The sequence below is a fragment of the Xiphias gladius genome, chromosome 3, assembly GCF_016859285.1.
Source record: "Xiphias gladius isolate SHS-SW01 ecotype Sanya breed wild chromosome 3, ASM1685928v1, whole genome shotgun sequence".
NCBI lineage: Eukaryota > Metazoa > Chordata > Actinopteri > Istiophoriformes > Xiphiidae > Xiphias > Xiphias gladius.
The window spans coordinates 26,070,681-26,132,359 of NC_053402.1; the positions used below are offsets into that span (position 1 = coordinate 26,070,681).

A 61,679-nucleotide genomic window follows, 5' to 3' on the forward strand; every position below is an offset into this window, starting at 1 on the left:
AGTCCTCCACTGTGGATCCAGAACAGAAAAGAGTCTGACCCAGATCAGAGACAACAGGATAATCTGAGTGATGGGATGGCTAAACATGCAGATGCAGGGGAGGCAGGGGTCAGGTCAGGGTGTACGGTTTGACCCAGGACTGGAGGTGGGAAGGATCAGTTCCCTTCACTGCCCTGTAGACCAGCGGCAGAGTCTGAACTGTATGAAGCATCTGGAGCCACTGTAGTGAACAGAGGAGAGGAGGGGCGTGGAGTGGGAAAAACAGGTGGGTGTTCTGGGGTGAACATTCAGAACAGCTGGAAACAGTTTGACTGAAGACGAGGGAGGAACCAGTTTGTTTGAAGCAGACTAAAGACTACTTTAAAGTGTACAGGTATAAAAATGTACAGGTGACAGGTGTAAACAAACATGTACAGGTGTAAACATGTACAGGTGTAGACATATACAAGTCTTCAGGTGTAAACATCAGGTAAGTCTGAAGAGCAACAGAAACATTTTCAGATGAAGACAAAAGAACGAAAGAAAATGGAGGATCTGATCTGTGAAAGAGAGAGCTGCACATAAAATCAGCCATGTTGGATCAGTTTCCAATAATTTAACACTTTTCTTTAAGTACACTTGTCACCCAGAGAGATGTTCTTTATTTTCATTTTGTTGAAAGTTGAGTTTTGTATGACTCAGTGCAAGACAGACTAAAAAGTATAAATCTATTTCATGTTTACAACTGTGCTTACATCACAGTCTGAATGTGTTCTTATTGGACAACTTGACTGTTAGTCACCTGTTGTACCTGTGATCAGAGATTGTAACTAAGCCTGCGATGGATCCATCTATTTAAAGAAATCACAGACTCGAATGCCTAAAAACTGTTCCTCAGTCAATTGGTTGTTGTTTTACCTTCAGTTAATCTTAACCAACACTGATTGGCTGTTATCTTGTCCTTTCTAAGCTCCCACTAGCCAGATCACGTAATTATCCCAGTAATGTAATGTCTGAATCATGTTTACCTGTATCAGCTTCACATAAAGAGCTCAGTCGTCTGTAAATAAAAACACCTCCAGCTGACTCAACCAATCAGAGTGAACGTAAGGAAAGAGGAGTATCATAAATGGAGGCAGGTTATTAACTGTGCCAGATTTTTTTGGAGTTTATTATAATGTTATGGATATACAGGATAATATTAGCAAATTAAATCAAATTGTAGACAACTGATGAAATGTAAAATAACATCAGGAGCAGGATAATTACAAAATTTCTAATTATAAAAACCGGAATACTGTTTTTTTCCCCCAAGTCAAACATTTGCTTTAACCAGGTTTCATTTAGTCTTATTATCTGCTCAGATGCTTGCCTGTCATTGGCTTTCTGCAGTGCCAGAGGGAATACTCAGATCCTCTACTTAAGTAAAAATAGAAATACAGCAAAGTAAAAACACTCCATTACAAGTATAAGTTATGCATTAAGTAAAAGCATTTTGCATCAGCAAAATGTATTTAAAGAATCAAAGTAAGACTACTCATGCAGCAAATTTACATGCACACTAATTTTACACTTTAATATTTGGAATATATATTTAAAACATAATATTTGTATTTTGATCTGGATCATATAAACGGCATATTCTGTTTGAATATTCCGAATTTAGCCTCATTCTGAATTTAGCATTCTCATTAATACGTGGGATATGCCAATATTATTTGGGTTATTTTGAACACGCGCATATCCTGAATGCGTGCATGCAGCGCATTCAGAATATGTATCTCATTGGAGTTTTTGCGGCAGTTTGCGACACACAGCCTCTTGCTTGTCTATGGTCTGTGCGTTGTATACAAACCAACAAGACAACAGTTTGCAAGTTTGGGATAGACTGCATGCCCACAAGAAAAGCCAACATTTCTGGAGAAACACACCTATTTTTAAACATTATGGAAAACTTGGATATCAACAGGACCTATGTCATGGGGGCGTTTTACGTTAATCGGAGTTTGCACGGCTGCATGTAAATGGTAATAATTGTGTAACATTAATTTTCATTAACCATGTAAAGCTTTTAATAATGGTAAAAACCAGAATACTTTGTGCATGTTAAGATAATGATTTTTACCTCTGCTTGGGAGGTTATGTATTCAACCATGTCTGTTGGTTTGTTTGTTGGTTTGTTTCTTTTTTTATACATAAGCAGGATTGCACTAAAAGTCCTGAGCCAATTTGAACCGAAGTTCGTGGAGGGATGGGGCATTGGCAAAAGTAAAACTCATTAAATTTTGGAGTAGATCCAGATAATTTACTATGAATTTGATTTATTTTCTCTGATTTCTGGTGTATGTTGTTTGACACTTGCCTTGGCGGAGGTCTACTGAGTGTATTTTCTAGTGACCTCTGTGACTGGTATCTGATTCTATCTGACATTATCAGATCCTTAATCCTGAGTCATTAATGCTTCTGGAGCATTTCACTGTTGGCATTGCTCCAGGTGGAGCTGCTTTTAACTACTTTATATACAGTTAGACAGTTTAGTACAGTGGTTCCTTTGGAGTGGTCAAGCCCCTCCAAAGGGATAAATCTGAGGGGTCGTCAGATGATTATTGGGAGAGGAAAGAAGAAAATGAAGGAAATGAAACCCTTTGAGAATTTTAGAGGTAAAATGTCTGTTTGCTGGAAATGATTACAACTCAGAGACTAAAAATAATGACAAGAGACACAACTACACACTGATTTATTGTAAGAGGTCACAAGCCAAAAAGGTTGGAAACTCTGGTATAATCTGTCTATAAATGTTCTGTAAGCTTATAATATATTTTTAACTAGTAACTAGAGCCGTCAGATAAATGTACTGCAGTAAAAAGTACAGTATTTTCCTCTGAAATGTACAGGAGTAGAAGTATAAAGTTGCATATAATGGAAATACTTAAATAAAATACAAGTACCTAAAAATTGTACTAAAATACAGTACTTCAGTAAATGTACTTAGTTACTTTCCACCACTGGTTGCCTGCTCTGTCAATCACTTCTGAAGCTGTAATAAATGACATGTATTTTCTTGTTAGCTGGTTTCATCAGTTTGCTGGAAAACAAACTTTGTCGCAAACAAAAACTCTGGTTTGTTTAATGATCGATGACACACAAACACATTTCTCTCCAACTGTTTGAATAAAGAATCAAATTAGTTATTGTTTGAGCAGTAGCATTAGTTTCTCTTGAACCGTTTTACGACTGAATACCATCATGTGATTGGTCATCTCAAATGTCCATAAAAAGACTTTCCTGGTCAAAGCAGGCAGCTCCTGAACATGTTAAAAACACTGTGGACCAGTCAGAGCTATGAGGTGATCAATCCGACTGATCAACACCTGGGAACAGGTAACAATAACCTGGTCTGGGACTAATAGTCAACAATCACCGATTACTGATAAAATAATAATAATAAGTGTTACATTAGTATTTCTAATAACCTGGATAAGTAGTTAGATTGAGTTTATTTTTAAAGTTTAAGTGTCCCAGTGAGCCTCGACAGACTGAAATTTGTTAGGAAACTAAGGAGCCCCTGAACTCCTTCAGCACAGATGAAAATGAAGATGCAGTGATAAAACATTTCATGTGCAATGCCAGAACAGGAGCACAGAATCAACTTGCAGCAGCTTTTTAGTCATCAATGGTTGTTCGCTTATCAGCCTGATGAACTTTAACTTGAGTTATCTCTGCTGTGATCTGTTGCTTTGCTGAGTCTTTACAGAGGCTTGAGTTTACAGATTAGTCAGGTTAGTCTGATGCTCCTCCAACAGGTAACACTCCACAGGTGAGTTCACGCGGTGCAGAGGAAAAGGAAGAAACAGGAGAAACATTAAACATAAGCTGTAATCACACGATAGACTCCCTCAGGTTCTCATGTCGCAGGAAGTAAGGGGTGTTGAGGGGAGGAGCAGTATGTAGGAGAAACTCACTCTGAAGCTCCACCCGGGCGGGAGGAGGTGGGTCCTCACCTGAAACACCAGAACCAGGCTCCTGTCTGTCCTGGCCATCTCCATAAAGCTGACTGATCCTATTAAAGAGAAGTCCTTCTGTCTCTGGCGGTGAATCCTTGTCTCGTTGTCCCTCTGTCTTCTCGCGGTATTTGTAGGACGCAAGTTTGAGCGTCCGCCGCAGGAGGTGTTTCCTGTACACTCGCTGGATCACTGTCGCCGCCACCTCCTCCTGTTTCCTCCGCAGAGTGCTGCTGATCGGTTCATACGACACCTGCAGGTAAGAATAATTATCTGTCACTTCAGTACAGTTTGTTAAACATAGTCTCTTCTAGAATTAGCAGTCTTGAATGAACCAATGACTGAAGTCTTCCTTATCTGTGGGAGACAAATCAATTAAAACGTATTTCAACAGAAAAGTAAAATAGAAAAATGTTTGCAAATTTTGATTCATCACTTTTGAACCAATCCATCATCACTGAAGGCAAAAAAAAGTCAAAAAAATCTTTCTTCCAGATGCAGTCATGCCTGAAGAAATGCCCCCCCCCCCAATTTTCCTCCTGATTCTTCAAACGGAACATTTGATTTTCGAAGTTTGTTGGGAAGAAGTACAGCCTGATAGACTTCTGCTTTAATTTGGACTGCTAAACAAATAAAGTCCCGTTCTGAATATAGTGAGATACTGATTCATGTTGAGAAGAAGGTCAAAACATGGAATGCAGCAGAGAAGAAACAGAGATTCCCACTATATACTACATAATATACACAATATACAGATGATACACCATTAACCATCTGTTCGCAGTGTTTGCTGTTGTAGTATTTTTACTGGGTTTGCTATTTTGTTTTGATGAGAAGCTCGAGACTTTGATGTTTTAATGTACTTCAACACAAATATCTCATAAATGTGGAACAGTACGGATATTAAACAGTTAAATGTATAGAAAAAATACAACAATCTGGACGTTTGTTGGTCTATCATTCATGTCAACAGTTCTACTATGCAAATATAAAAAAGTTTGTACAAAACAATATCCTATTGCAAAATTTCGCAAGAACAATAACAACAAGTTAAATAGTAAAATAAAAAAGCAAAACTTAATTTACTTGATCATGCAAAAGAATGGTGTGAAATTTAATATGGATGGAGTTAAATTTAAGATTAAGATAACAGGTTAACATTTTACATTAGAGAAGAATAGAATGGGGGGAAAAACCTTTGAGGGGTTGTTGGCCATGAATTTCTCCTCCATGCTGGCTTTGAGAGTGTCCATTGCTCCTGAATCACCCAACACCTGCATACATAATATATAACACAAAAACCCATGACATAAAATAACACAACATAAAATTACATGAAATATCTTCACTTGAAATAATATGCAATCAGGTGATGTTACCTGTGCAGTGAGTGCAAGAAGGATGTCCAAACAGTGGATCTTGTCTCCAGGAACCAGAGGCAGATCCATGTGGATCAGTTTGATGGTATTGGGTTTGGGAATCCTCAGAGGATCCTGTAGAGTGTCGCAGAAATCTGACAGCTTACTGTGGCAAACAGGAGACACCATTAAAGTTCATTAGAGTTCATAAGAGTCCATTAGAGTTCTTTAGAGTTTTTTTTTAGCAACACATCAGACTCAGATTAAGAACCAGACTGTAAAAAGTAATAAAATTCTTCTTCTAATGCAAGTGTGATTCACCTATACTGTATAAACTGCGAGGCATCAGGGTCAAACTTCTCCCAGGTTTCATAAAACATCTCAAAGTCGTCCTCACACAGTGGGTCGGTGCTCTCCTCTGTTGCCACGTTGAAGTTCTCCAGGATGATGGCAATATACATGTTGACCACCACTAGGAAGGACATGATGATGTAGGTGGTGAAAAAGACTATTCCTACCGCTGGGCTGCCACAGTTCCCTCTGACCATTGACCCCGGGTTCTCAAAGTCTGGGTCGCAGTCTGGCATGGTGTTCATGATGGGACTCAGCAGACCATCCCATCCAGCTGACGTGGTGATCATAAACAAACAGATCATGCTGTTCCCAAAGTTCTCAAAGTTAAAAATGTCGTCCATTATGGCCTCCTTCTTCACATAAGCAAAGTTTGACATCCCGAAGATGGAGAAGATGAACATGATGAGGAAGAGGAGGAGGCCTATATTGAAGAGGGCAGGAAGTGACATCATCAGGGCGAACAGCAGTGTCCGGATCCCCTTAGCTCCCCGGATGAGACGAAGGATTCGACCGATTCGAGCCAATCGGATCACACGAAAGAGCGTGGGCGAGACAAAATACTTCTCTATGATGTCAGCAAGGAGAAGGCCTGATGAGAGGAAGGGAGGGAGGGGGGAAGGGAGGAAGGAGAGAGAGAAAAAAACAAATTTTCTTCTTCTGAATTGAAGGGAAAATGTGAAGACCAAATAAAAAATGGACCCATAAACTCTCAGTCCATCTCTGATCTAATTAAATAGACATGTAAAGAGATTTCTGGTCCTTAAATTAAAAAAAAAGGATATTTTGGGATGTTAATAGATGACGAGATGATGACATCACCAGACACTGATTGGTTGACTCACCTACAATGGACAGGATGACGACCACAAAGTCAAAAATGTTCCAGCCGACAGCAAAGTAGTGCTGCCTGAGCGCAATGATCTTTAGAGAGCACTCTGTGGTGAAGATGATGATGAAGGTGAGATTGACCCAGTACAGGATGATTTCTTTCTCATGGCTCTGCTCGTCTGTCTCCACCATCATGGTCACCATGTTGAGGCAGATCAACACCATGATGAAGATGTCGAAAAACTGTTTTGTCACCAGGTCAAAGACCAGACCCTGGAACTTGTTCTGCGGAGACATAGAGAGAAGAAACAGATGACTGAAAACCCTATCCAATGGAAATTTGAATCCTGCTCTAACCTGAACCTTTCACACCTGTGTTTATTGTCTGGGTTTGATCTAACCTGAACAATTTACACCTGTACTTATGGTCTGGATTTAATAAAGTCAGACAGGATGTAACTGAATTTACCTCAGGTCGTGGAACAGGTTTCTGAGGCTTCTTAGAGCCCAGTTTCTTCATGGCATTGTAATATTTCTTCTGCTCCTCCGTCATGAAAATATCTGTTCCTCCCAAGTAAAGATCAAAGAAAAAAAGCAGTTAACTGACAGAGAGAGAGAATGATATTTATCTTCATAAATTAACAAGGGCAAAGTTGCAGTTTATTTTAAAAAACTGAACAGAGGTGAATCCAATGTCAGTCTATCAGTGAATAGAAACATATCTTGGCTTTCTGCTGGTTGAAGTTGTCGATGATGACTCCTATGAAGAGGTTGAGGGTGAAGAAGGAGCCAAAGATGATGAAACAGACGAAGTATAGGTACATGTACAAGTTATCCTCGTACATTGGCTGGGACTCCACCTACACAGTGCGTAACCATGGTAAGCAGAGACAAGTCAGTTTCAAGTTGTAGGTCTGATCTTTGACCGTCGTGTTGGTAACAATGATAACTTTGTACCAGTATCAGTATCATTACAACTGCCAGTTCCAGCATTAGCTCCACTATTGGTACACATATCTGAAACAGTACTAGTTTCAGTAACACTTTCAGTATTAGTACCAGCATTAGTTGCAGTATCAGTACATTGGCATTACTGGTATCAGTACCAGTAATACTGACCTCTCTGGAGTCAACTGCAGCATACATGATTTCCATCCAGCCTTTAAATGTTGCCTGAAAGAGACAAAACTTCTTAACGTCAGTTTTAACTTAGACAGCTGAATATAAAGAGTCCAGTTGTCTGCTATTTGGGTTATTAATACTCCGGTGAAAATGAAGTGTTGAAATTATTATTTTGGTGCTATAAACGGTCATGTCTGATGGTTTTACTATTTTATACATCAGTCTGAGTATCTCACTGTATCTCAGTGAAGTCACTGTGTCATGTTGACTGACCACTTGCAGCAGTGAGAGGTAGCCCATTCCCACACTGTCAAAGTTGACCTTCAGGTTCTTCCAGCGGACCTCAGTGAAGTTTTCACTGATCAGAGCTAAACACTCAGTCTCGTTGTTGATCTGGTCAGGATGAAACATCTCCTGTGATGTCTCATTGAAACAGTAATAAAACTTTCCTGCAAACAGATTGACTCCCATGATGCTGAAGATCAGCCAGAAGATCAGACAGACCAGCAGAACGTTAAAGATGGAAGGGATCGCTCCAATCAGAGCATTCACCACCACCTGCAGACAGGGAGGTACAAAGAGACAGACAGGTATACAGGTAAATACACTAAAACTAGCACCTGGACACATAACTATATTTATATCACATTTCTCAAAAGCCAGTTCCAAAGTGCTTTACAAAGACATAAAATCAAGAAATACCAGATAAAAGTGGGATAAAATAATAAATAAAAAATGAGGTTAAAACATAACGGCACTAAAAAAACACAGAGTAAAAACATAAAAAAACATTAAAAAAAACTCTAAAATAATGTGTTTTTAGGATTGGTTTAAAGGGAAAAACAAAGCTGATTTGCCTGATCTCCTCAAACAGGTCATTCCAGTTTTGAGAGACATACTGTCCCTTCTGGTTTTTAACCTCAACCCAGAACCAATAACATACCCCCACCAGAGGAACTCAGGCTTATTCAGGCAAACAGGTCAGAGATATAGACAGAGGCCAACCCCAATACAGTCCTGGCTGAAATTATTGGCACCCCTGAATTTTAAGTACAGTATTTAGAATATCTTCAGAAATAAATGTAAATGAACCAGTTTTATATTCAAAATATTTTAATAAAATGTAGAAGGTTACTGAACAAAAAAAAAAAATAAAAAAACAAAACTTGCATAGTAGTGAAAAAATACAAACACAAGTTTGCAGGAGTCCTTTTGCAATGGCAGATTTCATCTCTTTCCAAAGGTTTAAATGGGATTTAGGTCAAGACGCAGTCCATCTATTCCTTTTCAACTATTCTTCTGTGCTGCTGGATGTGTGTTTTGGGTCATTGTCCTGCTGAAAGACCCAAGACCTTCGCCTCAATCCTAGTTTTCTGACAATGGGTAACACAGTTTGCTCTAAAATGCCTCAGTAATCTTTTGATTTCATTATTTCTCTGATAGTTTCAATGCCTCCTGTCCCAGAAGCAGCAAAACCCTACAGCATGATAGAACATCCACCATGTTTTACTGTAGGTAGGGTTTTCCTTTCCTTATGGGCTTAATTTCGTTGCCTATAAGCAAAGTGATACACTCCAATCCCAAAGACCTCTACTTTGTTTTGATCTGTCCATCGAACATTATCCCAGAAACACTCTGGCTAATCTATGAAAGTTTTTGCAAACATTAGTCTTGCCTGTTTGTGTGTTTCTTTCAATAGTGGTGTCCTCCTTGGCCTTTGCCCAGGGAGCCCTACTTGGTTTAGTGTGCAGCGTATTTTATGGGCCGAAACTACCACTCCAGATTGCTCCAGGTCACTCTGAAGCTCTTTAGATGTCATGTGTGGTGTTTTTATCACAATCTGCATCAACCTACACAGACCTCTCTCATTGACTTCCTATGTAGCACCACATCCTGGAAGCATCTTAACAGTTTTATTACTGTGAAACTTCTTGATAACATTACAAACTGTTAAAACAGGGATTTCAGGATCTTTGGTGATTGCCTCGTAGCCTTTAGAATTGTTACGTTTTGTGATAATAGCATTTCTGATGCTCTCAGAAAGCTCTCTTGTCTTAGCCATTGTGAAAAAGTGACTGGAAACAATTAGCTCCTTTTTACGCAGTAAAACCATCATTCATTGGTTAATTGAGGTCATGCGAACACTGAAAATTAAGCACAGGTGAGACTTATTTGTTTTTTCATTTTGTTTGACAAACTAATTTAAAAGATCATGATTAAGATTTTATGTCTGTATTTTTTATTTATTTTTTAAATTTTTTTAATTTAAAATTTGTTGTTCAGTAACTGGACATTTTATTAAATATTCTGATTACCCAAATTTGGTTAATTTGCATTTTTTTCTAAAGATATTCTAAATTCTACATAAAATTCAGGGGTGCCAATAATTTCAATCAGGAATGTAGATGTCTTAAAAGTGATGATTAAAATCTTTATACAGGTTACCACTGTAAAGATGATTGAGGTTATGTGAATCCTTCGGTTGGATCTTGTGAGAAATCTGGACCAGATACATTTTGGACAGGTTGTATTGACTCTGACAGGAATATAGAGAGTTAGAGTATTCCTTGTTTTTTGCAGACAAAAAGGTGACCTTCTGATGCACCTGTCTGTTTTGTATGTCAGTCTTTAAATTGCCTGTCTCACCCTCATGCCCTCGAAGCGGGACAGGGCCCTCAGGGGTCTAAGAGCCCTTAGAGTTCTTAGAGACTTAATGGCTCCCAGCTCAGAGTATCCTAGGATGTTTGCTGTCAGAGACACCAGAGACACCTGCAAGACAGAACACACCTCGTGACATCATACCATAAGTGACCACCTAAAGATTGAGCGTCAAACACTGAAGGAACATCAAGTATCAGTATATTACCAATAATCAGTGTTATTGATTGTGTTCTTACATCTACAATGAGGAAGTCCAGCCAGCACCAGGCATTGGTGAAGTAGGTCTTGAATCCATAGGCGAGCCATTTGAGAATCATCTCCACCACAAACACATAGGTGAACACCTGGTCTGCATACTCCAGAACCGTCTTTATAAAACGACGCTGCTCCAGGTAGATGTCCTCAAATGCCTGTTCACAAAAACGGACCAATGTTAGGACCTGGACCGGTGTTCACTCACCACTGCCATTCATCAGATTATCAGTTTAAGGGTAAGGCCACCGTACATGCTGACAAAGAAGTTTTGATAATTGTCCAAAATAAAAAGCACCAGGTCTGACTTTGTTCGTATATTATTTATTTGTTTTGTTTTTAACTGAGAAAAACCAAGAAACACTCATGATGAAAATGACTGTTGCTGGGAGACGGGATGTGAACGCTAATATTTCACATATCAATTAAACATCAAACTACTCCTTTCTTTGTTCTTGACAGACAACAGCCACAATTTACACGACCACTAGAGGTCACTATAGGGTAAATGCAAATGCAAACATCCTTTACGTAAACACAGTCATCCTGCAGGTAAATGCAAATATCCTGTAGGTTAGTTATCTTATTATATCTTATTATATTGTATTTTTTCCACCTTGTGAGTCTTTGTGTGTGTGCGTTTGTGTGTGTGTGTGTGTGTGTGTGTGTGTGTGTGTGTGATCGTGTGTGTGTGTGTGTGTGTGTGTGTGTCATCACGGCAAAATGTGGTCCTGGAGACACCTACTGTAGCGGGACATACCACAGAGGCAGGTTTGAGTACACTGGCAGGTGTGTGTTTGTCTGTCTGTCTGCCTGTCTGTGGACAGATTTTGCCATTGCGATAGCGCCACAACTGTGCAAGATACAGTCATGAAATTTTAAAGATGTGTAGTTGAGATCAAAATAAAGGCCAAGTTTGAAAATGGATGTGGTGGGAGAAAGGGCAATGGAAGTAGGAGGGTTGGAAGTTGGAAAGGGGCCATTGGCCCCTCACTTTACACCCCTGGCCCATTCATTTTAAGTCATACATCACTGAATCCCAGTTTCAATCATTCCCGTCCACTCTAAGACATTATGTGAAACTACAGATCATCCTGCAATGGGATCACACCAGTCACAACACCAGTCACAACACCAATTACAATAATGTAATAATGACTAGTGAGTATTCATTGTTCAGAACGTCAACATGTTGATGGGCATTGTGGCTGGTGTGATCCCATCACAAGATGGTCTCTAGTTTGTTTTTTTATGTTGTTTAATTATGCCATCTTATGATGTGTAATGTCATGTTATCCTGGGTTGTGTTCCATTATTTTATGGTGCGTTACATTATATTGTGTTGTATTTGATGTTATATTACGTAATGTTAAAGTTATGTTATTTTATGTTGTGTAATTTTGTTATTTTTTGTTGTGTTGAGTTATTTCATTTTTAGTTATGGCACTGTCATTTTCATCATGATGTCTCTGTTTATTAAGGTCTGATAAATTTTATTACAGTTTTGAAAAGTTACAAGTTAGATAAATATCATCTCACCTTTGTAATATGTGGCGGCCATGTTAGTAGTCAGAATGTCAGCAATGTTTGTAATCCACTGTTAGCCATGTCAGCCATGTTGTCTCCACAAGTTAGTACTCACACCGCACACATTCCTAAGAACCAATCAGATCTGACCTGCTCAGTCACATGAGTGTTTTAGTATTTAAAAAAAAACAAAAACAAATACAATAAATTGGAAAAAAATTTTTTTTTAAAGAATAAGTGTAGAGATAATATTGTATCAACACAGGGCCTCTCTGAGTTCAGATTAAAAAACTGATCATGTTTGATCAATAATCTAAAATGATGAATTATAATATTTACCAGAGCTCCACTGCTCAACAGGATCATAAAGATGATGAAGGTCTCAAAGTAGTTGTGTTCTACGATGGAGTAACAGGTTCTCCTGAAGTTAGACCAGACTTTCCCCCTGCCCTGGGACGTGTCTATGTCGAGGAGTGGACAGTGATGATAACACTCTGAAATATATACACACAAACAAATGTTTTATTTGAATCAGGCAATTACATAGCAATGATTCAATTATGTTCTGAGTTTTCACCTAAAGAAAACAGCTCCTGCAGCTGAGACAGATTGACATTTTACCAGCTGCCTGCTGTTTGTTGTTTTGGTAAATCTGCCAGTTGTAAACCCAATAAGTCAGTTTGTGTCCAAAGCTGCCGAACATCAGTATCACTGATCTACAGCCAGGTCCTGCTCTGATACTGGATCAGTTCACCACATTACACAGCCTTACTGTAGGAGTAACACTCTTTATTTATGTGTGTGTGTGTGTGTGTGTGTGTGTGTGTGTGTGTGTGTGTGTGTGTGTGTGTGTGTGTGTGTGTGTGTGTGTGTTTTTTCATACTTTCGGTACAGCAGTCCTCAGGTGTGTTTGAATCATGAGCTTCATCGTCTTTATCCTCCTGGACTTCAGGAAGTTTCTGTACAGTGCTGCAGACTGACGACTCGTCACACTGCAAAAAAACCTCAAATAAAATTTCTGCTGAAACCAATAATGATAAAATCATAACAATTATTATTATTATTACTATCAATAACTAACCCTAACCCTGTTTTATACATAATCATGTTCAGATTTGACTGACAGCTCAGCAGTTCTGTTTACGCTCTGAATGTCAGGTTTGATCAAATTTGTTTTATTATTTGGGAAGTCATTTGGTAAAACTTTATAATCCAGCTGGATATTCAAAGTAAAATGTCAATGTATGAATCAGGTTCCAATAAAATACTAATTTATGTCAATGTAGGTACAGTGGGAGAAAACAAGATTATAGGGGACTAGAGAGAAACAACTAGGAGAAATAAATGATACTGAGTATTTCTGTTTATGTTTACTTCCTCATTGAAAAATTCTGGATCTATGAATATTAATATACAAATATTACAGGCCTTGTGCCCCGCCCACCACTACTGCTTGTGCTAGGTTGACTCGTGAGTGTGGTGGAGTGTGCATCAACATGTCTAACGTTAGAGGAAACACCAGAGAGATTCAACCATACGTGTATAAGGCTCAGTCAGACCCAGACTCAGATGAGGAGTCTGTTGTGCACCAAAATCAGAGACTAGCAGATGTATCAGAAAGGTAAGTGAAGCTAAAATCTTTTATTTATGTTGTTTGTTAGCTTGTAACTGGTAGTGGCTGACACTTTGTTAGTGGTTGTTCTAATGCAAACTCTTGCTCTCTGTACTGACGAATCTGCTCTGCGCTGTAGGTTTCAGGTTTCTTTTGCCCTACCCCACAAGTTGATGGTATTAGTTCATTAGGTATGTGACCTTTGTCACTGAGTGTCTGAATCCATGTTTTTGAGACTTTCATTGGTACACTGCAGTTCCAAGGTGGAAATACTCATCCAAAGCGCTGACAGTATCCAATATTTACAGAAATACTCAAAGTATCATTTATTTCCCCCAGTAGTTCTCTACATTTTCTCATAGTCTTGTTTTCTTCCGCTATATCTGTATAATGGAGTATTTTACTGGGACCTTATTCATACAGTGACATTTCACTGTGAATCACTGGCTGGATTATAAAGTGTTACCAGCCATTTTCGGGATTTTTATGAAACTAGTGAATACACTGTCACGCCACAACTTCCGACCCGGAGTAGAATTGAATAGGATTTACTTCGGAATGCTTTTCTTTCTCTTCTTCCTCTTCATCCTCATCCTCATCTTCATTTTCAGGTGTCTCGAAATCAGACTCAGACTCAGCCTTGGCAATGGGCACTCTCAGGAAGTTGATGTTTTGGTAGTTGCTGGTCAGGTTGCCCTGGCTACAGCTAAGGGCGTTGACCTCTGACACTGGCTGGTGTGAGGTCACAAACGTCAAAGGCAAAACCTCCTTCGTATTCTTGTCATCTTCTTTACTGTCAACCACTGATAAGGAAATTTACAGAAAAAAATCAATAAATCATACAAAATACGTTATTATCCATCACACTAACAAACCCTGAACCAAGGTAAATAAATGAATAAAATCTTTGCTGTAGTTCCAGGTCTGGTCCTACCGATGTGGTCTGGGTTAACATGGTTCTTCTTTCCCAATAAAGTCATGATATGCTCTAGGATCCAGGACTTTGTCCAGGCAACAGCTCCTTTGATCCGATTTATGGCGATCTGCAAGTTGTTTTCACCTTCATCTTCTGGAGCAGCCAGATTATCACCACTGAATGAGCTCAGCAACAAGGCAAGGAACAGATTCAGGACCTGAAACAAGACCAAGCACAGATTCAGGACCTGAACCAAAACCAGGAAGAAATTCAGGACCTGAGACAGGACAAACAAAAGATTTAGGAGTAGATTCAGAACCCGCAACAAGGCCCGGAATGGATTCAAAACTTTTAACAGGACCATGAATATATTCAAGACATGAAACAAGGCCGAGAACACATTTGGGACCTGAAACAAGACCAGGAACAGTTTCAGAATCTGAAACGAGACTGGAACAGGTACAGGGCCTGAAACAAAATCAGCAAAAGATTTATGAACTGAGTCAAGCCGGGAAAAATAAACAGAACAGATTCAGGATCTAAGGGGAGAGTAACAGATTCAGGATCTGTACCTTGATTGGATTAGAAATTTCAGACTTGGTTTACTTTCTTATTCACATCATAACCCCCAATTACTGACTGCAGACCTGGATCTGTTTGTAGCTGCCCCGCTGGACTCTGGAGGATTAGTGTCGTACTGAACCAGGCTCAGGTCAGAAGGTGTCTACCTGCAGAGACTCACCACCAGGTTTCCGATGACCAGGACCATCATGAAGACCATCAGACACATGGCCTGACCAGAGACCTCCATGCAGTCCCACATGGTCTCGATCCACTCTCCACACAGGATCCTGAAGATGATGAGGAAGGCATGGAAGAAGTCGTTCATGTGCCAGCGAGGGAGCTCGCAGTCCTCTGCAATGCGACAGACGCAGTCTTTGTAGTTCTTCCCAAACAGCTGCATGCCAACGACGGCGAAGATGAAGACGATAATGGCCAGAACCAGAGTCAGGTTCCCCAGAGCACCCACCGAGTTCCCAATGATTTTAATGAGCATGTTGAGGGTTGGCCATGACTTGGCCAGCTTAAAGACTCGCATCTGGACACAAGACAGGCAGGGAAATAGGTGAGGAGACAGGTGAGGAGACATATAAGGATACAGGAAGATAGGTGAGGAGACAGGTAAACAGAAAGGCAGACCGATAAGGCGACAGATGGGGAGACAGGTAAACAGAAAGGCAGACGGGTGAGAAGAAAGGTAGTGAGACAAGAAGATAGACAGGTAAGGAGACAGATGGGGAGACAGGTAGACAGGTAGACAGACAGTTGAGGAGACAGGTAGACAGATAAGGAGACAATTGAAGAGGCAGACAGGTAATGATGACATCCCACTGACCAATCGGAATGAGCGCAGCACAGACAGACCCTGAACGTTAGCCAATCCTAGCTCCACCAGACTCATGGTGACAATGATGCTGTCAAAGATGTTCCAGCCAACCTGTAACCACCGCAACAGAACAGACACAAATCATCATGGGAACAGCTGTGAGTCATCAGCATTGAACTGGTAAAAACATGGGAAGTCTGACCTGGAAGTAATAATACGGATCCATGGCCAGAAGTTTGAGGACCATCTCAGCTGTGAAGATCCCTGTGAAGACCTACGAAGGGGAGTTAGAGGTCAGAGGTCAAAGGAGGAAGGTTAGTACCAGGCTCTGAGCGTGTCTTCAAGCTCTCACCGGTTCATGTTGAAGGTGACTATGTGGTTTTGTCTTTGTCAGTTTTCAGTCTATAACCACCGGGTGGCAGTAATGCCATTCTAACCCTGAATATAGTGTAAGGAACAGTAGACGCTACTGGTTTTACTGTGTCAATAGAAACCGAGTCTCTAGGCTCTATTTTTGTGAGCCTGGCAATGCAGTGCAGATCACAGTAAAGTTCATCCTGCCGGTAATGCCAGGAACACGCCTAACACTATGCGATACGATACAAGCTGTGATCAGAAAGAACACGTTATCATACATGATAGGAAGACTTGTTAGAGGCTGTGACAATAACATTCACTACATTCATTCCCTTTAAACTCCGGACTCTCCCTGTCAGGAACCACTGACACTTTGAACCCTGTGGAGAAGAGGACACTCACTGTTGAATTAAAAATGTGATCTTTTTTTCATGTTGAATTTTTTATTATGAAATTATTTTTAAAGTTTCATTCAGTTAGATTTGACATTTTAAATACAGAAATGATCACTTTGTCCAGATTGTTAAAAAGAAGATTGCTGTTTCTTAACCATTACCCCATTTACCTGGTGCTTTGGATGGAGACATGGGGGGGGGGCACGGTCTGTCTTGAGGGAGTTATTAGCGTAGAGAGAAGTTTTAATTGATCTAAGATATTAATTAAAGTAATTAATATCTCATTACAGACTACCTACTAACATTACAGAGCTGTAAGAATCATTCATTCATCTTTATTCTGTAGCACTGACATTAAAGCAATAATTGGAGTGCAACTTTTTTGTTTGGATGATCACCTGTCAGCTGGCTGAAAAATGTAGAGTGAACGTGGAAAGACAAACAAATCATTAATAAAGGGGATTGTGTGATGTTAGGGAGGTTTATATCGGTGTGATTTCATTGATTAAAATGACCAAAATATACCAGAACAAAAGTGTGCTGAGCTGTTGACCTGCTTGGCACAGGATTAGGATCATCACACCGTCTACCACACTCAGGAAAATACCAGTTCACCGGTGTGACACTGCACTCTGCAATGTGTGCTAACATGGATAGAGCCATCTGACTTCTCTTCAGCACTCACCAGATTTCCAATGCTCAGCAGCTCCTCAAACTCCGCCGTCATTGGATAATGCTCCATGGCCATGAAGACGGTGTTGAGGACGATGCAGATGGTGATGCCAAGGTCTACAAACGGGTCCATGACAATAGTATAGAGCCACTGTTTGAGCCACCGCCAGCAGCCACAACAGTTCCACTTAAGGAAAATGTCAGCGAAGGCGTACCAACATGGGGGACACGGTCTCCGGTCATCCTCAAGGTCTGAAACACACAGGTGGTTAGTGATGAATTGGATAATATAGTCTAAAACATCATCTTGTAGGGACAAGGTGAACTCCAGACTGCAGAGGATACAAAAAGGTTGAGGTTCAATGCTGAGGAGTCATTATCTCCACCTGTCTGATGGTGATCATCTAACTGAGAACCTGATAGTTCTTCATGTTTCCACCATCAGTTAGGGTTCTAAACTACATTCGCTACGTTAACTCTGCCTGCTACGAATCAACAAATAAAAACAAAGCTGTTTATTCTTCTTGTCAAGTACTAATTCAGCCGACAGGTAAACTGTTTTTATCCAGGGAATGATATCAGACAGGTAAGATATATATATGTGTGTGTGTGTGTGTGTGTGTGTGTGTGTTAGTGTGTGTACCTTCCTTGGCAGTGCATTCTTGCTCATGTCCCTGTCCTTCAACGGATGTGTGGGTTGAGTCTGGTTTCTCTGAGAGCTCTGTCCTGCAGGCTGCCTGCTGGAACAGCGGTGAAAATAAAGGTTCAGGTTTGTGTGTTTCAGTGTTCATTAATGTTGTTCGTGTCTGGCACTGTTAGCTCAAACCTCCTCGTCTCTCCTCTTAAGTGCCTCCAGGATCTCAGTGTACTCCTCCTCCTTCTGTTTGGCCTCGGCGAAGGTGGCCTTGTTCTGCTCGGCATACGCCATGGCAACCACAGCCAGGATCAGGTTAATGAGATAAAATGAGCCAAGGAAGATGACGACCACGAAGAAGATCATATAGGTTTTACCTGCCGCTCGCAACGTCTGCAGAGAGACAGACAAGTGAAGGGGAGACAGGCGAGAGGGAGACAAAGAAGTTAGTGGAAGTCAGGTGAGAAAGAGACAGGTGAGGGAGAGACAGGTGAAAGAGAGAGAGACGCAGGTGAGAGAGAGACAGACAGAGGAGGGAAAGACAGGTGAAAGACCTGTGAGTGTTTGGTGAATGAGTACATGGTTTTCTTTAATAAGTGAGTTTTTCCACCTATCAGATTTCGGAGGGAACTTCTCTCCGCCCTCCTGTTTGCCTTGTCTGTGTCAGGAAGGAGCTCTGTGTCTGTGTGTGTTTGTGTGTGTGTGTGTGTGTGTGTGTGTGTGTGTGTGTGTGTGTATCTGTGTGTGTGTGTGTGTGTGTGTGTGTGTATAGACAGCTGTTGTGTTTAAAATTGGCTTGTGTATCCCGAAATTGGGAGAGTTGGTTAAAAGGTAAAGAAATAAGTGCTTATTGCTCGCCTAGAGAGAATGTGTGCTGAAGAACAGATGGGTAGAGGCTGTTTCCATTGTTTGCTTTATAAGTTTTCCCTTTGGTGCTGTGAGAAGGTTTGACTTGTTTTTGTTTAGACACTGAGTGTAGTCTGGTGGGCAGAGCTGAAACGTTACACTCTGTGACTTTTGGAATGCTCTTCTGCTATATGCGAATTATAAAACTGCAGCGCCCCATGTGGCTGTTTGGCTAACTGAATTTGATTTGATTTTTTTCTTTTTTTGCCTGTTGTGTTAAGACTATGGTTTTTGCTATTCATGCCAAATATTGAATTAGTGTTTTATTAATTCCATAGGTAGACTACATAATTACATTCACATACAGGACTGGGGGTTTAATGTGCAACTTTGAATTTGACCAGTGGTTCTTGTATGACTTTAATTCCAGATATTAGAGATAATTTGACAGATGTGATTTCTGCATTGGACTACTTCTGGTATGCTCTGCATCCTAATCTAGTTCTGCTTAGCCTTATCATAGCTGGTTGACTAATATTCCTTGAATCATGGGGAGCAGGTATACTACAGCTACTTTAACTTGTCATTGGGGAAAAAAAGGTTTTTATAGGTTTATTACTACCTCATTGACTGCTGTAGCAGTACAACCTGATGTGTAAGTATCTTTACTACACTACCGGATACTCATTCACACCTAACGGCTGATGGTAAATGTGAGGACATGGATGATAAAAGCTACCTCCAATAACTATAGCTATTTTTGGACGATGATTTTGCAGGAAGGTAAGCAACGTCAAAGCGCTAGTTACTTCTGACTTGCTTGCCATTGAAGGAGCAGTGCCCAGTTTGGATGAGACATAATCATGCTTATTAGACCATTTACCATTTACAATTATTAGTTTTATTCATTTTTTTAAATTTTACTTGAAAATGTGTGTTGCTTTTGGTTTGTTTTCATTTTTCTTTTGTGTCTTTCAAGTTAGTTGATTGTTTATTACTGGATTGCTTTCATCATTTGCTATAATTCAGTCTGATGATTAAATTTACAGTTTTTACTCATTTTTAAGTAATTTGGTGTATGCTTGTACGATTTTGGTAATTATCAAGTGCTTTGGGTTTTTCCTCATTTTGGAATTCTTGAGGGTTTTTCCTTTTTGCACCATATAGGGACTATAGTTAGTCATGTTGAATTTCTTACCCATTTGTCTAGCTGTGTGAGACAAGGCTCATGGGTGTATGAAGGTAATTGAGTTTTCTGTGATGGATATTGAAAAATGATCAAAAGGGGGGAATGTGAAAGTAAAATTAGTGTGAATCATTTGTTTATCATTTATTCTTTGTTTTAGTATTCATTTACTTCGTTAACAAAATTGTGCTTTTGAATACAGATACTCTGTGTATGCCTGTTGAAATTTATGTAGTTGGAGAAAGTGAAAATGTCATGCTATATGTATTCCACCTGTTCTCTGTTGAGACGTCTTTCTCTGTAGCTATAATATGATTTCTGCCATTGATATAGCTGACGTTAGTAAAGTGAACATCTCGTGGCCTTTGCCAATCTGTTAATATAATATCATGTTTTTGTTTTTTTGTTTTTTTTTGGGGGTAGGGGGGCAAATGGTCAATCATGTTCCTTTCTGTTATTTCAAAGAAAACTACACATTATGTTCAGCCTTTCTTTGAGTAATTTTACAATATATTGATCCTCAACCATACAGTGTTTTGCGTGTTTATTATGTTCAGATTGCTTTAAATAGGTACACTTGCCACACCAAGCACAACCACCAACTCCTCACAACTACCAACCCCTTATCATCTCATCCCCTCACCACAAACCCCATCACAGTGTCAATCAAACATCATCTAACAATCATAAACCAGTTAGGAACAGTCTCTGTACTGGGACCTTTCAGTTACTGACCAAATGGAAGAGGTTTTCCCAGAAATCCTGGGTCATCAGTCTGAACAGAGCCAGGAACGCCCAACCAAAAGAGTCATAGCTGGTATAGCCGTAGTTTGGATTGCTCCCCACCTTCAAACAGATGTAACCCTCCGGACAGACCCTGAACAAATCATCATTATCATTATGATTATCATTATTATGGTCATGTATATAATAGAGTCCTTCAGGTGAACATACCCGGCATCAGAACTGTTTCCACATAGCAGAGGATCAAGCTGACCAGGCAGGTAATAGTAGTTCTCTATCAGAGAGACAGACAGATGTTGAGCTGACTGAAGTCAATGTTATAGGGAGAAACACATTTAAAATATTAAATCATCGCTTAATACCTGTGTTGCTGATGTACTCATGATAATCAAAGTTGTCAGATGTTTGGTTTACAATCAGGACACACTTTTGCCTCAGGTTTCCCATGAAGAGCTGCAGACCAATCAGAGCGAAGACGCTGAGACAGAACACGGTCAGGATCATGACATCAGCCAGCTTCTTCACTGATTGGATGAGAGCTCCAACAATTGTCTTTAAACCTGAGGGGACGGTGGGGTTTAAAAACTTACCAACCAATCAGAAGTATAAACATCATCAACTCATAAAAACCGACTGTTATTGAATTGAATCAAGGCTCAGCTGAAGCTGATTCTCTACAGACCAAACACACATCTGATTGTTAGGCTCTGTGGCTACATGCCATACTCCTGTTTTAAGGTGGACTTAAGGTATTAAATCCACCTTAAAATGTGACGCAAACACTGACCAGGGATGACTGTGATGGTCTTCAGGGCTCGAAGAACTCTGAATGTCCTCAACGCAGAAACATTTCCCAAATCTACAAACTCCGTCAGATATCTGAAACAGAGAGACAGACATCACTACCACCACCACCACCATCATCATCATCACCAACATCCCTATTAACATCATCATCATCTTCACTATCATCGCCTCCATCATCATCACCATCACATTATCATCATCACTCATCTTCATTGTCACCATCATCATCATCTTCATCATGATCGTAATCACTACCATCATCACTTTCATCACCATCACCATCACTATCGCCATCATCATCAATCATCATCATCATCACCATTACCATTACAATCATCATCATGATCATGATCATCATCATCAATCATCATCATCAGCATCACCATCATAATCTTCATCACTACCATCATCATCATCATCACCAGATTAAAGTGAATCCCCTGCTGTTCCTACGGATTTGACTCATGAAAACATCTTCATCAGTTAAATTTCTCACTGTTTAAAACTTTAGCGCTCAAAGATTTGAAGCAGCAGTTTGGATTTTTAGACTGATAAAGTTATAATGTATGAAGACAATAGAGTAGTAATAAAGCAAATCAAGTTTTAACTGAGTTCTTAAAGTAACAGACAACAAAATTTTAACATACTGAGAAGACTAGGTCAAAACGTAGTATTTGGCTGCACTGTCCCTTATCTCCCTGCTCCTCTCCTACTCTCTATGCTCATATATACAGTAATTTAAAACAGCTGAATTCACAATTCACAATTAAGCTGTTTTCGTTTACATGTCTTTCTGTTTCTGTTGTCAGACAATGGAACAAGTATGAAATAGTGACTGAAGTGTGGCCCATTAAGAATACATTTTAACCAGTATTCACTTCAAAGCCATTTCCAAGCTGCTGCTCTAAAATCCTGATTTTATATCTACAATGTCGTCTCACAATATCACCATACACATAAGTTAAAGACAACGGCTGTGCCGTGATTTCAACTATATTTACTTGTAAAATGACCCCTCAGAGAGAAATTTAGAAGCTCATTAACATCTGTGTCATCTGCTGTGTGGTTAATTGAATGAGACTCACAGAGATATGTGCCTACAGAGGGAAAGCCTGACCAAAGCCTTGTCCAAAAAATCGCTAGATTTGTCGCTTGGTGCTTTTGTGAAGAAAAATTGCCAGAAGGGTCTGAAAAATCAGTAAAACTAGCGACAAAGGCGCTAAGGCATCAGCACTGCCTGTAAATACCCCCTGATAACGAAAAAGAAACTGTGTGCCTATTCATTTTTAGAGAACAAAGGTCAATGGTGTAACTTCAGCACTTAGTCATGTTGCATTCGGCTGACCAGTGGTATAAATTAATCACACACTCACTCACTCACTCACTCACTCACTCACTCACGCACTCACTCAGCCACGGACATTTATAGGGCTGGCCCTGCTGTTTCGGTCCAGCCAAAAACTATGACGTGATGAAATGAGTCTATGTATCTCAGGTGTGTTATTGATTTAGTTATTGATTATTAGAATCTGTGATGAATAAGAGTATCTCAGGTGTGTTATTGATTATTACGCCATGCTGATGACCATGAAGTCCAGCCAATTCCAGGGGTCTCTGAGGAAGGTGAAATCTCCGACACAGAATCCTCGGGACAAAACTTTGATCATTGCTTCAAATGTGTAGATGCCTGTAAACACGTATCTGTTCAACGACAGAAAAATATTCAAACATTAAAATACAACAAACAGCAAAAAAAAACTGCAGACATTGTATGTATATATGAATATATAACTTAGCGTTAATATTATTAGTGTTATTAGACTGAAATCAGCTGCAGGTTGTGAATAAAGACAACGTCTCTGTACAGAAACTTTACAGGAGGATCACTGTATCTCTTTTTAATGGACTTAAGCTGAACACACAGTTTGAACTGTCTGACTGATAATGTAAAGATGTTCACTTGTGTACATACAGTTCAGACAGACCACCTGAGTTCACTTTCAACCAGACCCGTCCTTTACAGATGGTCGGAGTCTAGTTCTTTAGTCCACATCAGAGCCTGATTGACAGTTTTCACAGCAGCAGAATGAACTGAACAAAACAGATCTAAATGCTGAGAGTTTCATTTCCTGAAAATAGATAATTACAGCAGAACTCAAATATTTTACAGAGGTCAAAGTTAAAACTTTTTGAATTTTAATGTCCTTTCATTTGCATTTCCTCTGAGATCCCAGTTTTGTGTCCAACAAGACAGAAGAACACAGGCTGGTTCTTTGTCACAGTCCTGAACTTTAAAATCTGGATTTCTGCTCTGATGCAACATCTGTTGTTTTCAGATGGGATTTGCTCCTCCTCCTCCTCCTCCCTCTCCTCCTAACTTTCCTCCTCCTCCTCCTCTTCCTCCTCCTTCTTTTTGTCTCGTTGTAGAGTTGCATCAATTGTGTGTGTATATTAGTGTATATTAATTTGTGTTAGTATATATAATTGTGTATATCGGTGTGTGTATCAGATTGTATCAGCAACCCCTCTTAAACAGAGATCCTGCTATATTGCTGTTAAGAAGACCCTTCATTATTCTGCCTTTGCTTGTTTACACTGAACCAAACAAAGCGTGTGTGTGTCAGTGTGTGTCAGTGTTTGTGTGTGGACTCACTCCACAGTCTTACTCCATGCTGGAGGATCACTCATCGTCATGAACACACAGTTGGTCAGAATCGTCACCATGATGAACAAACTAAATAAAGTTTTGCTTTTAAGGAACAAAAAAAAAAATTGGCGTATTGTCAATCAATAACCTGCTGATTAAAGATCAATCAGGCAGAAGTACAATGAGCCATTAATGCAACAGACCATTATTCATTGTATGTTATTGATCCAGATATAATAAAGAATAAAATAATAAATATTGCTCACTTTTACAGAGGAACAGCTGTAGAGTTTCAATGCAGCTTAATTTGGAGCATTAATGACTGCAGTCAGTACTTGTTCGTGCTTGTTAGATAATTGAGTTGAAGTTCAGCAGTCTTTGATGAAGTCTCTTATAATTTATCATGTTTTTTTTTTTTTTTTGTATTTCAAAGAATAAAGTTTTTCATTCAATGGTTAAAACTAAGAACATGGACCATGGAGTTTTTCTAAGATGTGTTGACTCTCTGCCTGGACTCTGGAGTCTGGATTTGCATTCCGTAGTGAATGTTGTTCAGACAGAGCCATGCTAACAAGTGCAGTGTGACATCAAAAAGGATATGAATGGATCAGGATCCTGATGGCGATGGTCCTCAGATGACTGAATGGACTCAGCAGGTAACAGGCTGGCTCAGCATTAAACCTGTAGATGATGTTTCCTTTACTGAGCACAATGAACGTCTGTAGATAGACAGGTCAGAAAGAGAGACAGGTCAGAGACAGAGATAGGTCAGAGAGACAGACAGGTCAGAGAGAGAGAGCGAGAGAGACTGGTCAGAGAGCGAGGTCAGAGAGACAGACACGTACGATAGAGAGAGAGAGACAGGTAATAGAGACTGGTCAGAGACAGGTCAGAGAGACAGACAAACAGAGAAAGAGATGGGTCAGATGCCTGTCTGCTTGTCATCCCGTCTGCCAGTAAGCCTGTTGTCTCTGAATGAGAGCTACTTAATTGCGTCAGCCTGCTTTTTGTGTCTGCATCTGGGTCCTTCCTTCCTATGCTGCTACCAGCTACCCTGACACATCTGAGAAAAAAAATCATAACTGAAAGAGAACAGTATATGGAGCACCAAATTGATATATTTGAAGCATCCATTGACTCAAACAAATTTCTGGAAAAATGGCACTTTTTCAGCAAATCACAGGTGGAAGAATCAGCTATTCATAATGGCTGTAGCGGAACTAGGCTCATTGTACATTAGAGACACCACCTTATATATCATAAAAGAAAAACAGATAAAAACAAATGAATCAGTTGTATTATAAGAAAGCAGTAGGCTCTCAATTCAGGGATCTCCTGTCACTGCTTCGAAGGAATATCTGGACCACAATTTAGCGATGAATGGAGGATATTTATTATAACTAAATTTCTATAAGCAACTGAATAAATTAAGCATTAATAATGAACACATAATAAAAAGATCAGAATCAAACAGATGGATTAAGTGAATCTTCGGATGACAAAATGAACTAGTCATTTAATTTAACAATAGTGAAATGAAGTGTGGAATTAGGATTAGGCTATCAGAGAACAGAATGCTAAGGGAATTAATAATTTCTCTCGGATTTAAAATTAATAATTAAAAGGACTATTCGACACCATTTCTCATCATAGACATCAGAATTAAAGTTAAGCCTACTTTGGATTAGGGTTAGGGTTAGGGTTGGAGCTGGCCCCCTTTTGGTTGGATTGGAAGTGGTTCAGGGCTGACTCCACTCGCAGCTTCCCAGTGATGTGGTGTTCTCTGAGATGCAGCAGTTGCCAAGCAACACGTGGCTGGTAGCGGGGCTGCTCAGTTGAGAACCTTGCTCCAGTTGGACGGAGCAGAGTTATGGCTAAGGAGGGCTCTTTGCAAACAGGGAGAAAGGTTATGATGCAGCCTCTGCTGGTTTCTTGATCTCGCTGAAGCTGGTGTGGGATAAACTGATATTTTCACTTTCCCTAACTAGACTTGTTAAATAGTCTTAAAAATAATCGTGATGACTGGAAAGCAAAAAGTTTCAAAAATGCTATCAGCAAGACTTAGTAAAGTACAAAAATAGGCTATAAAAACTTAGGTTCACTTACGTGATTTAATTTAAAAAATTTTTTTTAAAACATTGTGGGAATGCCAATCTAGAAGAGGTAAAATGACTGGAGATGAGGCTTGGTAAATGGCTACAACAAAAACCTTGAAGGACAAAAACCAATAAGTAAAAACCGATGAAAACAAGCCAAAAGTAAAGTAAAACAAAAGCAGAACTGCAAGGAGCTAAGTTACCAAATGTGTTAAAAAGTATTTTGTTGTGAATAACAGATCATTATGTGTTTAATTAGTGGTTTGTTGAATTAAAACAATAGTCTCTGTTCCATGGCATCCTCTATGGTTTCGTCCTTTTCCAGAGTTCCACAGCTGAATGGCCACAAGGGTGATAATGGAAAGTTTACATCCTGTAATTAATTGTATTATCAAATCACAAACGCCAGCCTCTCCAGGTTGGAGATGAATAGTACCTCCTGGAAAGTGTTAATTTTTGATATTTTTATTGTGAGAGGGGCACTTGCACAGTCCAGGGAGTCTTCTACTAAAGTTATTCAAACGGTTTATCTCTCAGTGGAATGCAAATAGGGGAAAAACAAGCCATCACTCCATGTGAGGTGAGCAACCAGTTAGTAGATCCTGAGGTGTCCGAACTTTCATTCACCCGCCATTGATTTCCTAGTGGAATTAACAAAAAGTTGATGTGTCCTCACTACACGGTGAAATATGGAAAAACACTTTGAAAACCTGCATAGTACTATTACACTGAATTCAGCCCAAAATAATCTTCTCAACAAACTACAAATTCTAGAATCAGTCATTAAAGACAGTCAAAACCCTTTTGACTATCAAATTACTGAAAAAGAAGCACTGGCTAAAATCCAGGCCCTATTACTAGGAAAGAAATTGCTGAAATTCGGCAACCAGAAGGTCAACATTGCCCTGTTAAAATTATTCAACTTGTTCTAAATATTGCACATTTCCCTGACATCAGGAGCAAAGGACTTTTAACAACAATTTTTGAAAATTAAGTTAAATTAATTAATTTGACCGAAACAATTATTGAAGCATATGTGTCATCAGCAACCTGGGGAAGTTATTCTGCAGAATCCTGCTACCTAGGCAAGAGTCACATTGGATTTACACCACAACGTTGAAATACAGACCATATTTATTACCAGTCGGCCACAACATTAATACCTTTTACCAGTTTTAATACTGTGGCTGATTGATGTAAACCCTCACACCCTCATTAATAAACCTATCTAACCAAAGTAGAACAAAATTTTCTCTTGTTTGTAGGTTTCAAAAAGCATTTGATTCAATTTGGCATAATGGTCTGTTCCCGAATTAATAGAAAATGGTGTAGGGGGAAAATCTATGATATAATTAAAATAATGTATACAAATATTAAATGTTCTGACTTCTTCCCCCAAAGTAGAGGGGTTAAACAGGGCTGCATTCTCAGCCCAATTCTTTTTTAACATTTATACTGATGAATTGGCAAAATCCCTAGAAGAATCAGTTATCCCAGATCTCACATTCTCTGACACAGAAATTAAATGCCAATTTTTTTGCAGATGATCTAATATTGGTAGCTCCATCCAAGGATTACAAGGCATTACAAATGCAACTGTATCATCTGCAAAACTTCTGTCAGACCCCTAACCCTGCCAGTTACACTGGAAAAGACTAGAATTATGGTCTTCTGGCCAACTGCCCCTTTAATTAGGATAAAAAGTGAGCAATTAAAATATACAAAGACCTGAAAACAAGTGACCCCAACTCCTACCATTACTGAACTGGACTGACTATCGATTTGGCCTTGCAGCGGCAACATATTCTATACTTACCACATTCTTTTTGCTCGCCTGCAGCAATACAACCAAGAAACATACTGGGGAACACTTTCTCCTGAGCTGTACTGCTGCATCTTTGCAGCTTGCTGTTCTTTAAATTTCGACTTGTCTGGTACACCATCCAATCTGGCCACAGCATGCATCCTCACTGCTTCTCTGCCTCGTGTCTCAGCTTCAAATAAACCAAACCCCACCATTTCAAGCAGCCTGCACCCCTGCTCTTTATCCCCCCAGCCAACCACCCTCGGCTCTCTTACAGAACGTGTGGATAAAAGAGGTAGACCAGTCCTCTACCGGGGCAGGATGATGGTCTGTAATAACTTACCCAAGACAACCTAGGATGCAACATCTTAGCTGCCAATTGCTTCACAACTGCTCCTTTGGTGGCGGAGCCCATGCTAGACCAACTTGTCCACATAATCCAACCAAACTCAGCTTGTGTAAGTATCTCACTACCCGAATTAATATCAGTGCTCTAGCTACTGCCTTAAAGAGCACTCTCCTGGATCTTGACAAGCAAGTACAAACTTCTTTCTGTCATCCATATTCTGGAGGACTCTCTCATCGTTACGCCACCATCCTCACCCAGCTCATATGGTCACAACACTCTGACTCAGCAGACGAATTTCGAGTTCCTCTCTCCTGAGAGAAAACGGAACGTCTCCAAAACTTCCTTGGAATTTCTTGGCATCATCATTGACTCCATCTCGCTCAAAGTATCCCTGCCTATTGAGAAAATCCCACAGATTTCCTTCATCATCTCAAATTTCCTTACGGCTTACAGATGCACCAAACGCCAATTACTCTTACTGCTAGGCCACCTCAACTACACCATCCGTATCATCCCTCAAGGTCAAGCCTTCTTGTCACAACTCCTTTCCATAGCTGCTTCTGTTGCATCTCTCCATGACCACGTTACACTGGATGAAGCATGCGAGATGCAGCTAAAACTACGGCACCAGTTCTTCTCCTAGAATGGAACCCCTTTTTTTACGACGACCATGTCACCAGGCCAGAAGAAATCCAGCTGTTTACAGACACAGCCCCTTCCATGGCGGAAGGTGGTTCTCCTTTGGTGGCCAATGGCCATCCAAATTGTCATCTCTTCCTCCACCATCTGTGAAATGTACCCAGTAATCATAGTATCCATTCTTTGGGGGCAATGAATGGTCTAAAAAGACCATCGCCATCTACTCCAAAAAAAGCGCCATCGTGGACATCAACAACAAAGGATGATTGCATTGTCTAGACGTAATGCAGTTTATGCAGAGGCACACCCTGGATTCAGCCCAGCTCGAGTTCATCATCTGAACCTCCCACATCCAAGGCCACAAAACTCAATCGCCATTCTGTCTCGTTTTTTTGTTCCAGAAATTCACACAATTGGAACCAGCCTCTGACCCTCCAGGCCCACTGTCTTCAGCCACCATCTTCAAATGACCCTGCAGTTTAGTACATGCTTTGCAAGATTCCATCCTCAACAGTGTTTCTCCGCCAACACTTACATCGTATCTGACCAGGTGGAATTGCTTCAGAGTTTTCAATGCCACACCTGGCCTTTTATTGCCTTCACACGATCTCTTTGCTCACTGCATCAGAACTCTTCACATAGGCTATCTGTCTCTCATCTACCACCTCAAATGCAGCAAAACCAACCAGTCTGGTCTACCTCAACCCATCTACCTCTTCCTACTAGATTCATACCCAAGTCTATAAAAACCCATGTGCGACTACATGAACTCAAGACTAGCAAATCACACTTCCCCCCTAACCCTAACCCATGCACATCTTACCACCTGAAGTTTCTTTTTGGGGGCTCTATTTGTCGATTATGAAAGGAGACAGCTCCCCCCACTCAGAGTCTCAACTCCCCTTGTTCTCTCCTGTCTTCCCACCACAGGTCTACACCAGACCATCAACTTACTCCTGCATCCATCCGTCCATGACCCCGATTTCTTCCTTCATCCTTCATCCCTCACCCCTTCTCCCCTCATCCCTTCATCCCTTACCCTTCACCCCATCCACTCATTCCTCAATCCTCAGCCCTTCATCCTTTGGTCCTTAACCCTATCCCTCTATCCCTTCATCCCTCAGCCCTCCCTCCAGAACCTCAATCCATCCCTCCTATAATAAATTATTCTAAATCCATATCTTTATTAGCCTGGTCTTTGTTAGTGAAATGTTAATGTGATGTTTAAAGTTACTGTGCTGTTTGCCATTATAACGATTGAAGATGATCACAGAACAGAGAGATGTCATGATGATCTTATTTATGTTTAAACTTTCACTGAAACTCTCACACATTTTAAACAAACATCAGATTTAGTTTCTAACACCAGTCAATCCTGACATTGAAACTTGATGTATCTGATAAATTTTATTACAGAGGGAGAGAGACCTTCTGTGATTGGTAGAAGGGATCCAGCTCTTCCAATGGGCTGTTGAGAAGCTCAGGGGGCGGGTCTCCATAGATGAATGGGAGGGGCTTCCCAGCCTCCAGGTCACTGGCTGGTTTAGGAAGATCTTCCTCTGCTATCTGTCAGTCAGCAAGACAGCCAATCAGAGCCAGGCAATCAGAGTGAGCCTCAGAATCACGGTATTAAGAATAGAGCATTAGTTATTGGTACATTGTGCTCGGTTTTTTGATTACTGGTACACAGTGTATTGATTAGTGGTTCTCAGTGTATTGATTACTTGTTATCAGTGTATTGATCAGCTCTTGACAGCTGACAGCTGCTCAATATGTTTTTTACCTCGATGTTCTTCTCCTTCTTCCTCTGTCGCTCCTTCTCTTCAGCTTCATGTCGTCGTTCGATTTCCTCCAGTGAGGTCGGTGTGAAGCGTCTGAAGACTTCTGAACCAACAGGGGGCAGCAGAGGTGCCATCCTGGCATCATGCAGGGCCACCCGAACTCCACAGTCGCCTAGCAACTGCCTACTACAGGGGGTGGGGGGTGAACAGAATCAGAATTTGTTTTATTGCCAAGTAGGTTTTCACATATTAGGAATTTACCTTCGCTTTGGTGTTGTGGTGCATGACAGTCAAAATATACAAAGTAAGAGGAAAATGTGGCAGAAAATCATGTTTATTTTACATACACAAACACATGAAGAAAAAAAAACACAAGAAGAAAAAACATGTAAAAACAAACGAAGAAAAAACAAAGAGAATGTGATACAGCACAAGAAAGAACAAATTTAACTCTTCTGATGAAAAAAAACCTCACGTCTGTTACAAATAAACTCCAGTTTACGTACACAATATTAACACAGATCCTAATAAATAAAACTGTTGTCAGGAACAACATACAACTGAGCTCCTTGTTGTGAACTCCCTCTCCTCTGTCCTCACCCTACTGCTCCTGTCTGCAGCACCTGCAACTGTCTGCTATACCTGATCATTAGAATGATGTTATTGATCACTGCTGTGATTCACATGTAATTATTAATCTTGATTAAAGCTCTGAGGAGTCAAACTGTGCAGCTGTCAGTATTTAACATGTTTATATTAAAGCAGTTAAAGTTTGTAGTTTAAATATTGTTTGTGTTATTAAAGGTTTGTTCCGATTCTAATCAGACTTACAGCTGTGAGGGATGAAGTCTTAGCTGTTTGGTTCTCTTCAGAAGAGTTCCTCTCTCCTTGTTGTGCTTCCAAAACTCAAAAAATGACATTTTTCTGCTCATCATGGCTGCAGCTAACTGTGTCCTCTGAATGTTCCCACCTGTCTCACTTGTCCTTGCTGCCGTTTTATTTCCCTGTTACCTGTTTGTCTGTCTGTCTGTTACTAAGTTGTGTTTCTGTCGTCCTGAGTCTATGTTTCTGCTGTTCTGTTTTTCATCTACACATTTCCTTATTTATAACCCTGCCAAAGTCATGTTCATGGTCATCTGGATAGTTAACACATACACACACACACACACACACACACACACACACACACACACACACACACACACACACACACACACACACACACACACACACACACACACACACACACAGAGAGAAAGTAAGACAGAGCTGTGAAAAAAAAAGAAATGAAACAAAGAAATACTTTGTTGTTTGATAAATGGAACTTTTGTCTGTTTTCTGTTCATCTCTGACTGAAAGACTCTATTTCTTTGCCAACATTCTTTTGGTCAACACACAACCATACACACACACACACACACATATGAATGAATTGGAATCTGACCAGTAAAGTAGCTTGAGTGAGGGACGGCCATAAAAAGATCAATGAACTTGAGAAATATCGCTTCATGCACATGGTTCATGTGTAACATTAGCCTCCCTCAGTATAACACTAAATCTCCATGAAACTAACACCTTTGTGTTCATCAGAGAAACGAAGTTGTTTGGGAAATGAAAAACAACTTTATGTGTTTGGAGGAGTCAGGGAAGAAGCTGTTGTTAATAACAATACCCATCTGTCTTGACTTGTGACGTTGCCATGGATACACGATACCCCCAAATATTTGTAACTACCACTTATCAGATCCCCCAACAGAAGAAAGCTCATTTGTTCCTCTCAATACTCAGAATTAAACCGACTCACTAACACACTGGATGTTCACTGAACTATTCCATTTGTTCTACATTGAGCTCCACAGTGTTTCCAGTGTTTTACACTTTGATCAGTGTTAAACATCAGATATCAGCAGCGAGTGTGTGCAGACCACACTGATGTTTGTGAACGTTTATTGAGGTTCTCTCTAATGGAAATACAAAATCTTTTCACTGATAATCAGAAGCCAGCTTTGAAAATAAAGCATTTCGAAGATCTCTTAAAAAATCAGCTTTAACTGCAAAAACCCTTTTCAGTGAAGTGAAGTCTGCAGTTAATTATTTACTATGTCTTATTGTTCGAATGACAAATTCCCATTTTCATGTTAGATTAAACACCACATGTTCTAAATCTGTTGGTCTGTTAACAGTCAGAATCTTATAGTTGAGTTTTTGTCTGGACTGGTTCTTTTTTAATGTTCAAACTCTTATTTTTGGTTTAATCTTTATCATGCATAAGTATAGGTAATTAAATTGATTGATCATAATGATTTCTCTATAACCTGCATGTTCTCATCTGAAATTAAACATTTAAAAAAAAAATTATATCAACACCCTTTCATCTAAGAAAGCTGTTTGTATCTGATTAGTTCATGTTTGGGACCCACCCTATATTGTCTTGGTCCCTATATAGCTGATAGTCAATAGGCTGCACTTTTGCAGTTCTTTTTAAACCTCAGCATCACTGTTGTGGATGTTGTGATACAGCACAAGAAAGAACAAATTTAACTCTTCTGATGAAAAAAAACCTCACGTCTGTTACAAATAAACTCCAGTTTACGTACACAATATTAACACAGATCCTAATAAATAAAACTGTTGTCAGGAACAACATACAACTGAGCTCCTTGTTGTGAACTCCCTCTCCTCTGTCCTCACCCTACTGCTCCTGTCTGCAGCACCTGCAACTGTCTGCTACACCTGATCATTAGAATGATGTTATTGATCACTGCTGTGATTCACATGTAATTATTAATCTTGATTAAAGCTCTGAGGAGTCAAACTGTGCAGCTGTCAGTATTTAACATGTTTATATTAAAGCAGTTAAAGTTTGTAGTTTAAATATTGTTTGTGTTATTAAAGGTTTGTTCCGATTCTAATCAGACTTACAGCTGTGAGGGATGAAGTCTTAGCTGTTTGGTTCTCTTCAGAAGAGTTCCTCTCTCCTTGTTGTGCTTCCAAAACTCAAAAAATGACATTTTTCTGCTCATCATGGCTGCAGCTAACTGTGTCCTCTGAATGTTCCCACCTGTCTCACTTGTCCTTGCTGCCGTTTTATTTCCCTGTTACCTGTTTGTCTGTCTGTCTGTTACTAAGTTGTGTTTCTGTCGTCCTGAGTCTATGTTTCTGCTGTTCTGTTTTTCATCTACACATTTCCTTATTTATAACCCTGCCAAAGTCATGTTCATGGTCATCTGGATAGTTAACACATACACACACACACACACACACACACACACACACACACACACACACACACACACACACACACACACACACACACACACACACACACACACACACACACACACAGAAAGAGAGAGAAAGAAAAAAAAAAAAAAAAAAAAAAAAAGAAATAATTTGTTGTTTGATAAATGGAACTTTGTCTGTTTTCTGTTCATCTCTGACTGAAAGACTCTATTTCTTTGCCAACATTCTTTTGGGTCACACACACACCCATACACACACACACACACACATATGAATGAATTGGAATCTGACCAGTAAAGTAGCTTGAGTGAGGGACGGCCATAAAAAGATCAATGAACTTGAGAAATATCGCTTCATGCACATGGTTCATGTGTAACATTAGCCTCCCTCAGTATAACACTAAATCTCCATGAAACTAACACCTTTGTGTTCATCAGAGAAACGAAGTTGTTTGGGAAATGAAAAACAACTTTATGTGTTTGGAGGAGTCAGGGAAGAAGCTGTTGTTAATAACAATACCCATCTGTCTTGACTTGTGACGTTGCCATGGATACACGATACCCCCAAATATTTGTAACTACCACTTATCAGATCCCCCAACAGAAGAAAGCTCATTTGTTCCTCTCAATACTCAGAATTAAACCGACTCACTAACACACTGGATGTTCACTGAACTATTCCATTTGTTCTACATTGAGCTCCACAGTGTTTCCAGTGTTTTACACTTTGATCAGTGTTAAACATCAGATATCAGCAGCGAGTGTGTGCAGACCACACTGATGTTTGTGAACGTTTATTGAGGTTCTCTCTAATGGAAATACAAAATCTTTTCACTGATAATCATAAGCAAGCTTTTAAAATAAAGTATTTAGTTTATCTATTAATAAATCAGCTTTAACTGCAAAAACCCTTTTCAGTGAAGTGAAGTCTGCAGTTAATTATTTACTATGTCTTATTGTTCGAATGACAAATTCCCATTTTCATGTTAGATTAAACACCACATGTTCTAAATCTGTTGGTCTGTTAACAGTCAGAATCTTATAGTTGAGTTTTTGTCTGGACTGGTTCTTTTTTAATGTTCAAACTCTTATTTTTGGTTTAATCTTTATCATGCATAAGTATAGGTAATTAAATTGATTGATCATAATGATTTCTCTATAACCTGCATGTTCTCATCTGAAATTAAACATTTAAAAAAAAAATTATATCAACACCCTTTCATCTAAGAAAGCTGTTTGTATCTGATTAGTTCATGTTTGGGACCCACCCTATATTGTCTTGGTCCCTATATAGCTGATAGTCAATAGGCTGCACTTTTGCAGTTCTTTTTAAACCTCAGCATCACTGTTGTGGATGTTGTGATACAGCACAAGAAAGAACAAATTTAACTCTTCTGATGAAAAAAACCTCACGTCTGTTACAAATAAACTCCAGTTTACGTACACAATATTAACACAGATCCTAATAAATAAAACTGTTGTCAGGAACAACATACAACTGAGCTCCTTGTTGTGAACTCCCTCTCCTCTGTCCTCACCCTACTGCTCCTGTCTGCAGCACCTGCAACTGTCTGCTACACCTGATCATTAGAATGATGTTATTGATCACTGCTGTGATTCACATGTAATTATTAATCTTGATTAAAGCTCTGAGGAGTCAAACTGTGCAGCTGTCAGTATTTAACATGTTTATATTAAAGCAGTTAAAGTTTGTAGTTTAAATATTGTTTGTGTTATTAAAGGTTTGTTCCGATTCTAATCAGACTTACAGCTGTGAGGGATGAAGTCTTAGCTGTTTGGTTCTCTTCAGAAGAGTTCCTCTCTCCTTGTTGTGCTTCCAAAACTCAAAAAATGACATTTTTCTGCTCATCATGGCTGCAGCTAACTGTGTCCTCTGAATGTTCCCACCTGTCTCACTTGTCCTTGCTGCCGTTTTATTTCCCTGTTACCTGTTTGTCTGTCTGTCTGTTACTAAGTTGTGTTTCTGTCGTCCTGAGTCTATGTTTCTGCTGTTCTGTTTTTCATCTACACATTTCCTTATTTATAACCCTGCCAAAGTCATGTTCATGGTCATCTGGATAGTTAACACATACACACACACACACACACACACACACACACACACACACACACACACACACACACACACACACACACACACACACACACACACACACACACACACACACACACACACACACAGAGAAAGTAAGACAGAGCTGTGAAAAAAAAAAGAAATGAAACAAAGAAATACTTTGTTGTTTGATAAATGGAACTTTTGTCTGTTTTCTGTTCATCTCTGACTGAAAGACTCTATTTCTTTGCCAACATTCTTTTGGTCAACACACAACCATACACACACACACACACACATATGAATGAATTGGAATCTGACCAGTAAAGTAGCTTGAGTGAGGGACGGCCATAAAAAGATCAATGAACTTGAGAAATATCGCTTCATGCACATGGTTCATGTGTAACATTAGCCTCCCTCAGTATAACACTAAATCTCCATGAAACTAACACCTTTGTGTTCATCAGAGAAACGAAGTTGTTTGGGAAATGAAAAACAACTTTATGTGTTTGGAGGAGTCAGGGAAGAAGCTGTTGTTAATAACAATACCCATCTGTCTTGACTTGTGACGTTGCCATGGATACACGATACCCCCAAATATTTGTAACTACCACTTATCAGATCCCCCAACAGAAGAAAGCTCATTTGTTCCTCTCAATACTCAGAATTAAACCGACTCACTAACACACTGGATGTTCACTGAACTATTCCATTTGTTCTACATTGAGCTCCACAGTGTTTCCAGTGTTTTACACTTTGATCAGTGTTAAACATCAGATATCAGCAGCGAGTGTGTGCAGACCACACTGATGTTTGTGAACGTTTATTGAGGTTCTCTCTAATGGAAATACAAAATCTTTTCACTGATAATCAGAAGCCAGCTTTGAAAATAAAGCATTTCGAAGATCTCTTAAAAAATCAGCTTTAACTGCAAAAACCCTTTTCAGTGAAGTGAAGTCTGCAGTTAATTATTTACTATGTCTTATTGTTCGAATGACAAATTCCCATTTTCATGTTAGATTAAACACCACATGTTCTAAATCTGTTGGTCTGTTAACAGTCAGAATCTTATAGTTGAGTTTTTGTCTGGACTGGTTCTTTTTTAATGTTCAAACTCTTATTTTTGGTTTAATCTTTATCATGCATAAGTATAGGTAATTAAATTGATTGATCATAATGATTTCTCTATAACCTGCATGTTCTCATCTGAAATTAAACATTTAAAAAAAAAATTATATCAACACCCTTTCATCTAAGAAAGCTGTTTGTATCTGATTAGTTCATGTTTGGGACCCACCCTATATTGTCTTGGTCCCTATATAGCTGATAGTCAATAGGCTGCACTTTTGCAGTTCTTTTTAAACCTCAGCATCACTGTTGTGGATGTTAAATATAAACCTCTGTGTTACAACTGTTGATGAAATGTGAAGTCTATATGCAGCTGTCTGGACGTTTCTTCATGTAACAGACTAGAAGAGGATATGAGTTTGAAAACTTGGCCTAAAGCTGATTCATTACTAAACTATGTCTCTGTGAACCAAAGAGGTTATCACTGTGTTGTTGGACAAATACATAAGTAACACACACACACACACACACACACACACACACACACACACACACACACACACACACACACACACACACACACACACAAACACACAGACTTTTTCCACTATTCCCGTGGGGACGCTCATAGACATAATGCATACCCTAGCCCCTAACCTAACCTTAACCGTCACAAATAAATGCCTAACCCTAACCTTAACCTTAACACTAAAACCAAGAATAAACCCTCAAACTGCAGTCTATACTTGTGGGGACCTGAAGTTTTGTCCCCACGGTGACACAAGTCCATGATGGGTTACTGCACAATCGGGTTAAAGTCCCCGGATATAAGAAAAAGTGCACTTTAACACATGCACATGCACACACTTTAACAAATACACACACACACACACTCTTGTCTCTGGTGTCTTCAATGTTGCCAGGGTTGACCGCACCCTTGCGTTGCCATGGCAGCAGCAGCTGTTGCAAGTCTTCAGTTTGACCCTCCAGTGTAAAGTTACAGAGAGTACGATGACCCAGCTCATTCCTACACACACACACACGCACACACACACACACACACATACACACACACTCTTAATTCCTCTCTGTGTTCCTACATGATTTCCTTTCAGACCCTCCTCACCTTCCTCTGATCAACCGCTGACCTCCTCTCCTCTCCTCTCCTTGTTTCCTCTCCATGACTCCTTTCCTTATCTCCTCTATTTTATTTATTGAGCTTTGAAGATGAGACACTTTCTTTAATAGATAATAAACTATAACAATAAAAGTACATAAGGTATCAGGGGACATTAAATCAAACTGTCAAGTCAGTTTGACGGTGAGTTTGCAGTAACATGTTGAACATGGACACAATGGTCACAGAGTTGTTTGGTGACAGAGATCCACCGAGAGGGGGCAGTTTTGTTGATGAGATTAGGGTGATGTATGAAGGAGACGTTACTCTTTAAAATTACTCTGACGTTGCGAATGTGTGGGGAGGAGGCAGGGAGCAGTTATTGATGTTGAGGCAGAAGTCGGTGTAGTTTGGGTGAGGGTTTTAGGCTCAGTGATGATTATATCAGATTCATTACAGGCCAGTTTGAGACAGTTTGCTTCCCTCCATGCTTTGATTTGGTTGGGGCAGTTGGTAAAGGGAGAGTGAGTCACGCTGATAATGGATTTAGGGGAGATATCCTCTGTGTACCAGAGGAAATGGAAACCATGACAGCAGATGATGTTTCTAAAGGGGTGCAAGTATAAGATGAACAGGGGAGGACCAAGCACCAAACCCTGGGGACTAGCGCAGGATGGAGGAGGAGGTGGAGGAGGTGCTGTTGTTGATGTTGATAACCTCTTTGTGAGATATGACTTTGGCCAGAGGGCAGTACAGGTGATGGTGAGGGAGGATTTAAGGTGGGAGAGAAGAATGGTGTGGGTGATGCTGATGAAGGCAGACGGTAAGTCGAGGAAGATAAGAATGTAGAGATGAAGAGAGTTTGAGGAGGTGGAGGTGACTTTGAGAAAAGCTGTTCCTCTGTTGTGTGATGGTTCTGAGTTTGAATTATTTCATAAAGTTTTTCTGGCAGAAGAAAAGTTTACCGGAATGCCACCTGAGTCATCAGCTGATGAATATGTTTGTGATCTCAGTGAGTCGGTGAAAGGTGAGTGGTCACACTGATAATCAGACTAAAACAATGTTTTAATATCATGTACCTTTCAATCAGAAAAAGAAACTCTGGAGAACTTTAACAGAAACACAGTGCATGCTGGGAAGTTTGCAGATAATCAGTCAGTGTTTATAAAATCTGAATCTGAAGAGTTCATAGATTGATCAGTTTAACATTTTAACGAATTGATTGCTGTGACTTACGGGGCTGATGATTGACTGATTTGAATACTTTTATAGATCACATAAGAGTAGATTTAACACAAGGGATTTTACAGTGTATGAAGGGCAGTTCACAGATACAAGTAGAGACACTGTTAAATTTAATGAATGAAATAAAACTTTATTTTCATTGTTTAGTAAATTACTTCAGATATGATTGTGATAACCTCTCTGTCCGCCTGTCTAACTGTCTCTCTGTTTATCAGTTCAGTGACTCTGCTGATTCCCACAAATATTAGGCTACAAGCAGCTAAAAAAAGCAACACAGGTTCGCACACACACACACACACACACACACACACACACACGCACGCACAAACCCATTCAGTGTAAGAATTAAAAACATGAATGATAAAAGTCCTGATATATAAGAAGTTAATAAATGTTAATGAGGCATTGCAGAGTCAAAATGTGTTGTTCAGATCAATAAGGATCAATAAAGTTTAACACATTTCTCTACACTGAGTTCACTTTATCAGTACGTCAGCATCAGTGTGAACTAAACTTTTCATTTTTCTTTTCAGTGTTTGTATGGAACATAAAACTGAGTGCCTCATATCGTTCCTCTATTAAACATAATGCCTGTTGTTAGTGTGTTTTAAGATGTTGTGTTCAAACTGAGAGTTTTCTTGTTGACAGATAGATGTTGTTAGTGTCCAGTTACAAGAGTTGATCCTAAAATTTTTATGATCAGTTTCGTCCCATTAGTTTGAGATTAACTGTGTACAGCTGAACTGCATGTTGGTAAAGAGAGCTGTGTGAGGAGTTTAAAAAAAAAAAACCATAGCGAAAGTACTGTGACCACTTGTGAAAAATTGTAGCTTCAAATCACTAATGCTACAGAATAATTCAGATTTATGAGCCATCTCCTTCAACAGGATCTGCAAATGAAGGACATCACTTTGAGGCAGACAATCTCAATCCAAACTCTTCTCCCATGTGCTCTCTCGGTTGTGGAACGAGGTACAGCTGCAGTCTGCTGCTAATATTTATCACCTTCAAACTGCTACTGGTGGTGAACATCAGCAGCGGGAACCAGCATGTTAACATGGCATCAGAAGTACCATAAAACATGTAACAATCATTGACTGTGATCAACTTTTTCAGTGTCATCCTCCCAAACTGTCAAACTAGTCAAGCAGCTGTAGTAGCTGGTACCTGAAAAAGTGTTAGCAACCAACATCTCACTAACATCTCATCAACATCTCAGTAGCATATCACTAACATTTCACCAGCAGCTGGCAAAGACAGTATTACTAAATCAAAGACAGGGACCATAGTTAGTACCACAAAAAACAGCATTTACCTTGGTATCCTGCCAATAGCCTTGGGAGCTGCCACAAACTGTGGCAGCTACCAAGCTAAAGTGCAGCCAAAACTGGTGGTAATTACCATGGCCACTAGCTAGTGGCTACAGCCCGTGCCACAGATTGCGGCATCTAGTCATGGAACACAGTAGGGACCACAAATGACAGATGAAGTGGCATCTCGGCAGTAACCACAAACTGTGTCACTTACGTTGCTTCTCGACAGTTGCAGCTGTATTGTGACAACAGATGCAATAGCTGCCTCTAACAGCTGAAGTTAACGTGGTGCATCGATAAAGACCCCAAAGAGTGGAATCGCACCAGAAGCTGAGGCAGGAGGCACAAAAGTTGGCAGCTACTGTGACCACAAACATAGGCCACGTCAAGTGGATTCCATATCCACTACCACACAGATGATATCTCCACTAAATCCATCATCACAGTGACTCACTCCACCCTGACCAACTGCCCCAACCAAATCATATCAGGGAGGTAAGCAAACTGTCTTATACTGAGCTATGATGAATCTGATATAATCGTCACTAAGACTAAACCCCTCACTACAACTACACCAGCTTCTGCCTCACCATCAATGACTGCTCCCTGTCTCCTCCCAATACATTCACTACATCAGTCATTTTGTAAAACTAACATCTCCTTCGAACACCACCCTAATCTCATCACCAAAACTGCCCCTTCCCTCTGGATCTGTCAGCAAACACCTCAGTGATCGATGTGTCTATGTTCAACATGTTACTGCATACTGACTTTTATACTGATTTTAAGATTTGATTTAATGTCCCCTGATACCTAATGTACTTTAATTGTTATTGTTTTTACTATTTAGTATCTATTAGTAACGTGTTTTATCTTAAAAGCTCTATAAATGAAATGTATTATTATCGTCAATAGCCACAAACATTTACATCCACCACATAATCTGGAGACCATCCTCAGCAAATGCCACAGATAATGGATGTGGATAAACATAAACTGGGGCCTCATCAGTCCTGGCTCACCTGGCACAGGTGTGTGAGAGAACAAATTTTTCACGGAAACAAATTTCAGTCCAGATTTACTTCCTGTCAGTTGATGAGTCATCACAGAGTTGACTGGCCGAATCTGATGTTACACACGAAGAAGACGTCTGTCATCAGAGGTAAGCGGGAAACGTGTTAGCCACCAACTGTTCTGTCATGTAAGGTCATAATTACAATATATATTTTGGTGGGGGGCACGTCCCCCAATATTAAAACATGCTCAAAATGTCCCAACCAAACCATATATTGATTTATAAAATATAAATTAAAAAAATGCTATGTTACGACATTCCACCATGCACCACCATCTGAAATAATCATTAGCTAATGTTATCATAATCATAACCAAACTTGACCAATTCAATGTGTCAGTCTGTCAATGATTACTATTACGTTGTAATGCTACTCTGTGTGTGGTTTGTCCAAGGGCTGTTGCTGTACCGCACCCAAAGCCGTTGCCAAATTGGTGTGGGTAGGTTGAATCGATAATAAACGTTGTACTGTTTCTCTGTTTCTTGAGTTTAAAATGTATTAGAAAGTGGAAAACAAGAAGGTAATATGAGTGTTATGTAGACTGCATCACTGTCGATAGGGACGGTTTTCGTAAAGTTTTATGGAATTGTTATCGTCACACAATGTTGCGCTGCATGTGTAATTTTTGTAGATTTTAGTAGCTTTCATTTAATGCACAATTGTATAGTATACTGTATAGTTTTACTTGCTTATGGTAAATAGCATTATTAGTGTTTGTTGGATTAAAGTGCAAGCAGTTTTATTACAGTCAGCTTTCATTCAAAGTGATTGTCACCATGAACAAGCGGAAGGGTGGCAGTGTTTTCGGGAAGCCTCAGAAAAGAAGAAATGTAAGTTGAGAACGATGAGAAAATGAGTACCAGTCAGATGATGGAAGTATATAGTATTATAAGAGATGAGTCAATTTTTGCTGATATAATTATCATTGCGATTCAGATCAGAAATGATTAATGATCAGTTCCTGAACATCATGGAAAGAAACACCACTTGTTTACTGATAATAATTCTTTCATGTTCACTCTGGTGCATTAAGAGTAAAGAGAGAGACTGGAGAAAGACAGCACAAGAATGCTGACAGGGCGGGCCCAGGTAGAGTAGGTGACATGGAGGTAAGTGAGAAAAGGAGCAAATAATGATGGTTAAGACCGTATAATGACATCACAACAGTCCAATCCTAATGCACATACTCCAGGGCCCTGTTTCAGAAAGTGGGTTTAGTGAGAACTCTGACTTTTTTGTCCCTGAGATGAGGGAAACCGGATATTTGCGCTCCAGAAACTGAGGTGACTTTAACTCTGATCCAGTTACTGTGGTAACTTACTCTGGGAATCTAATCTGCTTATTAGCAGGTTTTCTTCAGCAAGAAGAAAACCTGAGTTTCTCCAACGTTTCTCTCTGAGTTTCTCTCTGTCTCCTCCTGCCAAGATTAAAGAAGATTAAAATGCCATTAGTTTGTAACCCAAGACTATCCTTACTAACCTTACCTCTGTCATGATCAATCACTCATCAATGTAAGGACAGAGACAGGGATCTCTTACATTCAATTATTATACATTTATGGCTTCATCCTCAGCTCACAATAAAATCTATAGTGTCCGTCAGTCTAACACTGAGACTCTGTAGACATTAAGACAACTGTCAGGTTGTCAATAAGTTCCCCTTGCTCTCGTGTATTCAGCAGGTTCAGTTTGAAACACATTATTTAAACTGACATGTTTAAACACTAAACCCAAAAATAAAACATTATCAGAGCTGGTCTCTAAAAAGTGAAGTCTGCCGTTTTTCTAATAACAAACCTGAGATGAAAATCTTTTAAAAATCAGTCAAAACTATTAAATGTGGATGTTGTAAATAAAAAAAGTCACATTAACTTCTCCTTCTGTACATAAAGACGCCAAATGCTAAAGTATACTAAGATTATGTGAATTACTTTCTTAATTCAAATCATTAGAACATCCTTACACAACCTGAAATGACTAATCTAGAGTGACTATAGTAAAGTCAATGTTCTCATTACTCAGAGCAAACAGTCAGAGAGATATTTCTGAGCTTCTATCACTCAAATGTTGAGCTTTCAACGTCCTGACAGACACAAAGCATTAACACTCACTAATATCAATTAACACTTATTAAAATAGTCAACAGTTTAAATTAAACATCTGAAAACATATGTCTCTGAGGGTAAAACACCATTCATCTATCTGCACCCACACATATGAATATTAATATTTCTGAACATATATACAAGAGAAACCATTACATACAACACACATAAACACATAAACAACACATATGAAAACAAAACTGATCAAACGTGACTACGGAAACATTAATAATGTTAGAAAACAGTCTTACTGTGTTCGGCTGCTGTTGGTTCGTTCACTGCTTTAAACTGAAGGTGTTTGTGTGTTACTTTGTACGTGTGTGTGTGTGTGTGTGTGTGTGTGCGCGCGCGTGCGTGTTATAGTGTGTGTGTGTTACAGTATGTGTGTATCCGTCAGTAACATGTCGTTCAGCCTCTTGTCTTTGTGATAACAGGCGCCACACAGAGACTCAATGAGACAAACTGCATTAACGTCGGTCACATTAATCTTGTTTTTCACCACAAGATGGTGCCACAGAAAAATTCAAATCTATAAATTGAGCAACTTAAAATAACATGCGTTAAAATACACCAGAGAATAGCAAATTAAATGCATTAAGAGAAATGTAATATGACCGTTGTTAATGCCCTGCCCCTGGTTACTGTTGCCTACCTATAAAACTTAAAGTAGTGCTGTTTTAAAGGTAAAGTGAGGTCTCAGAAAATACAGATCTGATGTAGGGTGTTCCTCTTTACTGCACTTTGGTTGAAGTTCACTGAGAAATAAAAACTATCCCTTTACTTTTAGTGCACAGTGCAGTATTACTTTGGTACCCCCTGTGTATATACACAGGGGGTACCAGTGTCCCATTCACTTGAATGGGAAAGTGGTCTCAGACTTCTGGATTCCCCTGTATACACACGAATACTAAGAATATCATCTACAAAATTTCTGCCAAAAGCAGTATGTCATGTTTAACATCAATAACTTTATCAGCTGTTTCTCAATGAGATAACAGTTTTCCCCTACTCTGTGTCTTTGCTAGCTAGGCCTAAACCTAAAATGAAACTGACGGTCTTACATAGAACAGTGGGTTTATAAAATGTTGAAGTGCTCCTTTTATAGAACTACACTTATGTCTTTCTCTCAGGGAGACAGACAGGTGACCCATGAAGCTGTCTGTCTTTCCTGTCAATGCCTTCACACACACACACACACACACACACACACACACACACACACACACACACACACACACACACACACACACACACAGGTTTTATCAGTGTTGTTGTTCCTGCAGAGTGTGATGTTGTGTCACACTGATAGAGAAAAGTCCTGCTGCTTTTAATGCAGCAACACACACACACACAGACATGCGTGTGTGTGTGTGTATGTGTATGTGTGTAACTGTAGACCGCAGAATGTTGTTGGACACTGTCAGAGACGCCCGGCATTTCCTCTCTCTCTGTCAGCTCAACACGCTAAAATAAAACGATGTGTGTGTGTGTGTGTGTGTGTGTATGTGTGTAGCAGTGTCCTGCAGGAAGTGAATGACAGACTACAGCTGAGAGAGTCCTCCTACAGACAGGGGGCACTGCAGTCACACTTGAGATGATTTCAGGATATATTGACTATAAAAAGTTTAAATACTAATATTCATTATGTTCAGATCACAATATTCTGCAGGAGATAAAATACATTAATCACATCCTTATGTTGACATGTTTCAAAGAATCAATTCATTAAAAAACTGAGGAACAAGTCAAACAGTTTGTACGTTTACTGCAGAACGTCAGCTTGTGTTATCAATCTGTTATGTGTGAAATATTTAAACTAAACTTAAAGTTGTGTTAGTTCAGACAGAGCTCTGAAGTTGTGTTGGTATTGGCTGTTTGCAGTATGCTTCACAATGATTGGCTCCTCCACAGCTGTGTGGCCAGTAACATCCAATCATAGTCATCCAGGTGTTATAACCTGACACTGTCACTGTTACTCTGCTGATCATGCTCATGTTAACGCTGTTTGTTGCTGCAGCTGATCTGAAACTGTATGTGGTGGATGACGTCTGCTGTTTGTCAAATGGTCATTGGTCCAGATGCTACAGAAAAGAAGGTGTCAAAACTAAGTATCTGCTGCTGTGCTGCTTGTACTGTCACTCACTGGTAGTGACATGGCATGTTTTGGCTCAGTTTAGGTTGTGTTTGGCGATGTCATTCAGCTAGCTGTGGCTGGATTTCTGGGTTCAGCTTCACTGATGTCCTGTTGCTGTTCAGCATTCAATTTTTGATGAGCATGAATTATTGGCATTTATGGCTTTTGTATCTTACAGGGAGTGTTGTGTTGCTGGCTGCTCAGGTTTTTATGCTGCTAAATCCTAGCTTATTAATTACATATGTGTATTCATTTTCATTGGTATTAAAAAATTATGTAGCAGTTGAGTTACCTTCTTGCGGTGTTGGCTCTTCTTCCAATTTTTAGAAGAATTTGCAGAATTTATCTCAGACCTTATTGCTCATTTGGATGAGAGTCTAATTAAAGGTTACTTCAGTATTCACCTAAACAAGGCCTCTGATCCTTTAACTAAAGCCTTTCTGGCACTTATGATACTTTTGGTTTCACCCAGTTTGTACATGAACATGCTCGCCGCAGTGGTACCACCATTGACCTGATTCTATCTTGCGGGATAATGGTTTCTGATCTGACTGCGTCCCCTATCACATCTATTATGTCAGATCACTACCTTTCATTCTTTTCAAAAGTTCAGAAAGAGTTTTGTCCTAGCAGCTTTCAGGCCACATATCTAACAATAATCTTTATGAACCTTTTCAGCCTGCTTTCAGGGCCTGTCACTCCACTGAAACAACAATTACCAAAGTGGTAAATGATCTTCTGCTTACTATGGATTCAGATTCCACCTCAGTGCTTCTCTTACTGGATCTCAGTGCAGCTTTTGATATCATAGCTCACTGCATACTCCTAGACTGATTGGAAAACCAATTTGGCGTATCTGGCTTGGCTCTCCCGTGGTTGAAGTCTTACTTACTTACTTATCTAACAGAACACATTGTTTTCTATAATAATATTATATCAATACTATATTCTGATGTGAAATATGGATTACCCCAGGGCTCTGTTCTTGTTCTTCTGTTTTTGTCTCTTTATATGTCACCTCTTGGCCACATTATACGCAGTCATGGAGTTAATTTCCATTGTTAAGCTAATGATACACTGCTATATTTGCCTCTAAAAGCTGATGACCCTTCTCAAATTATCAAATTAGAGGCTTCCTTTGCCGCTATGAAAAGTTGGATGTCACAAAACATCCTGCTCCTAAATTCGGATAAAACTGAGAGGTTGGTCACTGGCCTGGGCTGACCTAGACACCAGTTTGATCAAGTAACCGTAACTCTTGACAACTTCGTGATTTCTCAAAGTCTGACAGCCAAGAAATCTTGGTATTAAGTTTGATCCTATCCTTTCTTTTGATCAGCACATTAAAGACTATCACCAAGACTGCATTTAATTTTACCTATGTACCATAGCTAATATTTGGTCCTTTTTGTCCATGGCAGATGGATTGACCCTAATTCACCCTTTGGTGTCATCCAGACTAGATTATTGTAAAATTTTCTTTTCAGGCCTGCCACATGCTTGTACTAAAATTCTTCAAATGGTTCAGAATGCTGCAGTTAGAATTTTAACTGTATCCAGAAAATGTGACCACATTAAATTTGACCACATTATACCAATTTTAGCTTCTGTTGTTTGGTTCCCTATCCATGTCAGATCAGACTTAAAGGTGCTTCTACTGGCATACAAAATCTGAAATGCATAGGCCCTTTCATACTTTACAGGTCTCTTTAAACCTTATAGTCTATCCTGTGCTTGTCGTTCTCAGAATCCAGGGCTCCTGTCTGTCCCCAGTTAAAATAAGGCAGCAAGTTGCATAACCTTTTCAGACTCTGCTCACATTTAAATCCAACCTTAAAACTCATCCTTAAGCACTAACTTTCAGTTAGTGGCTTATTCTTTGATAACTTCTGACTTACTGCATGTTACCATTCTCCCCTGATTTTCCATACTGTCATTTTACTATGTTGCTATGTCCTTTACACACATCTACTTCCTCTCTGTCCAACCTGGAAGAAGGATCCCAACTCTGTTGCTCTTCTTGAGCTTTCTTCTCTGTTTTCCCCTTTTAAGTTCTTTTGGGTAGTTTTTCTTTATTTGAATCGAGGGTCTAAGGATAGAAGGTCATACACTGTACAGATAGTAATGACAATAAACCTGAGTTACATTTTCACAGGTTTCATGTGTGAACTGGTGACTGATGTGTGGTAACTGGTGACTGAATGGAGACCCATTTGTTTGAACTGGAGACTGATGTATGTTAACTGGTGACTTATGTGTGGGAACTGGTGACTGATGTGTGTGAATTGGTTAGTGTGGTTTGAGTTCATTCTGATAAATTTGTCTTGACAGATGTACTGTTGGTGTTAAATTTTGCTGTGTCTCTGATTGAGTCGTACTCAGACAGAAACTCACTGTAAGTCAACTTAAGACATTTCTCCACTTTCTCGCTCAAATCTCTGTGGACTCGAACCAGCTACAGTACAGAACTGCTGCCAGACCTGAAACACATCCGCACTCTGATGTACCAATGAGTGTGTATATAACTGTGTGATTGTGTGTGTGTGGGTGGGTGTTCGCTGAGTGTGTAGTTTGTGAGGATCACATTGCGATTCAGATGCCAAGTAACTTGTAACTCTAAAACCTCCAAATGTGCAGCAATCACATGTGTGTTACTGTGTGTTTGTGTGAGTGCGTGTGTGTATGTGCATGTGTGTGTGTGTGTTTGTGAGTGTACTTGTACTTCTATCTTTGTGAGGACCAGTTGGAGTTAAAGACCTTACGGAGGGAGGACATTTTCAAAGGGCTGTTTGAGGGTTAAAATTTGGTTTTAGGGTTCAGGTTAGAGCCAGGATTAGGTTAGGGTAAGGGTTGTGTTGGTTGTGATGGTTTGTGTGTGTGTGTGTGTGTGTGTGTGTGTGTGTGTGTGTGTGTGTGTGTGTGTGTGTCTGTATGTGTGTGTTTGTGTGTGTCTGTGTGACTGAGAGAGATACCCTACAGCTTCATTCAATCTTGTTTTTACTACACATTTTATTATCAAAGTAAAAAACTTGTCTTGTTTGAAAAGCTGGGTGTTACAGGCCTTGTGTCCAACCATATGAAAAGAGATTTTCAGTCTGAATGATTTTTCTTCTGGAAACGAAATCATCTTTTACAAACTCATCTTCTTTTACCAAATGTTGTTCAAACTTCCAGAACATTATTTAAACTGTCTGCATATCCCAGGTTTCCACAGATCCTAAAACTTTCAGGCTGAATTTTGGGTAATGTGTCCATTTGATGAATTGATGCTTCAGCAACATGATCCACAGTAAATCTGATGACACACTCTGTAGGTACGATATTTCATATTGACACTGTTTGTATAGTATCAATGAAGAGCTCTTTGCTGATTAGCTTAATACATCTGGCCAGATGTTAGAAGCTCATGGCACAAATATTTAGGCTAGATAGCGGTTGGTTCCTGTGTGAGGCCTCTGTCAACACTGCTGCTGCACAGATATCTTCAGTAACCAGATATGTGTGATAATCCATCAATATTACAGCTTTCCTAGGTCAGGATCTGCTACCTTGTTTTATAGCATACATGCTATCCTGAGTTCAAGCTAGCAGTGCTAATCTGACTAGCTAAATGCTATTTGCCCTGGCAGACTGTTAACCTTTCAGTGTCACCCTGCTCAGTTAGTGTTTGGCCTGGCCACGGCCGCACTGAGCTAATTTAGACTGCACCAGTTGTTGGTGGCAGCAGTTGTTAATATCTGATCCCTGATCAGCTTGTTCACCAGTCAGCTGGCCTAGAAATACTGAGTCTGCTGACTTACAGTTAGGTACATAAGTATGTGGACAGGGGAAAAAGTTTCGTAATTTGCCTCTCTACACCACCACGTTTTGAAACAAAGCCATCAAGATGTAATTGAAGTGTAAACTTGCAGCTTTAATGCAAGGGGTTATACAAAAATATCTCATTAACCGTTTAGGAATTACATTCATTTTTATACATAGTCCCTCATTTTCAGACAGATAAATGCCTGCAGTTGATTCCAAGTATTGAGTTTGCATTTGGTAGCTGTTCATGGGAAAATCTCATTATGCGGTCCAAAGAGGTGTCGATGCAATTTAAGGATGCTATCATTAGGCTGAAAAAACCAAACAAACCTATCAGACAAATGGCAGAAACTAAAGAGCTGCTATTTAAAACTATCAACAACTATGGCACATGTAGCTTTAGATAAAGTAGTAATGACTGACAGAGGGCTGCTGCTGCAGTCTGACCAGTTAGACATCCTCACTGTTTCCCAGTAATGCATACTGGTCTTCTGCTTGTTACCAGCTGCCTCACACGGCTGCTTATAGACATTACATGTGTAGGCGAAAAACCTGAGTCTGTCATTGTCTCTTTGTCACTGACTGATGGATCACTGACAATCTGTCTTGTAAACTGTCTATGGACACTTTGACCCAGTGTTAGTTTAGTTTAACATGCCACCATGGTTACCTGCAGTTTAATAAACCCTGAGCTAAACCGTAAAGTGACGAACAGTTTGTGTTGAAATATGAAATAATATGACAACGGTTAAAATGAGTAGAATCCATCACACGATGGGGTCATACCAGCTGTGATGGCAAATTGGTGTGTATGCTGCAATTGAACATACAACATGAGCAAAGTGTGGTGAACTGTGCCAGATTTATTCAATATGCCTAACCAAGTGATCCCATTCCAAGATGGTCTGTAATTTTACCTAATGTCTGACAGTGGACAGGAATGATTGAAACTGGGATACAGTGGCACAAAGTGTGTGTGGGGAGGGTGGCAATGGCCCCATTCCTTATTTTCAACCCCCCTACTTCCGGCGCCCTTGCTCGGACTCCACCCATCTTCAAACTCTGCCTTCATTTTGATCTCAACTACACACCTGAATAGTTTTGTGAGCGTATGTTGCATGGTTGCGATCTGACAAAATCTGTTCACAGACAGACAGGCATATAAACACATGCAAAATTACTCAAAAACGCCTCTCTGGTAGTTCCCGCTATAGTAGGTATCCCCAGGACCACATTTTGCCATGATGACACACACACACACACACACACACACACACACACACACACACACACACACACACACACACACACACACACACACACACACACACACACACACACACACAGACTCCCAAGGTGATAACAATACCAGCCTCACTGTCACAGCTGGAAAATATATACTGTGAATTAAGCTTGAATAAATGTATAAACTGAAAACAAATTAAAACTGATTCCCATCTCTTTGGCTCTCAGCTTCTACAAACCTTCAACTTCCTTCAAAATAAACAGAAACCAGAAATTAAAATCTAATTTCAACTTTAACTGATTCACAACCATCATCATCATCATCATCATCATCATCATCATCATCACCACCACCAGCATCATCATGAGGGACGAGTTGACATTTGACCTTCAGTTGGGACTGTAAGTTGGTTATTGATGCTGTATTCTGGCACCTGTGATTGTATGGTTGATGTTTTGATTCCCAACAGAGAGCTTACTGTGTATGTATGTGTCTGTGTGTGTGTGTGACTGTAAGTGTGTCAGAGAGAGAGAGAGTTTTAGGTGTAAGTCCATTTTCCTCCCAGTGTTTTAATGAGTTTAAATGAGTCTGATGACCTCATGACGCACAGAGTTAAAACAGAGAGGATCACTGTAACAGCAGCACAGCAGGTGCACCCCACACACACACACACACACCCACAAACACAAACACACACACACACACACACACACACACACACACACACACACACACACACACACACACACACACACATAGACACACACACACACACACACGGTGCATTCAGGTACAACACAGTAAAGTCTAAAGGTGACATGAATGATGCATTCACGCTCAGTTCAGATTCATATGTAAACACTATTCTGTTATAAAGGATTTGTTTATGACAATTAATTTATTTTTTTAGTTTGTCAAATACTGTTAATAATAATCAAACATCACATTTCTTAACAAATTCTGGTTCTTATAGATTTAGACCTGGATTTAGTTTAGACCTGTATCTGAACTCGTGATGAAAAGTCGTGGTGAAATTTAGATTGTTTTGAGGGTATAAATTGAGTTTATTCATATATATTAAAAAAAAAGCACTTCACATTGTTGTGAATGCAGCGTCATGAACCAAAACAAAACACATCCAACAGAACAAACTGTGAATTGTTTCTCTAATCTTCCAAATCCTCCACGTAAACACAGGCTTCATTACAGATTTAAACAGTTAAATAATCATGTGGGAGCAGAAAAAACAAATAAACAGGTGTTGGCTCAGACTTACCTGCTTCTGTTGTTTATTCCAAAATAATTCCAGTAAACATCAGAGTCTCAGCAGCGTGGCTGTCTGTCTGTCTGACAACCTGTCTGTCGCTCACTCACTCTTTCTTTCTGACTGGGTGTCTGTCTCTCTCTCTTTCAGCCTGTCTGTCTCTCACTCTAACTGTCTGGTGTCTTCTGGCCTCGCCTTGCTTCGCCTCTCTGACTGAAACCTGAGAGGTCAGGTAGTGTGTCATCACACTCACACACACACACACACACACACGCACACGCACACGCACACGCACACACACACACACACACACAAACACAAACACACGCACACGCACACGCACACGCACACGCACACACACACACACACACACACACACACACACACACACACACACACACACACACACACAAATACACACGTGAAGTCACATGTTCATTAGTTCCCACCAGTCCTTTTTTAATTCAATTTTTAATTATAGAAATTATCTAAACATTGAAACAAATTTAAAACCACTTACATTAAAATCAAATAATTAATTTATTACATTAATTAATAAAAAATCTAAAGAGTTTATTGAGGTGATAACACCTGACACGATGTGCGATAAATGATTGTAAAGGACAATGGGAGTGCTGAGTTTACGTACCAATCCTCTAGCCAATCAGAGTGGACCACTTTCAGTTACCTCAGTAACAGGCTTTGTATTCTGAGGAGTGAGGTGAAGAAGTCAAAGGTCTGAAGTGGATCAACAGAGAAATGGATCATATGTCCCACCAGACCAGAACACCTTGGAACACCTCTAGCAGATGGAGGGTGTTGATACTGGACAGTCTATTCTACAGTAAATACCAGGCACTGAAACAGTTTCCGTTGTTAATATACAAGAAGTGACATGACTTAACTAACAGACGTCCGCCAAACTCTGACTTTTGAACAAGTAAAACTTGAAGTTCTGTTCAGGGGTTCTGTTTAATATTCCACATTCATCCACAGTTTGTTGCAATTTCTCCAGATGTGAGCTCCTCTCTTTGCTTTGTGCAGTGCATAATAGGACAAAAGTGTCAATCAACAGCGCGCTTAAACACGACTGCAGTCCGCACATCACTGAGTAAATTTGAACCTTTCAGACTGAACACACTACATTCCCACTACCCAGTTAAAATGAGCGGTATTGAACTGGGAGCCCCGTTATCTGAGAGTGCCTTCTCATGGTAGGTCGGAACAGTTGTGAACTGTACTGAGTGTCTTCAGAGTTTGATCTCAGTTACCATCAGAAACATCATGGATTTAACCCTGTAACAGATCACTGGGAAAACACTGTTGCATTTACATGTGTTTCAGTCGGTGCACAGCCTCCACATCTTCCACAGACCAGTTAATGAGTCAACAGCAACAAACCAAAGTTCAGCTTTAAGGAACATCAGGACAAACTGAGTCTGCAGGTCAGTCACTGTAAAATGCTGTCCCCCACTGGTGGATGAGGAGAAGTACGATACATGTAAAAGATGAATGAAAGACAGAGTTAGGAAATGTTACTCTGCCGAAGAATCTTATTTTAAAATTTTAGTAGGACTTTGTAAGTATTTTGAAAATAATTAATTACAGTTATTTTTAATTCATGATTTTCTCAGTGTAAATTCTGTTGTTACCTGTCCACCAGGTGAACATACACAGTCTCAGTCTCGCCTTTCTACATCACCCGAGTCTGCCCTGGTAACACACCTGCTCCTAATTCCATGATCAGCCACTCAGCATTTAAAGCTACCCACTTACTCCAGTCCTTTTTCCAAAGTGCTCCAGCTTATCCTTTACTGATATCCAAATACCTGATACCTGTTACCTGTCCCTTATTCAATTCAATTTATTTTTAAAGCGCCAAATCATAACATACATTATTTGAAGGCACTTTAAAAAGGGTAACACCTCACAATATTCTGACATGTACCTGTTACTTGTCACTTGATACATTTCCTGTAAAACTCCTGTTGCCTGTTGTGTTTCTGTTGCCTCTATCAGAATTCTTTTCCCCTGACATCTGATTCAGGAAATAGTCATCTGTTTGCAGTTATTATTTTTGAAAAAGGTGCTCAGTAGTCTGTGGTTTTACAGTGAGATTATTTTTTTTCTTTAGATTCAGTAAATTGAAAGTCAAACAGTGAGACACATGAAGTGACAATAAAAGCAATGGTTTTTCACCTGGATGAACTTTTCTATACAAGTAAAGAAAGAAAAGAGAACAGTAGTTATTATCTATAAAAGGTGGTCTCAGTAGATATGTGTTCTGTGTTGGTCCAGTACAGAACAGGATATGTTTTCTATTTAAGGTGGTCTCAGTAGATGTGTGTTCTACATAGGTCCAGTACAGAACAGTACATGTTTTCTATTTAAGGTGGTCTGAGTAGATGTGTGTTCTACATAGGTCCAGTACAGAACAGTACATGTTTTCTATTTAAGGTGGTCTCAGTAGATGTGTGTTCTACATAGGTCCAGTACAGAACAGTACATGTTTTCTATTTAAGGTGGTGTCAGTAGACGAGTGTTCAGTAGAGTATTGTAGAATTTGCTTCAGATCTATTTGCAGTTTGTCTCTCTGCAGGAGAAATCCTGAGAGGATTCATTCATTAGTTAATTCTCTGACCATAAATGGAGCTGATGGACTGATGGAAACTATTTAAACTGTCTCAGAGGAAACTCCTCATTTTCCTCTCAGTCTTCTTTCACTATTATCGGATTCCTCTCTACTTATTTTCTTTCTGTCTATTTTATCATGGCCCCCAAGAAACAAGAACAAACGAAGGAAGTAGTGAAACTTTCTCAAGAACCAGAAGCTACTAAGGAACCGGACTTTGACGCACACAACATCAAGGTCTCACTGTCTGTCTGATTGTTTGACTGACTGACTGTCCTCTCTGCCTGCCTGTATCTCTGTCTGTCCAACTGTATGTCTGTAACTGTCTGTTTGTTTTAAAGACTAAAACCATTTTATCAGAAAAAATAAATTAAGAAAGATTTACGCTTTTTTACATTTAATGTTAAATAAACAAAAGTTATTTCAGAGCAGGCACTCACTTCAGGTTTGACCATTTATTTTAATTTGTCAGGCATTTTATTTTGGCATTGTGATGATCATATTGACACCAACAGTCTGAGTCTGAAAAACGTGTAATCAACACAGACCTTCTGAAGCCACAGTGAAAGCTGCAGGAGGAAAGGGAGCAGCTGCAGGAGGTGATTCAAAAGGAACAGAGTCATCAGAGTAAACAGAATAAAGCTTATTATATGTTGTTTATATGAATTGCCTAAGTCAGCGGGAAATGAATGATTGAACAATATTGTAAGGGTTAACTCCTTCTTTACCTCTTAGTAAGGACTGACTGTAACTATCACATAAATATGTGTACGATTCATATTCAGAAATGTGCAATACAAAGCAAAACCAAACAAAAATACTGCAGTGAATTAGAAGGATCTGGAAGAAATAAAGTACATGAATGTACTAACAGATATGTCAACATCCGGTCAGGGTACAGAAGAAATAATTTCGAAAATGTGTTTCTTTAAAATATTTGATGTTGCAGAAGAAGCATTGATGCTTTTTATGTAAAGACCTCAATCATCAGGTTGAGCTGATTGCAGATCAGTATTTTCTGTTATTTTTTTCAGATTGAGTTCAGTGCCGATCAGATTGAAGGTAAAGCAAACACACACACACATACACACACAGGAGCACACATAATTAGGAGTTTAATCAGAACTACCAGCTGTTTATACACTGACATTATCACAAATCCCACTGTAAACTCTTGTGTGTGTGGGCCCTATCCCCACCTGCTATTAATGTGATCTGTAATGACATGTAATAAACAGGTCTCTGCATTTTCATGTGCCATTAAAATGTTTTAATGCCATGATTATCAGGTTCTTTGAAAATTAGTTAGCTAAGCAATGACTTCTCAACCAACATGATGAGTCCCAGGTGACGGGAGTTGGTGCTGCTGTATGGGCTGTGGTCCTTTTTCCATTTCTGAGCCCAAGAAGAGACAGAGTAAGGTGACCTTGCAATTTGCTTGGCAAATTTTTTTTTTGACCATGTGGACATACCGTAGGGATTGCATTTAGACCTGCTGCGATCCAATCACAATCCAAGTTGGACCACCTCCAAATATGGTCTGCCTGATCCAATAATATTCCCATACCAATGCATTCGGTGTGCATTTACACCTGGTGTTTTTCATTGTCCTGATAATGTATCCAGATATGAAATGCATCTTAATGGCAGGTATAAATGGGGTACTAGTCCCAGCTGTTGTAGCATAGTGTAAACATTTTTGTGTGTGTAGAGTTCAAAGAAGCCTTCCAGCTGTTTGATAGAACTCCAGAGAATCAGATGAAGATCTCGTTGTCTCAGTGTGGAGATGTGATGAGAGCTCTGGGACAAAATCCAAGCAACGCTGAAGTCCTCCGAGTGCTGGGAAGACCCAAGCCTGAGGGTACATTTGCAAAGAAAAGTGGTTTTTGTTATCTAAGTTAAGTAATAATATATTAGATCTCAATAATATTTTCCGATTCTATATCTTTGCAGCAGAAGGAACGTAAGAGTCAGAGTGACTCTGACATAAATCAAGTCCTACTTATGAAACCCTATTATTGTATTCGTGAGCTTTTAACAGTTTGAGTATGAAAGTATGTGTTATTATCCCTTTTTCTATTTCTTTCCTCTTTTCTTGATGGAAATGGACAGAAATGGACAGTAAACTGTTGGATTTTGAGACCTTCCTGCCGATGCTACAACATGTGTCTCAGTCCAAAGACAAAGTGAGATAAAAGTTTTCACCTGTACAGGTCAGAGGATAATTAGTGTCATTTACTGATAAAATCATTGATTACTCACCGTGTGTATGTGTGTGTGTGTGTGTGTGTGTGTGTGTGTGTGTGTGTTTTAACAGGGGACATATGAGGATTTTGTAGAAGGCCTCAGAGTCTTTGATAAAGAAGGAAATGGGACTGTGATGGGTGCAGAGCTGAGACATTTTCTGGTCACTCTGGGTATGATGATCACTTTTATTTTTGTTCATAAGTATATTATTTATGTGTGCATGTGTGTGTGTGTTTGTGTATGTATGTGTGTGTTTAAATGTATCTGTGTATGAACATATTTATATGTGTACCTGTATGTATGTATTTTTGGGTGTATGTGTATGTGTGTGTGTATACAGTCAGTGAAGGGACAATAAATACGAACAAATGAAATTCGAAAAGATACATGCACATGATTGTAAATGAAAGTGATAAAACACATTGAAGACTTAAGTTGTGTTTTCTAATTCTTATGGACCTGAATTTTCTGAATGTATGCTTTGAACTGAAGCAGTTGAACACATTATGTTCATTTTTTAAAGTAAATGTCATTGTATGTCCATTGTTTTCTAATCCAGACCCAATCCTAATATATCATTTTTTATTTCAACATTTTTTGTCTGCACAACAGCCTAAATCCACCCTGAGCATGCTCAAAAGGTGTGACTACATGTTGTGAATGATTTGTGTTATCAGGAGAGAGGATGACAGAGGGAGAAGTGGAGCAGGTACTGGCAGGACAAGAAGATATGAATGGATGTATTAACTATGAAGGTAAAACATTAAATAAAAATGCAATAAACACAAAAAAAACAGACCTTTGAAAGGATGACTGATGGAAAGTGTGTATGTATCTTTCAGCTTTTGTCAAGCACATCATGGCTGGCTGAAAGAGCACGTGAGTGTGTTCACAACTTTTTTTTCAACAGTAGAATCAATAGAATCTGAATGCTTCCATACACAACCAGTCCGTTTGTTTTTCAGGTGAAGAGTCTTCGGTCAGACAGAAGTTCCACCTGTCTGATTCCTCAACGGTTTCTTCTTGGTTTTATTCATTTTGTCTGTCTGAGATTCCAGCTTTTTTCTGTGTAGTTGTGAAAGATCAAGTGTTTCAATAAAACTTAAGAACACTTCTTACTGCCAGAGTTTTAGCTGGTATTCCTGTGATTCCTTTTTGGAGTGAGTGGTTTGTATTATACACTTTTGGTTGCACTTCATATACAACAATAATGTGGTACTGAAAAAAATCTCCATGTAATTAAGGTTAGAGGGATATGAGATAAAAACAACCTCAGGACAGATTATTCTTGAACAACGTTTTTTGTGAGGGTTGTAGAGATTTTGAATTAAGTGTGACTTGCAGGTATGCTACATTTTTTGGTACCAGCCCCTGGACTGGAAGGATAAGGGTTTAGAAACGAAAATTGTCAGAATTATAGGTCCAGTCTAGTAGTAAAAGGGGTTAGGGTTAGGGTTAAGTTCAGGATAAAGGCGTAGAGTTAGGTTGTAGGATTCGTTTCGAAGTAATTGGATGTTACACCCGTCCAGAGTGGGGACGGGTGTAACCGTAAACCAAGCCAATGAGGGGTTTACTTCCCTGTAAGCCACCTCCCAGCATTCTCAACAGAATTGAGAAGTTCAAATAAACATCGTCAAAGAAGCCTTTGATCTTCTTTGATCTTCATCAGAGAATAATGTAGCCAAACCAAGGAACAGATCCAAATATACACAACTTTTTTTAGGGTTAATCAACAGTGTAAGCGATGTGCCGTAATTAATAATCTGATATATTTCTCAGTCTGCCAAAGAGCCATACTAAAAACTATAAATGCAGGCCATCAAATACATAGTGAATAAAAAGTACAATATCTCCTTCTGAAAAGTAGTGGAGGAGAAATAAAGGCATAATGTGTAAATAACTGTAAATTAACCCCTTCATAATTTAATGCACAGAAATTTTTGTATGAAGGGGTGTTTGTTCACATGTATTAATTCCTTTGGTTAAATCATTTTCCAATTATGTATCAACCATAAATATACTACACATTCAAAATTACACTGTAATGACCCCAACAACCATGTGATGACTATAATCTGGTACAATCAGCATTTTAATAGTACTTGACATTTCATTTCCTATTTTTAGATCAATGGTCTACAAATCTTACATGTCATACATTAACTTTCATTAAATGTTTTCTTTTTAACATGAAACATATAAGAAACCTTCTGAATAATCCTTTTTGGACATACAGGTTACACTCGCGGGTCTAGGAATTGTTATACTCCCATGATTCATTTCTCATGTAGTCAGCCAATGAAAACCATCCGTGATAACCGTCCAATCCAAATATAACTTCCCTATTGTGCATATCCCAGCATTCCTTAAAATTCCACAAAAGTGAAGAACCCTGACTGAAACCCCTATGTATTTCCATAGGATAGCCCTATTACAGGAGGTATTTCCAAATAAGCCCTTGATCTTCAAAGGACTAGTGTCTGTGCAATATTGGTTTTGATTTAAAGGTGATCATAAAGAATATAAAGTCAAGACAGAGAGACCATGTAAGTATGGGTACTTGTGAACTTTCCACCTGTCATAAGTTGCTAAATGATTGGTGTTAGTGTCTTTTAATTGACTAGACAAGTTATCTTTAAAAGTACAGGTTGCTTTGAGAGTGTGGGTGTGTGTTAGGGGCTTGATAGGGGTTAGGGTTGGGCATTATGTTTTTATTTGCAATGAATTCATTAAATACATTTTGTGAAATTAATCAAGAGCAGTAAAATATTTAATGTCTTTAAGTAACAATAAAAATACGTAAAACTATAAAATGACTCCATTAAAGTGCTGTCAAATGTAAAAGTTAGCCATCATCAGAGAATAATGTAGCCAGACCAAGTAACAGGTCCAATTATATACAACTTTTTTTTAGGTTTAATCTACAGTATAAGTGATGTGACATAATGAATAATCTTATATATTTGTGAGTCTGCCAAAGAGCCATACTATAAACTATGAATGCAGGCCATCAAACACATAGTGAATAAAAAGTACAATATCATCTTCTGAAATGAAATGGAGGAAAAAAAAAACATAATATGTGAATAACTGTAAATTAACTCCTTCAAAGAAGTTAATGGACAGGAATTATTGTATGAAGAAATGTGTTGAAATGTATCAATTGCTCTGGTTGGTCTGCTTTTTCTACATACTTATCAATCTTAATTCCATACTAGATTATAGGAATTTTGACACATTAACACCATGTGATGAAAATATTCTGATAAAGTCAATATTTTTCATTATTAGCCATTATATCTTACAATTTCATGATTCAGTGGCTGTAATTAATACTTGCCGCCAAAGTCTTTTCATTATAAGTTTTCCTTTTGACATCAGAATTTTAAAAAACCTTCCGAATAATCCTTTTTGGACATACAGGTTACACTCACGGGTTTAGAAATTATTATATTCCCATGATTCACGTTTTATGTAGCCAGCCAATGAAAACCCATCCCTGATAACCGTCCAATCCAAATATAACTTCCCTATTGTGCATATCCCAGCATTCCTCAAAATTCCACAAAAGTGAAGAACCATGACTGAAACTCCTATGTATTTTCATAGCATAGCCCTATTACATCAAGCATTTTCAAGGAAGACTTTGATCATCAAAGGGCAAGCATATTTTCACTGTTGGCTTTTGATCTATAGGTGATCAAAAAGATCTGAAAGCCCAGTTATAGACAATAGATTTTGATCATGTAAATAAAAGCACTGGAGAAGTTCCCACCTGCCATTTGACCCTGAAGAGAGCAAAGAAAAAGCTGTGTGGAAGATTTGATAGAGTTGCTAAATGTTGGGTATTAATGTCTTTTCATTGATTAGATGAGCTAACTTTAAAGGTAAAGGTTGTCTTGACTGTGTGGGGGGGGGCTTGTTAGGGGTTAGGGTTGGGCATTATATTTGTACTTGCAACAAATTCATTTTTATTTATTTATTTAATGTCTCTAAGTAACAGCAAAAATATGTAAAACTATAAAATGACTCCATTAAAGTGCTTTCTAATGTAAAAGTTAGCCATCATCAGAGAATAATGTAGCCAGACCAAGTAACAGATCCAAATATACACAGCTGTTTTTTAGGTGTAATCAACAGTGTAAGTTATGTAACATAA

At 39.3% G+C, this 61,679-nt stretch overlaps 2 protein-coding genes across 5 annotated transcripts; one reads left to right on the forward strand and one right to left on the reverse strand.

The window, feature by feature from the left end:
• Positions 1-2,560: 2,560 nt before the first annotated feature.
• Positions 2,561-32,007, reverse strand: scn4ab (sodium channel, voltage-gated, type IV, alpha, b). Of its 4 annotated transcripts, none has more exons than XM_040124112.1 (31): positions 31,786-32,007; positions 30,957-31,140; positions 30,602-30,739; positions 24,886-25,004; positions 24,292-24,381; positions 23,211-23,339; positions 21,619-21,710; positions 21,194-21,391; positions 21,042-21,105; positions 20,823-20,964; positions 18,248-18,448; positions 18,065-18,158; positions 17,435-17,673; positions 16,200-16,271; positions 16,007-16,108; positions 15,353-15,709; positions 14,629-14,827; positions 14,247-14,497; positions 12,966-13,074; positions 12,422-12,576; positions 10,540-10,713; positions 10,289-10,411; positions 7,916-8,200; positions 7,640-7,693; positions 7,243-7,380; positions 6,990-7,094; positions 6,535-6,805; positions 5,660-6,281; positions 5,360-5,504; positions 5,177-5,254; positions 2,561-4,233 (listed from the first exon to the last, which is right to left on the reverse strand). In XM_040124112.1, exons 1-31 carry the CDS (start codon positions 31,887-31,889, stop codon positions 3,859-3,861), a joined length of 5,409 nt encoding a protein of 1,802 aa, XP_039980046.1. In that variant the 5' UTR covers positions 31,890-32,007; the 3' UTR covers positions 2,561-3,858. The 4 variants fall into 4 exon arrangements, with proteins under 4 accessions (XP_039980046.1, XP_039980045.1, XP_039980048.1 ...); XM_040124111.1 differs by having other exon boundaries at positions 2,562-4,233; positions 18,065-18,161; XM_040124114.1 differs by lacking the exons at positions 30,602-30,739; positions 30,957-31,140; positions 31,786-32,007 and adding an exon at positions 25,964-26,171 and having other exon boundaries at positions 2,567-4,233; positions 18,065-18,161.
• A 23,404-nt stretch (positions 32,008-55,411) lies between these two features.
• myl4 (myosin, light chain 4, alkali; atrial, embryonic) lies at positions 55,412-58,602 on the forward strand. The gene is made up of 8 exons (XM_040124156.1): positions 55,412-55,510; positions 56,308-56,335; positions 56,985-57,134; positions 57,386-57,459; positions 57,591-57,690; positions 58,198-58,275; positions 58,363-58,399; positions 58,486-58,602. Exons 1-7 carry the CDS (start codon positions 55,412-55,414, stop codon positions 58,389-58,391), a joined length of 558 nt encoding a protein of 185 aa, XP_039980090.1. The 3' UTR covers positions 58,392-58,399; positions 58,486-58,602.
• Positions 58,603-61,679: the final 3,077 nt, after the last annotated feature.

Bases quoted from the DNA above. Each gene is read 5' to 3' on its own strand.
- scn4ab (XM_040124111.1), bottom strand. From the start codon at position 31,889: ATGATGAGCAGAAAAATGTCATTTTTTGAGTTTTGGAAGCACAACAAG. The intron at 16,109-16,199 runs GTCAGACTTCCC...CGGTGGTTACAG, and splicing joins ATCCGTATTATTACTTCCAG to GTTGGCTGGAACATCTTTGA. The intron at 13,075-14,246 runs GTAAATCCTATT...GTTTTTTTGCAG, and splicing joins AGAAAGAAAAGCATTCCGAA to TGTGACGAGTCGTCAGTCTG.
- myl4 (XM_040124156.1), top strand. From the start codon at position 55,412: ATGGCCCCCAAGAAACAAGAACAAACGAAGGAAGTAGTGAAACTTTCT. The intron at 56,336-56,984 runs GTAAAGCAAACA...TTGTGTGTGTAG, and splicing joins CAGTGCCGATCAGATTGAAG to AGTTCAAAGAAGCCTTCCAG. The intron at 57,135-57,385 runs GTACATTTGCAA...GGAAATGGACAG, and splicing joins GGGAAGACCCAAGCCTGAGG to AAATGGACAGTAAACTGTTG.